General features: G+C 35.5%; 1 protein-coding gene across 2 annotated transcripts; it reads left to right on the plus strand.

Moving 5' to 3' along the window:
- Positions 1-9,702: 9,702 nt before the first annotated feature.
- LOC149555144 (vacuolar protein sorting-associated protein 32 homolog 1-like) lies at positions 9,703-44,043 on the plus strand. Of its 2 annotated transcripts, none has more exons than XM_089829159.1 (6): positions 9,703-9,896; positions 35,265-35,364; positions 36,581-36,666; positions 36,808-36,899; positions 43,285-43,396; positions 43,500-44,043. In XM_089829159.1, exons 1-6 carry the CDS (start codon positions 9,825-9,827, stop codon positions 43,749-43,751), a joined length of 714 nt encoding a protein of 237 aa, XP_089685285.1. In that variant the 5' UTR covers positions 9,703-9,824; the 3' UTR covers positions 43,752-44,043. The 2 variants fall into 2 exon arrangements, with proteins under 2 accessions (XP_089685285.1, XP_089685286.1); XM_089829160.1 differs by lacking the exon at positions 9,703-9,896 and adding an exon at positions 10,725-10,746.
- Positions 44,044-72,089: the final 28,046 nt, after the last annotated feature.

The following is a 72,089-nucleotide window of genomic DNA, read 5'->3' on the forward strand; positions in this document are numbered from 1 at the left end:
CAAAAATAAGTAATCCTAAAAAGTTTTAGAAAATATCGACATAAAACTTACATAAATTTATTTTGTTGGAATTTTATTGTGGTAATCCTTAGAGATCTTGTATTTGTCAAATCAAGTCCTGATAGTTGTGTTACATGGACCTGTACACAAAAAGAAGAAGGGGGTATATTGAATAGAGGGGTTTGCATCAATCAAACCCTTTTTTTGAATCAACCTTAAAATGAAATGAAAGAAACACTAGTGTGCTCTCATATAGTAGAGGCTAAATATGAAAAATAGAATGTATCATACATTAGCAATGAAAGTTCTTTTTAAAATTTGATCAAACACGTTGATGCAATTGCTCTGACTTAGCATATAAGCCCAAAAAGAAATCATAAAAGGCAAAACCTCATGGGATGGATTTTGTAATTTTCCATAATGCTTGATTATGAAGAAGAAAGAAGATGTGGGTATATCTCCTTTCTTGATAGAACACTCTTTTAACCAAACCCTTAAATGTGGGGAAGAAACTCGTTCCATTGAGAGGAACACCTCGAATTCCCGAGTAGAAGTATGGATCATGAATTCTTTCTCTTAATTCAATTATGAATGCTTGAAAATATTTATGTTATTTGACAATGGATACCAAAACAAAGAGAGATAGGGTGTTTTTATACCTCTTAAAACATCTTAGGGGTTAGAATTCAAGTAGGTCAACTATAAATCCAAATATCTCACTAAGCCACCAAAATATGACCTTGATACTGATTTGGGCTTTGATATTCAAGGACAAAAAATCCCATGGTATTATGTTCCCAATAACACAATGGTCTAGGAATTATATTCCACATTATTATAGCAAATAAAAGGACCACAAGATCTAGACAAATGGGGGATGTTGGACTATAGAGTACAATCTATTCTAAGATTAGGCTAGAATATGAAGGGAACAAATAGTAACATAGGGGTTGGATGCTAATATAAACTATGTGATTGATGGATAAATAAAGGAGCACATTTTGAAACAAGAACTTACCTCAAATTTGAACAAGACTGAAAAGATAAAGGATCTATATTTGAACTTAGGTATCCATTAAGTGCCATATGATGTCCTATAATGAAAGCCCACTGGTGTGGGTGCTAAACAATCATAAAGTACACATGAATTTTAGGTGCTTACAGTTGATGGCAATACACTTATCTCAAGTATAACAAATCCAAAAGTATAAAGCATAGGATTACTAAATGACATCCTCTAGACTGGGATGGTACAAGCTAAACTTTGATGGGGCTCCTATAAGGACATGGGGAAATTCAACAAGGGGATTTTTATGGACAAGTAAGGGAGAGAAAATAGCATGGAAACACTAGCAATCAATCTAAAGAAATGACCCTACTCTAGGACCTCAAAATCACCATTGGATAGGAATTAAGACCTTGCAAGTAAAACCAACTATAAAATTGTCATTGATATTATCAAATGTCATTGAGAGTCAATTGGTCCTTTGATAAGGTTATTGGTGATATTAATAAACTCTTGTTAGGCTTATATTTCTCTGTTATTACTCATGTTTGCAGAGAAGGAAACACAAGTGATTCCATGAATGCTCTGGGCATTTTGATAGAGGGTATAAGATGTTGGAGAAAATAAGAATCTCTCTTGTCCACAACTAGACTCTCCTTGTAGGGGGAGTTACCAGCTACAACCAACACTTGTGGTTACTCTTCACGGTTGGGAATGAGTCAATATACAATGCTTAATCATTACTGGGTTATGAGGGCACAAGGAGAACATGATTAAATCTCAAAGCTAATAAATTTTGAAACCTATAGAATTTTTGTTAGAATTGGGATTTTGGACCTGCAAGCCTTGATTTGGCCAAAGCACAATAATGCTTCAAAAGGATGTGCGAAAAATTGCAAGGATGATATCATAATCATCGAAGGATTATTGTCCTACTTAGAGCTAAGTCCTTCTAGAGCCTAATAGGGTATTTTTGTTCTAATTGTGCATTAGAAAAAAGAGGGATATATCCATTATACATTTTATTGTATTTTTATTATCATACACCTCGATGAACTTGATGCATAAAATTTCTATTGATCTCCTTTTTGGCATTTTGGATCTAATTCATTACATCTCTAGATATAGTTTGGGTGATTTAGAGAATGCTCAGGAAGGATGTGTGAAAAATTGCAAGGGTGGTAAGTGTTTGTGGTATAGGAATAAGTATAAATACCACATAATGAATTTAGAGAATTGTCTTATGTTACAAATTCATTATTTGAAGTGGTCATGTACCATATATGCTTCCTATACATCTTTTTAACAATTTTTGACCTCATTTTTTTTATTGTAATACCTATCATGGTACACACAAGTAGAATAAAAGGGAAAGAACCAGCATTTATCTTATTCCCCATGGCATGTATTTCATTTGAAACTGTTCTCAACATTGGTCTTGGAAGGATTACCTTGGTCCCTAATTTTTTTTGAATTTGGTCATGGGCTTGAAAGTGAAGGTGATTGTGAAATTTAACACTATTACAGTCACTAGTTATTAATCTCCTATCGTAAAAAATTATTAAACTACCGTAAATAAATTCCCAACTAATATAAAAAAATAACACAATTGCAACTTCACTAATAAAATATGCAAAGAAATTCAGAACACAAAAAACATAATATTTTCAGACAAATCGTCCTTGGAAAAACCCCCGAGGGAAAACCAGTTCTGCAGATGGAAAATATATTAACTTCAGCAAATCAAGAGATAAAAAATTCCTTGCCTCTCACTGGTAGAATTTAGACAACCTCCTAATTTCTCCTGCTGATATTCCCCACTGCTATCCCCAATGTTATCATTGTGCTCTTGCTAACACCGCAAGATTGTTTGCTAACACTGCAAATGCTTCTACAACTCTTGTTGTTCTCTGTTATGTTTTGTTCTCCAAATGCCTCCCTTGACCTCGTTTTATACTACTTAACCAAAAATTTTATAATTGCTTCTTGATAAAGACGATTCAACCAAGAAGTTCCTAGTTGCTTCTTGATTAAATCAACCTAACCAATAGGTTACTAGTGGCTTCTAGGAGTCAATTAATTAACAAATAATTATCGTAACTCTTAACAATTATTTGCCAATTAATCACATGTGCACGAATAGCTGTCCAAGCTACCTAAAACTAACACTCCCTCTTAGCAAGGAAGCTTCATGACACCCAACTTATCTCCGAAGAAGATGAAATTTGCCTTCCCCAATGCCTTTGTCATAATGTCTACTACCTATTCCTCTATAGGTATGTATTATAGTTGAATAACCCCCTATTGTACACAATCTCTAATTAAGTGATATTTGATGTCTATATGTTTAGACCTATCATGAAACACTGGATTCTCAAACAACTTGATGCAACTCTAATTGTCGCAGTGTATCACAATTGTCTCAACCTTCTAACCAAACAAGGCTACTAACAACTTCTGAAGCCATATAGCTTCACATGTCGCCATGCTAGCTGCTATGTATTCTGCTTCTGCTGAACTCAGAGCCATGAATTTCTACTTCCTGTTGAACCAAGATACAACTCTTGATCCCAACTGAAACAACACCCTGAAGTGACCCTCTTGTCCATTGTACTTCTTGCCCAATTTGCATTAGTATAACCCATCAACCTGATACTTTCACCTCAGACATATCTGATCCCATACTCAACTATACCACACAAGTAACGCAATACATGCTTGGCTATTATCCAATGCATTCTCTTTGGTTCAACCATGAACTGACTAAGAGAGTTTATTGCAAATGCTATATCTGGCCTAGTGTTGACCAAATACATAAGCAAACCAATCAACTATCTGCCTAAGGTGGGATCTACATCCTTCTCCTTAGATGTATCTACCTTCCTCCAATTCATGATCATGGGTGTAGACATGGCTTTGCAATCCTCCATCTTAAATCTGTTCAAGATTTCAATGCAATATTTCTCTTCACCAAGGAAAATCTCTCCATCTATTTGCCACACCTCCATGCCTAGGAAGTAGTGCATGAGTCCTTCCTATCAAACCCTTCTGCAAGGTCCCTCTTGCAGTCTTCTATGAGCCCTAGTGAACCTGTAAGAAACAAGTCATCCACATAAAGAACAAGAATGAGAATCTCACCACCAACCACCAAGTAGTAGAGATTAGCATCTGCTTCACTCTTCACAAAGGCCATTTCCTACAAGTATGTGTCAATGCACTCATACCATGCTTTAGGAGCCCGCTTGAATCCATACAATTCTTTCTTCAATCTACACACATGCATCTCTTTGTTGTGTGCTACAAAGCCTTCAGGTTGCTCTATGCATACCTTCTCCTTTAATTCACTGTTAAGGAATGCTGTCTTGATGTCCATTTGATGGATCAACCATCCCATCTATGGTAGAAATGAGATCACAACTCATATAGAAGTATACTTGGCCACTGGAGCAAATGTCTTCTGATAGTCAATTCCTTCCTTCTGAGAGAACCCCTTGGCCATGAATGTTGCCTTGTATTCTTGATGCTACTATTTGCACCATGCTTTATATTATAGATCCAGTGTGATCCAACTAATGCTCTGTCTGTTGGTCTAGGAACTACCTCCCACACATCATTCTACATTATTGAGTTATACTCCTCGACCATAGCATCCTGCCATACCTAATGCTCTGTAGCCTTTTGATATCTTGAAGGTTCAATATCTACCAAATGACTAACTAATACCACATAGTCATTGAGCTTGGATGGTTGTCTCCGCTATCTAGTACTCTTCTTATGAGCTCCCACAAACCCTGAGTATCCCTTTGTGCCTCTTGAACCTCACGGTTCTTGCTGCCAACTCTAGAGGATGGAATCTCAACCTTTAAGTCTTCTAGATGCATTTCCTTTTGCACCTATTGCTTCATGCTCTATGAATCTTCACCACCTAAGCCTACACTTATACTGGTAACTATACTTGTGCTTTGTTGCCCTTGACTAGGCCTTGGAGCTTCTGTTGGTTGCTCACTCTAATCATTTGTTGGAAAATCTCTAGACCTTTTAAATGCCTTGTCCTTTATGAACTTGACATCATATCTAACAAATTAATTCTTCTAGTCTTGAGGATAAAAATCCTATATGCCTTTGAGGTTTAACTGTACCCAACAAAGTACCCCCTCTCTATAGTCTGATCTAACTTGGTACATGTATCACCTGGAATATGACAATATGCCAAACTTCCAAATATTTTGAAATGGCTAACATTAGGCTTCTTACCTGTGAAAGCTTCATCTAGTGTCATCCTCCCTAACACCTTGTGTGGAAACCTGTTTTGAATGTAGACTGTTGTACTACATGCTTCTCCCCATAAGTAGCAGGGCATATCCTGGTCATGTACCATGGCTCTTGCTGCCTTCAATATAGAATGATTCTTCCTCTCAGCAACTCCATTCTGTTGTGGATTGTAAGGAACAATCCAGTCTCTTGATTCCTTCCTTGGTACATAACTCCTGGAAGTTATTTCCTTTGTACTCGCCTCCATTGTTTGACCAAAGAACCTTTATCTTCTTTCCTGTTGAGTTCTCCACTAGAGCCTTGAACTCTTGGAATCAACTGAAAACCTCATCCTTGGTCTTCAAGAAGTATATCCAGGTCTTTCTAGAGAAACCATCGATAAAAGTAACATAGTACACATATCCTCTGAGAGACTTTATCGACATTAGTTCACATACATATGAATGTACTAGATCAAGAACACCTTAAGATCTGGTGTCACTCCTTGGAAAAGATGCTTTTGCAAACTTCCCCAACATGCATCCTTTACATATGTCATCATGCTCTGTGCTCACCTCTGGAACACCTATCATCATCTCACAAAGCAATTTGAGTGCTCCATGATGAATATGGCCCATCCTCCTATGCCATAGCTCTCTAAGATCTCTAAGATTACAACTGCTCATGAGTGCCTTAGGAGTATCAAACTTTAACCTGTAAAGGTGACGACTCCTAACTCCAATAGCTATGGGTGATTTCCAATCCTTGTGCTTAATCAACAAATGTGTCAATCTAAAGAGTACATTATACCCCCATCTTGAAGAATAGATATGGAAATAAAATTCATACCTAAGCCTGGCACATGCAACACATCATGAACTGTAATTATCTTTCCATTCTCCCTTTGAAATTGAATAGTCCCTTTCCCAACTAGGTTGAGCTTGGATAAGTTTCCCTTAGAAATTTGGATATTGGTGTTCTCCTCCTTATAACTAGAGAAGTACTCTCTAACTCCTGTCATATGAAATGATGTCCCACTATCTATATACCAAATAGTCTGTGAGGTTGAGCTCACATTACAAGATATAAGTGCAAACTCATCTTCCATTCTACTGGAGAGTTCTTGTACACTTGCTGAAGCTACCACCTGCTTCTTTTCCTTCTTCCTTTCTGGACAATCACTAATATAGTAACCATACTCATGACATCGAAAGCACTTGACCTTAGAAAGGTCTTTCTTCTTCTTCTCACTTTGTGAGTTCGATCCTTTGCTAGATCCCTTCTTTGCTTTCCCTTTCCCTACTAGGGAAACGTTCTCCTATTCCACCTCACTTTTTTGACTTTTGTTGGTCCCATTGACAAGACTTGGTCTAAACTTCTCCTAAGTGAGATCAATCCATAGTTGATCCTAACTCGATAAGGTATCTCATCCACTAACAACTTGAACAAAGACACTCCACTGTTTAGAAAACTTGTTTAGGGCTATTCTCACTAGCTCATCATCGCTAGGACTATCTCCAATAACTGCTAACTCATTTTTGAAAAGTCTATGCCCAGTGAGGTAACTTGTAACATCTTCTCCCTGGTTCATCCAGGTATTCTTCAGCTTCTCTTTGAGAATCATCTTCCTATTGGTGGTAGCATTCTGGTACAGATTTAGAATGGTGTCCCACATCTTATTTTTCGTATCTAGCTTTGAGATATGTGGAACAATATGATCCTTGACATCATCAAGGATAATCATCCTCGCCTTGGCATCGTCCTTCTTATATGTTGCAAGTTGTGTTGCATTCGTTGGTACAACTACAACACTGGTAGCATAATCCTTGATACCATTCTCTTTCAACAATAAAGAAATTATGGCCTTCCAGACACCAAAATTTGAGGCACCATCCAATCTGTCCTGATCTCTCAAACTAATTGAAGCCATCTCAAGGGATTAAAACAATAAATCTGAAGCGATCACAATTTCTTTCCTAGGGAAAAACTCTTCTACTGTCAACAATGCTCTGATACCATGTGAAAATTAACACTATTGCAGTCATTGATTATTAATCTCCTATCATAAATGATTATTAAATTGTTGTAAATAAATTCCCAGCTAATATCAAAAAATAACACAACTGCAACTTCACTAATAAAATATGGAAAGAAATCCAGAACACAAAGAACACAATGTATTGGGACAAATCATCCCTGGAAAAACCTCTAAGGGAAAACTAGTTCTACAAATGGAAAATATATTAATTTCAAAAAATCAAGAGATACAAAATTCCTTGCCTCTCATTGGCAAAATTCAGACCACCTCCTAATTTCTCCTACTGATATTCCCCAGTACCATCCCCAACGCTATCACTGCGCTCCTGCTAACACAACAAGACTGTTTGCTAACACTGCAAACTCATTTTTAACACTGCAAATGCTTCTACAAATCTTGTTGTTCTTTGTTATGTGTAGTTCTCCAAATGCCTCCCTTGACCCCCTTTTATACTACTTAACCAAAAGGTTTCTAGTTGCTTCTTGATAAAGACCTCAACCAAGAAGTTTCTAGTTGCTTCCTAACCAAGAAGTTTCTAGTTGCTTCTCAATTAAAGCAACCTAACCAATAGGTTACTAGTGGCTTCTAGAAGGAGTCAATAAATTAACAAATAATTATCGTAACTCTTAACAATTATTTGCCAATTAATCACATGTGGACGAACAACTGTCCAAGCTTCCTAAAACTAACATTCTCAACATTGGTCTTGGAAGGATTACCTTGGTCCCTAATTTTTTTTTGAAGTGGCCTTGAAAGTGAAGGTGATTGTTGCGGCTTACAACATGAATAGAGAAAACACAGTATTGGAGAGTAGGATGCATATGTAGATTATGAATGATGCCAATATAGCGAGGAACAATATTATTAGCAGAGTCATCAACAATATGAGTGGATACTCTAACTGAGCGATGTCTCGTGGTCAGAAGAGATGATTCTTGGAGGAAATAACATAGGTTTGAAAGATTGGCCTATCCAAATGATGCCATCAGTAATGACACCATATGAGTGGGAGTCGATATGGTGGAAGGAAATAAGGGTAAGGTAGATGAAAACACAAATGAAGGGAATGAATAATTAAATAATGGTCAAATGAAAGTCAATGTGAATGGGGAGGAAATATCAAAGTATATTGAAAACTCTCCTAGTTATAACATCACTCACATTCTAGACAATTGAAGGAGCAGACTCGCAGGAAGAAGATGATGCTAATATTGCTTAGAGTAGCTATGTGAGTTGCATTGCTCTGTCCTCTAATTTGAAGATGCTCAAAACTAATATGGCCTAGCTAAGAAATTATGTCTCTAATTATAAGAGGATGAAGATGAGCATAACAAGATTCAACTATTGAGTATTACACAATTTTACAACATTGCCGTATCTCATGTGGTAGAAGGTTTTAGGAAATCATGTAGAGGAAACTAGTAGGAACTTTTGAAATTTTCTATTGAGGATTGGAGTACAATATCTTCTATCATGATTGTGGTGATTTGAGGCATAATGAGAAAGCTTAGCTTGTTTAGGTACCACTTTATTGTTCTTCCTTGCGACCTTTTAAAGTGACTTTTTCCTTGCAGTTAGCTATCACGACTTTTTGTTATAGTTCACCATTTGAAGTGTTATTAGTCCATAACAAAACTTTTATTTCAATCTTTGGTTGAAAGCTATTATTTTGTTTTGTTGTCTTTGTTGTTAATATGTTGACTAGCTTCTTGAGTAGGTTCGACATCCTCATATTGTAGCTTTATAAGGAAAACCCTCTTGTTTTGTTACTATTAATATAAAAAACTTGATAGAATGACACACATGTACATAAAATTTGAACTTATAAAATTTTAAAATTCAAGTGTATACTTTTCAATCTTTTTCACTTCCATTATAGGCAACCCAACTTTCATTTGATTGATTTGAAATATATTAAAACTATTCTATTTTTATAAAAATAATATTTTCTAAATACATATTTTATTTCATCTATCAAAGAGTTGAACATTATTTTACTTTTTAATAAAAATAAGTTACACTTAACATGATTTTGGTCTTCTACTAAAAATACTAATTTTTAACAAATCCATTATAAATCAAATATTGGTAAGTGCAACACTCCTACATACTAGAAATACATCTCTTATATTAAATAGTTTTAAAAACCTTATTTTAAAAAAGAAAAAACAAAACTAAACAAACTCAATCAAACTCCCTAAAATAAAAAATGATACTTAAATACTATAAAACAATATATTCAAATATTTAATTTCTCAATAACCACGTTGAAATTAATCTTCCTCACATGACAATTTTTTTTCTCTCCCATTCCAACGACTAGGTAAATAAAAAATTTAAAAAATCAAAGTAATGTGCACACAACTCACTCCTTAATCGAGGTTATCTCATTATATTCCTGGGGGGTTCCCTCCCTTTCCCATTTGAACGAAGTTTGAACCAAACGTTTATATACCTATTTTAAGCCAGAGAAGCTCTGTTTCCTTGCTCTGTATTCAACACGGATATATTTGCAGAGCAGACACCACCATGTTAAAGAGAATGTTTGGAAAGCCCAAGAAGGAAACAAATACTGTTTCCACCCTTGACAGACTCCATGAGGTACGAACTTAACAATAGTCCAAATCTCTTATTGCGTTACTTTGTTATATCGTTACAGATGACAAAATTTAATTCTATATTACCCCGAATGTGAACTGGGGCCCTGTTCTCAATTAGAAGGGTTAATTTGAAGCCAAATATGTTTTGATATCTGAATTTACTTGTACATGTGCTGTGGAAACTTTTGAGACCACACCTGAACGGTTCATGATTGAGATAATAGTCAACTTGACAATGCTTTAAGGGTATACACAATTGTGAAAAGGGATACTGGGATCTGGTTCAATTCCCATCACCTGATAAGTCCCGCATCTTAGGTGTAGCCCAAGGTTATCGGCAATGCCGATCCCTCAGACGACTTGTGTGCGGCTTCAGATGGGGAATTTCTGAACAGCTAAGCTTTTAGTTTGGGCATCCTACTAAGCGGGACAATATTTGAGCTCTGAGCCACATCAGCTCAATATAAAAATTACCAAGTTACAGAAATAAACCGAGTCACAGATCAAGTTATTAGTCTGTGTGGTGTATGACAACTTTATGTTCCTTCTCGTTCATGTATTTGTTTCATCTTAAGAATGTAAAATATCAAAATGTTCTGAAATTCCCAGATGAACGACATCCTATAGCTGAAGGGTAGAGGCACTATTGTCAAGTCGCAAAGATTTTTCTGACTTCTTTTCTGGGATTTCAACCTTGGATTTTTATCTCTGAAAGCTTGGAGATCATGACTAATGTACTTATATAGACAAATTCAAAAGCCTTCCCTTACCATCGCCAATGAGTGTTGCATTTGGTTTTACTTTCAACGTTCTAAGCATGCACATTCTGTTGGATATCATTACCAGGACAGGTATTTGCCACGTCTTCTCTAGGTATACTTTAGTCAATGATTTTATACGCACGTAAGTACACTATTGACTGTTTGGTTTGTCATGGTTACTATCGGTTGCATTTGGTAAAAGTTGCTGACGAGGGTTTTCCATCCGACACATCAATTCGGCCATCTATATGTTCATTACTTGACGTCTGTTCGGTGCACTTAGTTATTATCAAAAAATGTTGTTCATGCACATTATTATATAAATAAATACAAGCTTTATTGTCGTGTGATTTGTTACTGTTGGGTTTATTTTCTTGTTTGGAAGTTCATGTTTGTATCTCCAACTCTCATTCTTCAGAAGTATATTATTAAAACTGATGAAACATGCAGAGAAACAATATTTATTTCTTGTTTCTTTTCGATTCTGAGAGAACTCTCTTTCATCCATGTAGACTGTGTAGTTAGTCCTTATTATGATTTTCAATTCCAAGTGCAAATGGACGAATTCATGCTCTTTCTGATTCTGTCATTCGGCTAATCATTTAATTACTCCATCATAGCACTTGCACTGTCATAATTGTTCTACAGCCATTAGTTCTAAGCTACAGCGAAAGCAATAGGCAGTTTCTTCTTTTGCGAATTGAAATTTTTTTCACAACTTCTACTATAACTTGTACTCTATGGAGTAAGAGCTATCTACTTCTAATGAGCTAGCTATCTATCTATATCCCTAGCTTATTAATTACAAATGTGAAGGAAATACCTTTATATTGGTCTTCACATTACAATGTGCGTCTTATATTGAAACAACACCGAGGGCCTAGATTTTGCCAACTAAACCCTAATTAGGGTTAAAGCAAGAGATAATTTTTATTATAACTGAGTGAGTCCATATAGACCAATCAAAAGAAGGGTGTTCACTTAGTGGGAGTGGTCAGAGTTGACACATAATGAAGTAAGATTCCGACTAAGCCATTAATGCTCTATCGCCCAAAATAGCCTATGTCTGATTCCCTTTGTTAATGACTTTATTGTTCTTCATACTTGAACTTTCTAACTTTTGATCTTGGATTTTTGGAGGAACTTCAAGATGTTGCATTCTTCCCTCTTCATTTGTTCTTGAACTTTGATCTTTGAGGTCTTGAACCTTGAATGCCTTGAATTAGATTGCTTGAAACTTGAATGTTTTCAAAATTAGAAATGTAATTCTTCCCCCTTGTTCTTTCTTGATTGGGATCTTTGGGTTTTTGGAAGAAATTAAGATAGATGTAAATTCTTCTCATTTGTTCATGCTTGAGTGACTTGTAAAATTTCATATTTCTTTTTATTAAAATACCTCCTTAAGAACTTCAATGCCATGTCCCTAGTCACCTCTCTTCCATGGGTATAGTTTATATATGGAGATGGATTTCATGATACGTAACCAAATTTATCTTTTCTACTTTGACCTTGGCCTTGGATGCACTTGAAATATATTGTAGTATTCCATACTTAGCCAAATTTTAATATTTCCATGCGACTTTTACTTCAGTACAAATGACACATAGGGAGGGATTTCAACACTTAACCGATTTACCACCAATTTTTGAAATATAGACTTTGGGCGCAAACAAGGTGTAATGACAGATTTTGATTACTTAGAGGAATTTCTTAGCTTATACCAATTCATGCTCATGGGCACATTTTAACCTTTGCAATGGATTCTTGACTTTGCAACATTTTCCTTGGAAAAGTAGAATTAGTGCTCATGGGCGCATTCTTGCTATGTCAGTGGATTTTCATATTAAGACAAATTTCATTCCCTCTTGGAAGTGGTGCTCAGGGTGCACATTGAGTTGTTTGGTGGAATTTTAACTTTGGTGTTATTCCTTGCCATGGGAGAACTAGCATTGTAGGGCTTGTAGTGTACTTGATGAAGGATTTTCAAACTTTGCTAAATTCTTTGCCATACTAAATTCCATGCGCTTGGTCATTGCACTTGGAAGTGGATTTTTCATGTTGGGCACTTATCGTTGGCCATGTAGAATTTGCACTCATGGGTGCATATTAGACCTTGTAGTGGACTTTTGTCTTTTGAACTTTTTCCATGCACTCCAAGGATTTGTGCTCATGGGCACATATTAGCAGGCTTGAAGTATTTTTATGTTTTGAGGCATTTTTTCCTTGGCATGGTGAATTCAATGCTCATGGGCACATTTTAACAGTCATGAATGATTTTTTTCAGTTTTGAGGGAATTTCTTAATTCTTGAGAAATATCACTCATGGAGACTTTTTGTGTTGGGTGAAGGATTTTTCCATTACTTAGTTGTTTTTGTACTCCTTTTACTCTTTTGATCAATACTTAGCCACTTTGATGGATTTTTCGCTTTTGGATTGTCTCGATGAATTTTCCTAACTTCGTGAATTTTCATCTCCTTCCCTTTTCTAGATGTTCTTCAGGCTTAACCATTTGTTTTCATGTTTTTCGTGCCTTTTATCATTTGGATGCTTCAAGGATGTTCTCAGACATAGCCATTCTAGGATCAACTGTCTCATGTGCCCATTCTTTTGGATATAGATCTTGATACCCTTTTGTCTCTTCTTTTGTCATTGCTCCTAAGCTGTCAAAATAGACTTCCCAAAAATTTACTCACTATAAATAATAAGTTCGTTTAAAGTTTAAACACAAAATTAGGTTTATTGGAGATATATTGAAATTTAATAAAAATAAACTTACTAAAAATGGACACTGTTAAAGTTAGTAAGTTGTTCCAAACTCAAAAATTAGGCCAACTGGAGAGATAATGAAACTTATAAAATAAAAATTGCTAAAAATAGTACGCTTACCAAAATGCTCAAAATTTCAGTGGCATTCCACTTTGAAAGATTTTTCCATTTCATACTTGACCAAATTCCACCATCTCTCCATCACAAAACTTTCTTTACTGAGCCAGAGGCAGATAACACTTAATTTCAGATGTACCATAAACCACCAAAGTAGTTCAAGGGTCGGGAGATGACATTGACGACAAAAATAGTTGCTTATTTAAGTAAAGGAGGGGAATTGCATTTGCATTGGGACGATGTGTGAAAAGGTCACAACAGGTCCATTGTTCGTTGTAGATGAGACAAGTATTTTTCTTCCTTAGCTCCTTTTTAATGTCACCTTCTACGTCCTTGGAGGAGAGCTCTTTGGATGAATGCTTTCTTTGTTATCACGCTTCCTACCTTTTTCATTGTGGAAGGTATTGTATGAGAATTTGGTTTTAGGGGCAACAAGATCCACACTCCTAGGCCTATTGCAAACTCAATGGATGAAAGACTTCAACCTATCCTCTAATGGGCTCCATTAGTTCTCACTGAAAAGGACTACCAATCTTCTATTTGTACTATTAGGAGCCGTAATTGATAATCTTTGAAATTCTGAAACATAAGCATCCATAGTTTTGTGTTGCCTTAATTGTGTTAGCTCTCTAAAATGTAATTTTGGGTCCTCTTCAAATCTCTTGATGAGCTTGTTGGTGAAGTCATTGTATGCTTGTGTCCATGAGCGATCAAACCATGGTACCATCACTTATGGGTCATTTGTTCCATATGTAAAGAGGTGAATAGTTATCCACCTTTTGAAACCATGCTTGAGTTGTACATTTGGCATTACCATTGAAGGGTGGCAAGGTAACCCTGCTCAACAGCTACTAGAAGTCCCTTTGAACTTTGGACCGCTGTTCTCAACTCTTCCACCTTTTTTTTTCTTTTCATTTAGATAATCATTAAATGACAAGTGATGCTTAATCTCATCATAAAGAATTTCATACCCAGCATAAAGAATCCTCAGTGTATTAACAAAAGGAAGTGACACCTCTAAAGCAACCTGGGCCTCCTCCTCCTTGTGTGTGAAAATAAGTAGGAGAGGTCTTGGAACATATTGAACAATCTATAACAGTGCATCTCTTAGTGTTATTTTGCTGGTTACTTTGTGTTGGAAATATAAGAGGAGTAATTGAGAGGGGAGGGGTGAATCAGTTACCACTAAAACAATTCCAAATTCCTTAGATGTCAATACAAACTCTCTTATAACTCATAACTCGGTTAGAACTAAAAATCCACTATAACTTGGTTAACAAAGCAATCTTGAGTTATTCATGTGCATTAACCTTTAGTAACTTAGTTGGAGAAAGAAAAAGTAGTAAGAAAACAACATGAACACAAGAGACACCAAGAGTTAATGTGGAAACCCAATTTAGGAAAACCACTAATGCAACTAGTTACGACTTTTCACTTTTTTGAAGTGAGCCATGTTAGGAGCCAACCCTGTTAAAGGTTACAAAACACACTGTTAGGTGTGACCTTGTTAGGAGTGGCCTTGTTAGAGGTCTTAAGACACTTCAATCTAGAAATGTCACCTTGCTAGAGGATTTACAAAATGACTGTTAAGTCAACTCTATTAAGAGATTTCTTCACTGCTACAATTGTTAGAAAGTAACAATGATTGACATGTTTGATGAAGCAACTGGATTGCAGATTCAGATCACTATTCTGGCTTATCCTCTGGATGCTTCCCAATCAAAATATTCTTTGTAGCTCCTTGGATATTCTGCCCTTAATCAAATATCCTTCTTAATTCGCATCTTATCTTCTTTCCACAACTTCTCATCATCAACCCACAACTTGACCTTTCATATATATGAAATACAATGTCAAGTTGGCTTGAATATCCTTTCAAATAAACAATTAACATCCATTAAGCTGGCTTGCATAAACAAAATAACTAAAGAAAGTTATTCTGATGCAGGTTGGCTTGCACTGAAATTGAGTCACTCAGTTACCACTAAGCTTCTTTGGTGACCGACCTAGCTCAGCTTCAACTAGATCACTGAATTTGTCTTCTGCTCGGTTGATACAGGAGTCTTCTGAGCTCGATTCCAACTAGTAGTGCTCGGTTAGAGTATAACATTTGTGTAACATCAATGGCTATATACAATTGAATAATTGGTATCAACACTTTGGTCCTGAGAGACGTGTGGAATTCCTTTATTCTTCTTACCAAGCATCTAGGGCATCATATCCAACATGGTATTAAATTTCTTCTCCATTCTAATGCTCAGAGTAATTGGACTACCACTACCCCTAACCTTGTCACCCGACTCTAGGTGGGCTAAATAGATTGGTTGGACAATCTCAAGAGCTGTCATTGTCACTAAGTAGCACCATATGCAGTCTCTAATATACTGCAAAAGGATTTTGAAATGAAACTTGTGGTTTTGATATCTTTTGGTCATGGGTATAATACCTTAGTTCTCTCTCATAGATGAACCTTCTATTACAACAAAAGTGTCAAAGCACTGTATGGCAAGTGTTCCAATTGTGGTACCGTTGTATTAACACCCACTAATTTTTTTTGTTATATAGTTCATCATTGTAATGTCCCTTCTAGAACATGCGTTAGTTAAGATTTTACAAAGACAATTGCAAGAGCTATGGTTAGAATTAGAAAGTTGTCTAATCCCTTTCATTATGCTCAAATATAAATCCTGCAACCATAAACTAAGTGCGCACACACACACACAAGAATAAATTAAATTATGAGTAGCCTGTAAGTAAAAAAAATGCAGATCTATAATATACTTAAGCATATGGCAAGGAAACATTTCTGACATTTCAGTTTTCATGGGGCCATAACCATAGTGAGGGAGGAATAAGAAGATATGATGAGGTGCCCCTTTTGGCACTAGCCCTAGACCCAAGGGTGGATACTCTGGCCCCAACCTTATGGGGTTTGTGCACCCAGTGGAATCATTATACCATTCTCCTTCATCATTCTATCGTAGTCCCTTTACAATGGCTAAGGTTTTTTAACTATCATATAAAACCTACCATATGAGTTAGGAAAGATTACAATAAGGTGTCCTAACTCAACCCTAGGTCCAAGAGTGGAATCTTTTGTCCCACTGGGTCTCATTGAGGTAGTGTACCTAGTGAGGCCTCACCGTTCTCTCATATTACCCTTTCTTCCCTTCCCTTAAGGTTGTAAATTGTTAATGGATTATGTCTGTTTAATAAATACACTTTTGTATTATTCAAGTGTGGATTGCAAATAGATTCATCTAATTACTGTAGATCTGATTACACCATGTTAAAAACTCGTTCTTTCTGTATTTTATGAATACCCATATATTTTCCAAACCTTCCTATCTATCTATCTATCTATATTCCATTTGACTAGTGTGCAGGTACATATTAATTGCATTTGGTACCAGATTGCAGGAATGATTTTAGTATTGTGTTATGATTGTGTTATCCTCAGCACTGCCTTAGCCATCTGGTTGCTGATATATTTCCTTCGATAATGTTTGTGGTAGTCATCAAACCTATTTATCCTTCCCCTTGGTTGGGGAAGAGGTGCATTCCCTCCCTTGTAGGCATCTCTCTCTTAAATAGCACCCTTAAAGACACAATTTCAAATGATTTCTTAAAACTGCGACTGTCTGAACAGATCACATGCTTTTCATCAACAACAACAACAACAACAAATTAAATATCTAATCAACATCTAGTTAATAATGAATATTAATCATTCAATTTGTGTTGTTTAAAATATCAATAATCAATAAAATATATTAAATATGTAAACAATATATTACTTGGTATTACTCAATTGTTTTGGTAAATGTTAATTAATTAAATGTATTATTAGGGGGGTATGACAATCATGTAGGATTTATCATTGAAATAAGTCCCACCTTATGAAATTTTGGAACAAGCCGATTTCAACAAGAATAGACACGAACATTTAAGTTTCAAAATGTTAAATAACATTAAACACATTGTTTATGTGTAAATACCTAAGAAACATGCTTGAATGAGCATTCCATTCAGAGCCCAATGCATGGTAATTGAAATTTTTGCTGCTGTTTAAAAATCAATCAAGGATGAACTCCCACCAAAGCCAATGAGAAGGATGTGTTCTCTAACACCTTAACTCTTGGATGGAGATTTCACTGCGAGTTGGATTTCTTGGGTGGAGATTTCACGTTGAGCTTGATTATGAAGTGAAAAATTGACATTGACAAAGATTTAGAAGTGGAAATTTGATCTGATCAGGGATTTTTTAAGTGCGATTAAACTTAGATGTAGATAATCAAAGGGGTAAATTTGATCTTGATAGGAATTTTCATGAAATTTCAACTTTACCCCAATATTTTTAGAATCTTCTTTATTTTACTCTTCTTACACTTGGAGTTTTTCTTTTACTATCATCTTTCATCTTCCAAGTACTAAGTTATAGTTTTTTTAACATTACACTTTCATAAATTCCACCCCTGGCTCACATGCTTACATAGATTTTTTTCTTTTTTAATTTGATTCAATTCTGCTAAACTTGAAGAAATGAAATTCTTCTCATCCCAAGGCCGAAGACTGCGAAATCATTGCCAAACATATGAAACTAAACCTATTTAGAATACAACACTTCTTTTGACAAATCCACCAATTATTTTAGGAACAAAGTGTTGCGTCTACTTGCATCCTTCGTTGCTCAATTCTCAAACCACCCACCTAGTTGAGGGGAAATTTCTTCATTTCCTTTCCATACTTGTGTATTCTGTAATAGTCCTTTGATAGAGGGATAATGTTGTTCCCATCATTTTTTTCTAAAACACATTCTTTATTTCGTGCAAAATGCCCTTCTTAAAAAGCTTCCAAAATAGAGTACACACTATCTCCTTGACTTCATTAGAATCCACTAGGATTGCAACAAACTTGACTGTTATGTCCATATTTACACAATAGGATGCTCAACTGAAAGAAAATTCTTTCTCGAAATTCTCTACATTGCATGGATAACTAACTCATAGTTGGAAATGAGGAAACTCTTTAGCCTCTTCTCAAAAATAGCTTCCAAAAAGGACATTTGCTGCTTTCTGGAAACGAACCTGATAGATGTATCCATTCCACGCCACCTCAATGCTAGTCACAACCAAAAAAGGGAAGAAAGTTATTTTTTTGCTTGGTAAATATTGTTTTTAGATTGATTTTAAAGAAATAACATAAAGTAAGTGTATTGTTTGCTACACCATTCACCCCCGTCTATACAACATTTTGGCACCGACCCTATACCCCCTTGCAAAGCATTCATGGTGATTCACCCTTAAAAATATAGTGATTCAATTCAGCCCATATACATAAAAAAAAATGTTCCCTTTTCAGCTTCTCAAAATAACAACAGGGTGACTCAAAATGTACAAGAATCGAATACAACAAAACCTATCTGCAAAAGAATAATGAGGGCTGCCACTCAAAAATCACAGACGTCATCCTTGCTCTTTCGTTCTTCGTCCCCTACATCTCCCACTCAGTATTGTCTTGCCCTTCCTTGTCCTTGACCTCAATGGCAAGCTCCTCTATTAGTAGTTCCATTGCCTTGACCTGGTCTACATGCTCTGCCTCTACTTGCACCAACGTTCTCTACCATTTTTTTCTCCTTATTTCTTTTCATATTTGCCTCCCTAATATCGATGCCCCTTAAGTAGTTTGCGAGTTGGAATTTAAGTCCACTCTTATCAAATTCCTCTCCCAAGTTTGAACGAAGAACCAACTCATAGTCTGTTGTGTAGTCACTCAGTATTTTTCACATCATCCTCCCCCCTCCCTCCTTTCTTCTTTGTTTACTCTTGCCTTCCATAGTATGAACGGGTGAACATGTCCCAAATTGTTCAAGAAATGCACCCAATCCCTCACATCTATAATAAAACCTCGCCCTAGAAACGTATAACAAAGCTTCCAAACCGCCCTCCATTCGACCTCACACACCTTCTTGACTACTCTTTTGGTGTTCACATCATTGATGTAATGTCCCCTTTTTGAGACATTAGAAATATTGAAGTCTTATTTTATATAATGTTAAAATTGACTTTGAGACATGGATTCAAAATATTATAAGGTCAATTTAATGTTATAAAAGGACAAAAGGTCAAGGAGGAATAAGAGGAATTATCAGAGAGAAGTTGAAGAGTCACAAGTGAATAGGACGAAGGCCAGAGGGGAGTCGAAGAGTCTTAGTTTGTGTATTAAAAGGGGAAAGAGGCTCATTGCTGAGCATGCTTGATTTATTATTCTCAAATTTCAGTTCTCTTGCAAGAGTATTTGGAAAGCGTCAGCTTTTAGCTAGTATGAGGACGTAGCCCTCATGCCGACAGACAATGGACACCAACCCATTGTCCGGGGAGACATCAGTTCAGGTGTTTCATTCATGCTTACAGGTTCTTATTCTAGTATTCCAATATGACTGCTAATCTGTATTTAAGATTGGATTTGTAGTGCTGGTTATTGTATTGCTGTTGTATAATGCAATAAAGTATTTTAAAGAGTAATAAGAGTTTGTTGGTTTTATCTTATTGGTTTGTAACTCATGGGTATATGATCGACATCTTGAATGTTATTGTGAAATAACGGGTTATATTTTTGTGGAGAATCTATGGATTTTATTATAGTATTGTATTTCATTTGCCTATATCTGAGTTTGAATGTTATATTTGAGAAGAAGTTAGTCAAATATCTATTGGGGTTTTTGCTGGATTCCATTGAGCCGAAATACATCTGCAATGTTTTAGTTCCGATTATATTGTTAAAAGAGAAATTTAGTAAATATCTGGTTCGGGATATTTTAGTGGTACTAGAGCTTTGTATTCTGCAACCTGTGAGGTTTCAATTACAGAATTTGTGAGTTGGTTAAGCTTGAGCAACAGTTAAATTTGTAAGAAGCTGGATTGAGTACTTTCTAAACAATTAGTTTGGTCCTTGTTTGAGAATTTACATTTGAAAATTGTTCGTAGAACATTACAAGTGGGACAAATGCTGTGATATTAGCGTCAGAAATCCAGAATAAAATATTTGCATGTAGCTTTAGTAATACAACTATTGAGTCAAGATCATTAGCTCCACGTGATTTGGAGTGGAGGAAGCTCTGAGAGGGGATCCTTTTCCTTCGAAGTTCCTCTCAGGAATGGACTGATATATGTATAAAAACTAGTGCTCACATTGTATGTTTCAGAAACAAAATCTTAGTTGACACATCTATTTACAAGGTGTTGAAGTCCTACAGCAGACAAAAAAACTGGTGATTGAATTCTATAGATTGATGTGAGCACATACATGACATTATCAGGTAGGTTTGGAGTTTGACGGCAGGCCAAGTTAGCAGTTATTCATAGCTGCAAGGTAATTCAACAGTTAATCTCATTTGTGGTGGCATTCTTCTACGTCCAAGGCTGGAAGCTACCTGGTAGCAGATTTACAGGTGTTAGTTTTGATTTCAGTAAAGCTGGAGATGGTGGTTTAAATTTATCTACTTGCTTATTGACATTGGTTCATTGATTGACAGTGGACATTGATCATTCATTGCACGTTATATTAGAGAACTAGATCCTTTCCCTGATTTGGAGTGCTTTGAATGCATAAGGAATTTCCATCAGGAGCTCTGTTTTGGACAAACATTGGCTAATGAGTTTATCCAGTTTGTCGAACGTATATTGAGTCTTCCTCAAGAGTTACGTCTCAAGAGTATGTAGAGACTTCACAGTAAATTGCAAATAGGGAAATATTGAAGGGAGCATTTGCATTGAGGAGTAGTATATCTGCCTTGAAAGACAAGTAAAAATAACAAAACCGTGGTTGAAGTGGTGAAGATAGGAAGAGTGGTATCGATAGCATTTGAATTCGAAAAGGTATGCAATGCTTGGGAGCAATAATAATCTTCATTCGCAAATTAAGAGTAGTCTAAGTCAATACTGAGTACCGACAGACTTCATCTGTTAAGGCTCATGTTTAAACTCCATCAGTAACAGCTAAGCGTCACAGGAGTTGAATCGACACTAGTCATTTCTACTGGCGTCCGTTTCACTCCAGGATTGGATGGATAGTCGCTAAGAATAGTTTCTAAAATACCAACAACAAGACAAGTGGAAGATCTCTGTAAGCAAGTTAAAATCGACGGTAGGCATGATTCGATCTAGCAAACTATTGTCGAAATTTGAGTGTGGGTAATAAGTCCAAGATTTGCATATTGGTTGAACTGAGAATCGAGCGTTACTCTTAAACAGTGGAGTGGCTCGATATTTATAGAACATCTTAACGGAGCAAGAGTTATTCTGAACCGTTGTCTTTTGCGCGGAATGCATTTTGGCCGGGAGGGTTGTGAAGATGCATCTTTGTTGGATGACAAATGGCCTTGTCTTATACACACGTCGCTAACATCGGTCTGCTCTTGCCTGTTTAGCAAGAGAATTGGAGATAAGAATTTCAAACACCAATTACGACATGTTGGTTACTCATTGTTTTTAATGGGTCTTCTTGATATATATTATGACAGACGTGTCCTACCTGGTGGTTTGATGATTATCGGTTCATCATGATGAATCAGTCTTCGCCTTTTTATATTCATCGAATGGTATTTGGGTTTAAAATAAATTAAAATTATATCGACTATACTGATAGAAAGCGGGAAGAAATTTCCTTTGCACTAAAGGATCAAACTTATGTAACTTCTCTTCAGACAGATAAGGAAGATGTTGCAAGTCCCTTGTCATGATATCTCTCTATTCTGCAACAAAGGTTAGAGCAAAGAAAAGTAAATCTACGAGAATCTAGTGTTAATGTTGTGGATGACAAAGGTACACACACTTAACAAAGGATTTCTTTAGGGCTAGTGATGAAAGTGATCATGATGACGTTGAAGATGAGCTGAAGTATTTAACAAGAATTGGTTCCCTGAAATAAAGACAAATAAAGATGTTGCTTCTGACTCCAAAATGCCCCACAATTCCCATACACATGATGAAGTAGCAATTGGAGAGGATGAAATTGTAGAAACTCTAGAATTTTCTTCAGATGAAGATGATGGTAAAGCCTATGAAGATGATTCTACATGTGGAAGATTGAAGTACCATCTACATGAACTCTCTACTGGCCTCTTAAGTATAATACTAGTTGGAACTGTAATCCAAGAAGAATCAATATATGTATGTTCAACATTCCGACTATACTATCCCAACTATTTGTGAAAATTAATTCAAGATAGTTTGATTTGGATTTTTGCATTGATCAACATTAATAGTATACCAAGCAACAAGCAAAATTATTTCAGTCAGGTTATTACATTAGCAACCTTCACAGGTAGTGTGTATCAGATTTGGGATTTTATAGACTTTCAAGTGAGAGTTTTATCGGAAACTAGATTTAGTGAAAATGCAAAACTATGAAGCCAAACTAGAAAAGCGAGCAGTTTCCTTAAAATTGGAGAATATTTGGGAAAACAGAGGTACTTGTTATGTATGATGAGTACAAGAAACTCCCTCCGGAAATTCAAAAAGAATTAGCCTTAAGTGATTTTATGGATTTCCATCCAAAACTCCAAAATAAGACCGATTTGGCAAAAATGAATTATTTTCATTTAGTTCAGGATCTCCTTGAAAATGACTAGTGCAAAGGTTTGTATGAAGAATTTCCAGCAGGCTAAAACCATTTAATGGAGGATCTTGAAAAGGAACTATTAACTGCCTTTGATTTATAGCCTTCTCATGATCTAGTAGATGATGTTACGCAAGGTGTAAGTTTCTATGTTGGTGAATGGGAGGTTAGTGGTGATAGACAGATTGATGAGATAAGTTGCACACAAGGTAATAGCAGGTTCGGGTCCTTGTATGATGAGACCTTATATGCAAATGATAACAAAGCAACACTTGGCCTTTGCATACAAATCAAGAGAACGAGGGAAAGAATACCTATGGTTTTGAGAAAGGTGATAAACCATATATTCCCGATGTCCATGACATGGAATTGGAGGAACAAATTGAGACGACACTGCAAGAGGATGAAACGTTCCAACATGACGATAATAAAGTGCATGCATTAAAGAACCTGTTGAAGGTTAGTGAAGACATGGTGGTGGCGTCTTTGGTACGCTATGACAACACTCACAAAAAAGTTGAAGATCTCTACTGGATGGCTGAAAAGGGATTGGAAGGAGATTGGCTTGTTGCTGATTTGCAGGTGATCATAACAGCTCTTGCGACTATGAAATTAGATTATTTGTATTTTCTTTCTGAAAAGGATAACATTCTTAAGGTTGCTGAATTCATGTTGATCAGCTGGATAAAGGAAGGAATGAGATTATGAAGCTCAAAAGGGAGCTTAAGGATACTCACGAGGCATTAGATGATGCTCAATTTTCTCTTCAGCAGGTAGAAAATCAGATTAGAATCATGAATCACTCTCAGGAGCGGGAGGATAAAGAGAGGCAGGAGTTTTTCCTAAAGTTGATTGATGAACTTGATAGCATTCAACAAACATATGCTTTGGATAATTGTCCCAAGCAATCAAGTACCCAAGTTTTAGATCACTTTCAGTTTATTGATAACCTTGTGTTTGAAGTTGACGCTGATTGGATTTCTGATAATCCCCTATTTGAGGTAAAAGAGGACTCTCCTTTTGATTATGATGAAGGAGATGATTTTGATTTCAGGATATGGAATCTTGGTACAATTCCTAGCAAGGAAAATGGGTCATAGGATGGAAGTGGTGGTTTGACTACGGTTGTGGATCATAGGATCAGTCCACATTGGATTCCTGGTTTCACACCATACAGGAGTGGGTTAGATTATTTACATCAGCCTTTGGATAGTTTTTGGTGCAGTATTGAAGGGAATTATGTGTTGATCATAGGGAATGCTCTTTCAGCTTCATTCTTATTCATAGTACCTATGTACTCGGAGATTTTCCAGATTGAAAATGATAGTTTGGTATTGGTTGCGCCCAGGGTGTTACATTCGGGTTTTGAGCGGCTTGTTTATTACATCATCTACTTAGGTTGGGCTGTCTTCATCTACTAAGTTATGCATAGTTCACTGATACATTTCTATCTTATCATATCGGCTGGTTATGACAACAGGGTTTGGGATCTAGGTGTTGACCATTTGTATTTTTGGTTTGTTAAGGACCTTGTTGTGATTCTATTTAGTTTGAGGTTGGATTCAACGGTATCAGTGATGATCAGAGTTATTCAGTTTACAGGTGCAAAGTTTTTTCAGAGAGTTACATGGGATCTAGGGATCCGGTTGAGAGATAGATTGTAGAGAGACATTTGGCTTCACAGTATAGCCGGAATTGTTTTTAGTTTGGACTACAGGGCTACCTGCAGATTCGTATGGATCTTGATACTAATTGCTTGAGGACAAACAATTTTAAGGAGGGGAGATTTGTAATGTCCCCTTTTTGGGACATTAGAAATATTGAAGTCTTATGTTATATAATGTTAAAATTGACTCTGAGACATGGACTCAAAATATTAAAAGGTCAATTTAATGCTATAAAAGGACAAAAGGTCGAGGAGGAATAAGATGAATTATCAGAGAGAAGTTGAAGAGTCACAAGGGAATAGGACGAAGGCCAGAGGGGAGTTGAAGAGTCTTGGTTTGTGTATTAAAAGGGGAAAGAGGCTCATTCCTGAGCATGCTTGATGTATTATTTTCAGTTTTCAGTTCTTTTTTGCGAGAGTATTTGGAAAGCTTCAGCTTTCAGCTAGTACGAGGACGTAGCCCCTCGTGCCGACAAACAGTGGATGCCAACCCATTATCCAGGGAGACATCAGTTCAGGTGTTTCATTCATGCTTACAGGTTCTTATTCTAGTATTCCAATTTGACTGATAATCCGTATTTAAGATTGGATTCGTAGTGTTGGTTATTGTATTACTGTTGTATAATGCAATAATGTATTTTAAAGAGTTATAAGTGTTTGCTGGTTTTATCTTATTGGTTTGTAACTCATGGGTATATGCTCGACATCTTGAATGTTACTGTGAAATAACGGGTTATATTCTTGTAGAGAATCTACGGGTTTTATTATAGTAGTGTATTTCATTTGCCTATATTTGAGTTTGAATGTTATATTCGAGAAGTTAGTCAAATATCTATTGGGGTTTCTGCTGGATTCCATTGAGCTGAAATACATTTGTAATGTTTTAGTTCCGATTATATTGTTAAAAGAGAAATTTAGTAAATATCCGGTTCGGGATATTTTAGCTGACCTCTAGACCCTAGGCATAAAACATTGAGATATCTGTATTCATGCGAGATTTGTATTTTGCAGTAAGATATTCGACCACAAAGAAACCCCTTGACATGCATCCCTAGAAGGACATTTACCGCGTTAAAGCCTTGAAGCTAAGGTTTGCATCTATGATTTCTCTGTAACTTGTAGCTCAATCAGCCCAAATCGAAACATTGTGATGGAGACACAAAATATTCCTTTTGTAGTCCATTTATGGGCAAAGAGCCTCATTAATGTGTGTACTGTGCATCAAGAGCAATCTTCTTCCTTCAAGGCTTCATTAATGTCACATAAAGTTCCTTGATAAAAATTACTTCTAGTATACCTCATGACGAGACATTCCTTCCTTGACCTTGTGTAATCGCCTGTCAAGTGTCCCATTACCATAGCTCAAACATGCTCATTGAAATACTTTAAGATGTGACGTGGCTCCCTCGTACCCCCATTCTAATAAACTATGCCACCCTCATCATTGCTAACATGTATAATTAGTTAGCTAAAGTATTGCCTTCCGTATACATTTGAGAGATTTTGAAGTTGCAAATGCTCATCATTTTTTTCCTTAATCATAGTTACTTTGTTGATGTTTCAAACTCTTGATTGCTCCTTGATGGTAGCATTCACTATTATTTGTAAATCTGCCTCCAAGTGTACTTGATTCATATTAATTCATGTTGCCAAATCTACTACTAACAATACTGCCTCAGCCTCAACTTCTTTATTTGTCCCATCAACAACTTTTTAGAATTCAACTGCAAGAATGTTGCCTGATGTATCTCTTGCAACACACCCAATCCTTGAAGGTCCTGGGTTTCCTTGTGATATTTCATTAAAAATTATCTCAATCCACCCTTCTACGCTTTTCTCCCACACGACTGTCTGTTTATGATTGTAAGAAGGAACCCTTTGAGGCCTATTAATTGGCAAACAAAAATGTTTATTACTACCTAGCCCATGGAAGATATAGTGCTAGCTTCTCATTGTAATGAGTGTCTCACACTTCCAAGTCATTCCCAACAATAATTCCCAATGTACCACTTGTCCGACCTCTAAATCCAATCATAATCTTTCTCACATGGAGCAAAGTTCAAAAAACCTAGGAAATTGTGTTGGCCTTTTCTATTAACATTACATTATCACCATTTTTACCTTGGCTTTGCTAATTCTTACCTCATCCTCCATTGAAAAAGTACTTCCAACTGTAGTATCCTTCCCTTTACTCCATTGCTAGGTAAAAATTGCTGTTTGCCACCTAGGTTTGTACAACCGTTGTCCATATGGGAAGCTAAAAAATATTCCAATTTTATTTTAATATCTCTAATCGGTCTCAACCATCTATCAAGCAACCAATTTAGTGTCGTATCTTGTCAAATGGTGTTAATTGGGATTAGGAAATCGCCTTCAAGGTATACATACTGAGCTTTCAGGGAAAGTTCACATTTTAACCCCAGAAGAGCAACCTGAAGTTTTGCATATTATTAGTAGTTTCTCCCAAGAATTCAGATTTCCCATACAAAACTTTTACCTGATGATCTCTAATCACACATCCAACACTACTTGGGCTTGGATTCCCTTTTGAATCTTGATCAAAATTCATCTTTATCCATCCTTCAAGTTCTTTCCACTTCACACCTCTGAGATTCAATGGAAGATCAACATTCCCACACCCATTAACAAGTGATTGTTTAATGCTTCTTTAATTAAGAATATTATTTATTAATTTGTAGCATCAATGGCACTTATTTAATATTTCCAACTCGTCAAATGTGCTTTTCAGTTGGGGACATAACATTCTAAAATTACTTAAATCCCCCATATTACATTTTCCTAGGTGTTCAACTTGGGGACAAACTATCACTTAATAATATAAAATAGTAATGTAAATATTATTAAACATTATGTGTAGTGCAAATACTTAAATAATTTAAACCAAAATGTAGAAAGCCTTGCAAAGGCATTGAAAATTGAAAATGAACATGTTTAGACATAACTAATGTTGACGAGGGATGTCGGGGGCCAAAATTAGCACATACTATGAGTAGTAGTGTTCTCAAACAGTTGTGGAAAACAACCCAAAATACCAAAAACACTAGAAGGTGTGTTTCCACCAACTAGAACATTGGATGCAAAGAAACATTGAAACTAAGCTCCCCAAGAAAATTTGAACTCTCCTAACTCACTCAATAACCTTTAGAAAATTTTAAAAAATTGGTCAACACTTGCAAAATAATACGATGCCAAAATGGGGAGATTAGGTAGAAGTCCAACTGAAGAAACCTCACTAACCCTTCATAAAAATGCTTAAATCTTGAAGCCTTTAATTGTAGTTCTTTTAATTGCACACATCCACTTTTGGCTTGAGTTGCTCCATTACATGAATTTTGAAACCCACTAATACCACATTCCAAGCATGATGCTTGCTTAATTGCTAACCTCAAAGAATTTGAAGTTTCTAATTGTTAAAGTGAATCAATGATTTTTGTGGCTTTGAGAAATTTTATTGACCACTGACAAGGTTTTTGAAACCATTGTTGGCATAGATGTTCATGGAATTACTCTTGGCATTGACAAAGGACAACAACGATCGACAAAAGAAGAGGTTGTTCTTGATCAAGTCATGAGCCTTGGTATGGTAAACAATTAATAGGAAAATAGTTAAGGACAAAGTCGGAGTTGGTGTGGTTTTGAGAACTCTCCAAATCCCCAATGAAGTTCTTGATTCTTGGTGAATCCTCGATGAAGTGAACAAGCCATGAGTGAAGAAGGCAAATGAAAAAGGTTTCGTGTGTTCTAGGAACATTCAAAACCCTTAACAGGTTCCTAAGAGGTCATTAAGTTTTGATGTGAAGTGATAAAGAAAGAAATAGTAAATGAGCAAGGTTGTTTTCTCTCGGAGTAGCTAAAATCCTTGATTTACTTCTTGGTTAGCTTTAGATCGTCTTTTGAAGCCGGGAGCATATTATTTCATGTCAATTTTATTCCAATCAAAGGAGTATCTTCATTTTATTGCTTGGATGAGAAGATCAATTGTGAAAACCTCCAGTTTGACAGCAAAAACTAGTTGGGAAAAGCACCATTCTTAAGCAAAGCTCTCGATTCTCATTCAATTGAGCACAAAATTAGTTGTTTGTTAGCTATAAGACACACTTTTCCTCTTATTGCCATGCAATTTAAGTTTGACCTTTGAGAGTGGGTCTGCAAGCATTAATAAGGTATCTTCATTGTAATGGGTTATGATGAGGATCATCTAGTTGATACTTTGAACTCTTTTTTTTGGAAGTCATTAATGTAGCAGGTTTGTATGTAGTTGCTATATGCCTTTTCATCAATAAAGGAAGGCATGTCTTGTCTACTCAAAGTTGTATTATTATGAAATGATCAATTTTGTCTTTTGATGATATATTATCCTTGACTCTCTTGTTTTCTCACTTCTTTCATGCAATTTGAACGTGATCTGTAGGTCATAGTTTTTGTTTTCCTTTAGGGTTTTTTGTTAAAGATCAGCTGTTAGTTTTATTCTTTGTGAAAATTATCATAGACTTGAAACCTCTTCCTACGAAATAATTGTGAAAATATGTTGAAACTTGAGTTGTGCATTGTCACCTACCCCTTCTAATCATATTGTGTATGCATAAAAAAGTATCGAATTCCTTGTATCTCCTCCTTGTTCAACTTTAGATATATTACTTTCCCTTTTCCTTGCAGTAATAGAATAGGTGGTATACAAGGGGAACCAACCCTCTATTAAGATTCACTCCAACGTATACTCCGGGAACCGACCCTCTGTTGAGACTTACTCCAATGTACAGGTTACACACAACCTAGGAGTGTTTCAATCATTGTTACGTGATTCAAACTTGCCTCTGACTTGGAAAGTCAAAATTGGGCTCGGACTCAGACTCAGCGACTGGACTCGGCAAATCGAAAAACCCATGAAATTCAAATATTTTCAAGGATTTAAAGCTTTTTTCATTCATCTTTTAGTCAATTAACATCAAATACACAATAATTGATATAAATAGAAGCTACTTAGTACACATACACAATTTTGCATTGTTCACATAAGTATAAAAGCGAATTTCTGAAGGAAAAAAATTGAAAAACATAATAGAAAGTTATAAACATAATGTCAGTGCACTGTCAACTGTCTACAATATTCATGGATTATGAAATCCATGGAATCAAAAGTTTGAAACATATATCAAAATACCTACAAGAGTGTAGAAGACTAAGGCTCATAGTAGCCTATGTCCTCCTACGAGTACGCCTGAGATAAGTCATGGAAGACTCTAGAGCCATCCTCTCCCCCTGTATTTGAGGTTGAACCTTAAGGGCATCCTCATCTTCATCCTCACCCACAAAATCCTCATCATCAGACTCGAATCCGTCACTCCTAGTCTCAGGATCCTGCACTCGATTTTTCCTTGCGCTCTAGCCTCCTCGACTGCAATCACTACTTCCTCAGCCTCCCGATCCACTTGATCAACCCACTCCATGTCTTCATCATTGAAGACAGGATTGACAATCTTTGTGTTCCACTCTACATGTGGATCAACTGTCTTTAATACAATTGATGATGTATCGGTGCCTTGGATCTGTCTATGGCGAAGTTGAAGGTTGTATTGAACAAAGGTAAGATCATACAATTTTTGCATTGCCAACCTATTGTGCTTCTTTGAGTGTATATGCTCGAATAAACTCCAATTGCGTTCACATGGCTGGCTCAAGATGCGAATCACAATCTTCTGTAAATTTGGCACCTTAGTGCCAAACATATCCCACCATGCATCTGAAATAAGAAAAATTTAAATCAATTCAATGACTTTGACTTTATCAATTTAGAATGGTAATAGAATTAGAAGTTAGGATGTAGAACCATAGATTATTACCAGGCATGAGTTTTGTCTTATTTTCTTGTACAACTCTCATGCAAATAAGTCCCCTTAAGCTTTCTTAAACATCTCTATCTCATGGACTACAATTCTTCCAACTCTTGAATTAGGAGACATTCTCTCTACAACATCATAGGGGCCACTCTACACCTCATCATCAGCCTTGAAATGTGGGCTGAATTGGTATGCCAGATTAAGGAAGTAGGCAGCTACATGTATAGGCCTGTGGAGTAGATTGTGCCATCGCCTATCAATGACATCCCATATAGGCCCATACCTATCTCGATTCCCTGTGAAAAAGAGTAAATGGCCTCCTTCACCCTATCCATGCCCTCATAAATGTAGCCCATCGAGGGCTTCTCTCCATCAGCAATTTGTAGGAGAAAAACATTAGGCTCTATTAACTGAATTCATTATGAAAGTTGAAAGAGAAACAATCAGCTCTTAGTTTTTCTTTAAAAAATGAACAATAATTTATAACATAATTTCATAAACAAAAAAGTTGAAATGGGGACCAAAAGGAAAATTACCTTCACAATCTCAACAATGGGTGTCCATAAGGAAGCCTCATCAGCTGTATGAGTCTCTGCAGTGGTCTTTGCATACGAGGATGAGATCAACTAGTCACTTACAAATATGCGTCTCAAGCCTCCCTTTGAATCAAGCAAGGATTGAAACGTAAGAAAATTGGTTGCAAATCTAGTGACCCCTGGACGAGACAACTCCTTTTGATTTGTGCATTTCTTGATGAGGTTGAGGACCCATGTATGATTACATATGAACTTACATACACTCCTTCCTTGCTCTACAATTGTTTTTATCCAGGGGAGTTTACCAAGATCCTCTAACATCAGGTCAATGCAGTGAGTAACGCAAGGGGTCCAAAATAAGTGAGGGTGTCTCTCCATAAGAAGTTTACCTGCAACAACATAATTTGCCACATTATCTGTAACTATCTGCACCACATTCTCCTCACCCACGTTCTTTATCACTTCATCCATTACCTCACAAAGATATTCAACATTCTTTGTTTTTCTTGAGTCATCGATTGATTTCAAAAAAAAAAAACATGGCACTTGAGGAAAAAGAAACAAATTAGTATAACGATCAATGATCAATCATAAATTCATATTTTAAAAACTTAATCACTTAATCGAGATTCTAAATTTCTAAGTACAAGTTCTACTTCTAAATTTTTAATGTCCACAATTACTTGATGAGGAGACAAAAAAGTTGAGGAGTGTTCTACTCCTACCAGTTCAACCATCAATCATGATGGTGCAACCCTTCGTCTTCCACACCTCACGCTGCTCTTGAATTGCACCTTGTACATCAGCCACCCTTTGGGTCAAAATAGGGCCTCCTAGCTCGTCAACATTGGTGGATTTGAACTCTGGACCACAAACAGTAACAACACCTATTGCAATTTGCCAATAAGGGGACCTAGAACAAATAAAATAAAATTTAAACAAATTTGTATATTACTATTAAATTTGAAAACAAAGAAAAATAAACAAAATAAGCATATTATTGTCTCTTGAATGCAAGAGAAGTAAGACATAAAAATTAAATAAATAAGTCCCTTGCTACATTGAATGAAATGTTGTTGTAGATGAAGAAGTCTCCAACTACCAATTTTACATTTTATGCTTCTCCTTGTCCCAACCCATGCTCTCAAGCAATGGTTGTGCACCTGGAGCCGTGCGTGGAACAAAGATGGAATCAAGCATCCCATCTTTTCTTACGAATGCAAGGCCCAATGGTCACTCTCGTAGAAGCAATAGTAGTAGTAGGTGGAGTAGGAGATAATGGAAAGTGAAAACTAGAAGATCCCTCTCGAGCTAGCTGTGCCATTTCTTCTTGTTGCTTTTTTTTCAATTCCTTTTTCTCCATTTTTCCTCTAGAAGAGCTTGCATCTCTCGCATAACATCTTGGGTTACTTCGCATTTTTTAGCATCACGCCTAGGTATATGTGCTAGGTGATACTTCAATCTATTTATGCCTCTGTCGTTATATGTTACACCACAATATTAACATGTAACAACTCCTTTTTTGTGGCCCAGGATGGCATGTTTCCAACCCTTATCCCTTGCTACTGTAGTTGGGTCTACATCAGGGTTATATGTAGCCCTACTAACACTTCCAAAAGGCTCACCCTGATGCATGATGTCAATGTGGCTACTGCTGCAATATGAATATATTATAAATAGTAAAAAGTTATCATCAAATTAGATTTTTAAACTTTAGGGCCTTCTTAGTTCTTATTTATCAAGTTTGTCATCAAGATAAATTAGAATAAATCTAAATAATAGATACTAGAAGTAGAGACTAAAACAAATGTAAACAGAATGGAAAGTAAAAAAATATGAATTTAAAACAATTTACAAAACACCACAAAGAAGTGCAACTTGCTACTTCTTCAAATTTGCACAAACAATGGAAATGTAAGTAAGTTTGTACAAGCCTCCTCCAAATGCTTCCTTTAGCTCCTCTTAATGCGTAAGTGCAAGGTACAAAGTTGCACAAACCATCAACAATCGATATGGGAGAGCCAACTAGTTTGTTTATTTCTCTCTCAAAACCCCAATACTCTTTTCTCTCTATCACAAGCACTAGCAAAGGATAGAATGACCTTTTTAGGTCAAACAAATGTTCTACAAACCAAAAACAAATCCTTAAACCTTTTATTTTATTTTATTTTTGCACTTTATGTGTGCTGCCGCCTGCAAGAGTCCTGAGCTTGGGACTTGGTGAGTTAGGCAAGTCTCTGGACTCGGCGAGTCCACGTGGACTCTGTCGAGTCCGAGGCCAGAGGCAATTTGCCTCGGAAAGGTAGACTTTGGCTTGGACTCAGGGAGTCTTGCTCTGACTCACAAAGTCTTGGAAGTTGGAACTATGGTTTCAGTGGTGTTAGTTGGAAGGAGAAGTCTTGGAACTATGGTTTCAATGGTGTCGGTTGGAAGGAGAATCCGTTTTATCAATCCTCTAAATGGTGCATTCCAATGTGACAATAGTTTCAGGCAAAAGGATTATTTTGAAAGATTTTATTTGTGATAACGACTATCAAATTATTTTAGATTCTAGTGTGGAGGAGTGTTACCAAAAAGTTGTTGGACTGCTACCATGCATTAGTAAAATAAGTACCCTAGTTAATGTTGTATCATCATTAGTTGTGCCTTTTCTACTTTTGTTATTGTACAATCCTTGTCACATCTTTTTTGTTGTATAGTGTTGTGTCAAGTGGTCGTACAACTTGATATCCATCCTAGCTGCTACCATATGAATGATTTCCACTTGGTTTGATCAGTCCTACTTTGTACAACAGTATGACATCTTAAGGATGAATGTTAAGGCAAAAAAGACTAGAAGTTTTATGTCCTATTATTGTAAAAAGGAAAAAACAATAAAAAAGTTGTTTGTAAAAATATTAGCAAGTGACATTATGACCATCCTCTCACATTTAGGTCAATGCCATCACCATGATTACATTTATTTAGCAGTATATGTAAAGTGAGTTATCTTTTCTTTTTTAGGAAATAAGGTTAATATTGATTTTTAAATAATCACATTCACGAAGAATGAATAATATGATCTTGTTGAAAATCTGGCCAAGTGTTATTTCTTGTAAGATCCTTCATATCTTCATTACATTTGTAGATTTGTAGACCATATACACAAAAATTATATTCCATCCATATTGCATTTTATGATTAATTTGCAGTCATAATGAAGGATGAAGTTGGAGCTCATTTTCAAACAACTAGTGGCCTTTGTGATAGTGCTTATGATGTTCACTTAACGGATATAGACCCAATAAGGATGCTTTATGGTTTTTATGCAAATCTATGCTATTAGCTTCTTACTTGCCCTCTATTCCTTTTATGATACAATATTTAGTTTGTAACCTTTCCTAAGTAGCTCCCTGTTTTTGAATATTGGTTTCCATGTCCTTGCTATAATTTTTAATTCTATTGCCTTGGAGGATTTTATTTTAAATGCCAAAGGGTGCTTCTGGTTTATTTGAAACATCACATTTCTGGACAGCCATTTCAAGGTTTCTTTAATCATGTCTAGTAACTCTGGACATGGAATATTGCTTTATTAGGTGAAATAAATACTGTAATCTTACAACCTTTACTGCAAGGTGCTCCTACATAAACATTTCATAATTTGCATGCAGGGTTACCTTGCATTAAGTTGCACCAATAAGAACAATGAAATATGTCAATTATGAAAATGGAGGACATCGATAAGCTGGTTACTTCTTGTTTATTCTGCTAAGCCCAACTTCTAGGACTTTGTTATTATTATATCATTTTGTTTCTAGAGATATTTGGAATAAGAGGAATTACAATTTTTACTTAAGATTCTAACTGTGCTATCGTGATGTAAGTCTAAATAAGATTCTTGAACTTACAAGTTGCATGTTTTCCAGTACAAATGCCAGGAGGGATTATCTTGCATTTGTCTTTAAATCTGTATTCACATGGTTGTTTCTTTGTTAACAGTTGTTACATTGATAGTTCTGATGTTTTATATATTCCTCAAATACATTGTTTTTTATTTGACCATTCAGACCCTTGAAATGCTGGAGAAAAAAGAGAGAGTCTTGCAAAAGAAGATCTCTATGGAGGTTGAAAAAGCCAAAGAGTTTAGTCGCTCAAATAATAAAAGAGGTTTATTTTCTTTGCAAGCTTTATTCTTTTCCCTTCTCATCATTCCTCTCTCATATTACATGAAACTCATTTCAAAGAAAACGTGGGAAACATTTCTTTATCTGGCCTAAACTTAGCTAGTTAATGTTCACTTTGCTCCAGAAGTATGAACAATATTAATCTCCTGACCCATAGTATTGTTTTGACTGTGCTTTTGGGTTATTCTATTACAGATATTTTGCAACCTTCTAAATGATGGACTGCAAATCATACGAGCAGACACTGCCTAGTTATATATACTGAACTCCTTAACTCATCATGTATTTGTCATTATAAAAAATCCATGCAGCTGATTTGAGGGTATGAAGGTAGATAACATTCTTAACATGTGTATAATAATAACCACTACTTAGAAACTTTGAACCAACTGCAGAGCACTAATCTTATTTGAACTGTCTTTGTAAATTTGCCTATGGTGGGAGACAAGGTTGAAAGCTCTACGTTGGACAAGTTCTAACTGTTAACCCATAAATAAACACTCTCATAGCTGCCAGAGAACGAACTTTCATTTTCAATAGATGGAAATTCACAGTTTCCTGACTTATGGATATTTCAGCCATCACAACCTCGGAACATTGTTGATCGTCTAAAAATACATCCACTTATTTGGTTTTATCTCCTTAAACTTTAAAATAGAAGCCACAGGTTGAACATCATTTGCATGTACAATGGGATATTCGGAGTCCTATAGTACTTAGCATTCTCTTAAAATCTAGTAGCTGCAGCTTAGAAGATTTTTGCTGTCCATATAGTATATAGGAACATACATGCTTTGGAGTTTTATTAAGTGGGGTTTTACTTTTTGTAAAGTTGATTCCCTTCACGTCTAATATCAGTTTTAGTTTTTTATGGACCTAATGCTTAGAAGAGTCTGAATAGGCACTTAGAGGCCAAGTACCTTTCTTTCTGCTTGGGTAGTCTTTCAAATCACGATTAGGTTAAATAAAGTGTTATTAAGCAATTCAAAATTCTTTTTGGAATATCTTTGTGAAGTTGGGGTGCTTAGTAAAGCAATTGTCAAGATAGATGTCTCTCTTTGCATGTTGATACAGTATTTTCAGGGGCATTAAAACAATTGTTCACTTTCTATACAAATTAACTAAGTATAGTAGTTTTACTCTAATCACTTGATATAATCTTGGATGTTGAATTAAAGTTTATTAGTCTTTGTTCACAGCGGCAATACAATGTTTGAAGAGGAAGAGACTTTACGATGTTCAAATTGAGCAGCTTGGAAAATTTCAATTGAGAATTCATGATCAGGTAGGTATTCTATTTCTTTTTAAGAACTTCAATAGTTTGATTTTACAAGATTGGAAGTACTCATGGATCCATGCATCAGTACCATGGATCCATTATTCTATAGTTTGTATTGATGGATTGATTGACTTTGATTCAATTCAGATGGCCATGTTGGAAGGTGCAAAAGCTACCACAGAAACTGTTGACGCATTGAGAACTGGAGCATCAGCCATGAAAGCAATCCAGAAAGCCATGTAAGAATCTTTTGTTGTGTACTAGTCCATCTTAGATATATTTGGCATAAAATATCACATCATTTGATACTCAGCCATTTTGCAACATTTGAAAACTAGTATTTTAATCATGCATATGTTCTTAAAGAGGTGACTTGTTCTTCTCTATGGTTTATGAATACATATCTTTGGATAATATTCTATGAAAAAAATATTTGAGGAAGAATAGTCTATAAGCTCTTGCTTCTACCTACTAGTCAATCTCCGTTTTTTCCTTGCCTACAATGATTTAGTTTCTTGAACTGGATGTTTAGGCAGAATTCTAGATATGGCTACTCAAACAGATGCAACTCTGTTGGTTGAAAATTAATGCACTGTTGTATTGTAGAGCTTTGATTCCACTTGTTAATTGTGATTAGATTTATAAATGTAATCTCTGTAATATTATCTTAGGATAATATATAAAAATATAGTTAGAACCCTTCTTTGTAATAACACTTTATAAAATTTGTGCGTTCCAAAAGAGGGTTCTTACTCCCCTTAAATATATGTCACAAAGATTGCGAAGCAATGCCTACCCAAGTGACATGTCTCATCAAAGAACCCATCGGATTGAAAACTAAATTAATGTTGCTCATTAGACAAAGTAGGTAACGAATAACTATGCTCGATGACAAGGTAATATAAACATAATAAAAAATGATGCTGAAAAAATAGCTTGCCATAGTCACGTGACATGATAATGTATTTAATCCAATTCAAATAGAAATGATGATGTGGACTTCAAACCGGTCATATCAAGGGAAAGGGGCCACCATTGCATCGGGTTGAAAAGAATAAGGTAATGAGCCCGATAGTGCATGTAGTCCCGTCAACAATATAACATGCTTGGTCAAGGCAATTTTGATCGGGATAGGATAAATATAAAAACCTATGCTTAATACAAACGATAGTACTTTGTACTATCCTAACCAATGGCTAAGCGTGGTATCATTGTGGTGGGTCCAATCTTTTAATCATTCTAATTAGGATAGGTAAATAACATTTTGAGATATGTAACTTAGTTAAGCATAAGTATGATATAAATATCATATCAATTATATTGAAAAGTTATCCGATATAAGCTATAAACATTAACACTCCCTCTTAGCTAGGGAGGATAAGAAGATTCATACACAATATGAATAATATATTACCTCAGCATAATTTTGAAAAATGGATATCAACTTATTTGGTAATATGGTTTCTCGAATGTCAACTAATTTGACATTCTAGAATGACAACTCATTTGACATTCTGGATTATTGGATGTCAACTCATTTGACATTCTAGATTATTGGATGTCAATTCATTTGACATTTACTAGGTGCCTTTGATCAATGACCTCCTCAATGTTCAGTTGCAAGATATTTACTAAGTACTATGAGTAATGACCTCCTAAATGTCAACTCATTTGACAATCACCAAGTACTCTTTGTAATGGCCTCATGAACATCAATTTGCACAACATTCACCATGTACTCAAAATGTTCATAAGGTATGTGCACATGCATTCTCATAATGCTTACTATACGAACATCCACCATAATATAAAATTAAGTTATTGTAAGGTTGTCACCTTTGAATAACTTTTGTAAATACAAGTGATAATCATTTAGAAGTCATCACTTCCTCATGATGTACATAGGGCCCATATGAAATAATATTTATTAATAAGTAGTTCATTAGTACAATAAATATTTGAGACTCTTCTTAATATTTACAACATACCGAGCTTACCTCAGAAGTGATCTACTTTTATTTTGCTAGAGGCTTGGTGCAGATGATAAGGAATTCCCTCTGAATCTGGAATTACACAAAATATTGAAATATGTTGAGGTTCTTTAGAATGCAAGTTTCTCCGAATCCAAGTTTGAATTAGTGATTTCAGCAAAAGAAGCTTGATGTTTGAGTCGGTCGGGACATCTTGTTGCAGTGTGACCATATTTGTCACATATAAAACATTGTACATGAGAACGATCTTTTTGTTTCTCGAATGGTTGTTTATTATTCTTCCTCCTTTCCCTTTTTAAGTTTGTAGTGAGAGCTTGGTCTTCATTTGTGGATTCCATGTCAATTCCTCTAGTTTTTCGATTACACTCTTCTTGAATGCAATCAGCTTTTAGTCAATCGAATTTGGGGGGTTTAGGATGAGCACGTATTCCTTGTCTAAAGTTTTCCCATGAAAAAGGCAGCCCATTTAATGATACCAGAATTAACTCTTTGCTATCATAGTTGTGACCAATTGTTAATAGGTGGCATCTTAACTCTGTTATCCTCATAAAGTATGAGGTGATGGTCTCTCCTTTCTTCATCTTTATATTATTGAGTTGATTTTTTAGAGTGAGAATTCTGCTAGTGTTGTTGATCTAGAACATATCTTCTAGAGCTTTGAACATATGATACACAGAGTCTAATTTTGTGATAATAGGTAGTAGATGATCTTTTAATCCATCTACTAATAATTCCATTGCTTTGGAGTTGTCAGTTTCCCATTCATCAGTCTTCTTACTTTTAGGAGGATTTTCCACAATCGTTGTTAATTTATGTTTTCTTAGTATCATCATTATACACAATTTCCAAGCTTCAACATTTGAACCACCTTTGAGTCTATCTTCAATCCTCCTTCTGCTTATCATTTTGATAAGTAGGGTTTAAGAATGTTTGAATGCACTGAATAAATAAATATAATCCCGATCGTCTCTTAGACCGGCTCTGATACTATGTTAATTTTGATTAGATTTATAAATGTAATCTCTATAATATTATCTTAGGATAATATATAAATTTATAGTTAGAACCCTACTTTGTAATAACACTTTATAAAATTTGTGCGTTCCAAAAGAGGGTTCTTACTCCCCTTAAATATACATCACAAAGGTCGTGAACCAATGCTTATCCAAGCGGTATGTCTCATCAAAGGATCCATCGGTTTGAAATCCAAATTAATATTGCTCATTGGACAAAGCAGGTGACGGATAACTATGCCCAATGACAAGGTAATATAAACATAAAAAACAATGCTGAGAAAATAGCTTGCCGCTGTCATGCGACATGATAATGTATTTAATCTGATTGAAATAGAAATGATGACGTGGACTTCAAACTGGTCATATCAAGGGAAAGTGGCCGCCATTGCATCGGGTCTAGAACAATAAGGTGACGAGCCCAATATTGCATGTAGTCCTGTCAACAATATAACATGCCTGATCAAGGCAATTTTGGTTGGGTTGGAATAAATATAAAAACCTATGCTTAATACAAATGATAATACTTTCTACTATCCTAACTAGTGGCTAATCGTGGTGTCATAGTGGTGGGTCCGATCTTTTAATCATTCTGATTAGGATAGGTAAATAACATTTTGAGATATGTAAATTAGTTAAGTATGATATAAATATTATATCAATTATCTTGAGAATTTATTCGATATAAGCTATAAACATAAAAACCACTAGACATGCTATCCTATGCGTAACAGTTAATAAGGATATTTTTGAAGTGTTTCAAATTCAGTCCTTGCATTTCAGGTATTGCAATTTTTTAGTTGAAAATGCCCTGTTCTAATATAAATCTTGCATTCAAGGATGATCTTAAAAGATAGCTTGAATTAATAAAAGTAAAAGAGGCAGTGTAACACGGGGACTCACACACCCCTCCCAAACCTCAAACTACCTATCCTCGAGACGTCCCCGCACTAGGTACTTGAGTACTTGAGTACTTGAGTACCCCTGTCTCTGCCATTCTGCAATCATGCCGCCAACAGGATGGGTACTTGAATTTCTATTTGAATTTTAAGTTTTTGAATGTTCCTATTGGTATGTAATATGTTATTATGTTGAATGTTCAATGGTTCTAGTTCATGTTGCAATTTTTCTATGTTCAAGTATTTTAATTTGGTATGTTCTATTGAAACATCATTTCATAAATGGCATTTCAAGTTCTACAAGTATAATATACAACACCCCTCCCTTCCCTGTCTTCTCCTTGCCGCTGTCCCCTAACCGTCATCCCGTCATGCCGAAAATGAGGTCCATTTTACCCATGTCCCGGTGCCCCACTAGACACCAATACTGGTGTCACATTGAAAAGAGGTGACCATACTAACGATACAACAGTGCTGAAAGTTAATATTGAGAATATTGGCTTATTATGCTTTTAGGAAAGAATTACAGAACGTTTGGAATTTTCAATAATTCCTCTGCTGCCTTGTAAAAGGAAATACTTATCACAAAGCAGGGGGTGATAAATGGGATGAGAGCTACGTTGAAAATTTATCACTTCAACCATCTAGATACAATAATTTCTATGTGGATCATTGCACATGCTAATGGGAGATAAGTTCTTGTAAGGCACTATTCATGCAATATGGTGATAGCTTGATGGAAAAAGTGGAAACTAGCTTGTGTGATCAGAGGTTACACAATTTGCCATTAACTTCATGTCATTGCAAAGAGTTGTAGGGGAAAAACCTCCTCTTAAACAAATGTTGTAAGGACTTGGTGGTTGAAGTTTCCTTATCGTAGGAGGATGGAATGGGAAAAAGGTTGTGAGGACTGTCTTTGATCATGTATTTGCCAAGAGTACAAATGAGTCAAGGTAACTTACAAATTAATGGATTTGGACTTTTTAGTTTGATATTTCTTTGATTTTTTTCCTATTAATTTTAAATATAAAGTTTCAAATTTTTAGGTGGATTGGAATAAAATATGAATAGGTTATTCATATAAGGCCACATTGCATTATTATGGTGGAACAAGAGTAAATATGAAATCACCTGACGAGTAACTGATTGTAGATAGATCAACACTACCAACAAGTACATTCCATGTGGTACTGCTTAATAAGGATTTTTTTGAGTCAATCATACACTTTTATTGGCGTACTTTCAGAATATGATTACAAATTTTATAGTTATCTTATTTGTAGGCTTGTAGTGGGAAAGTTACGGTGCTTTTTCACCAAATCTTCAGAGGCTAGCCATCTTTTTGTATCAGCCTTGTAGCACTTTTGTGGGTGAGTGAAATGGAGTCTGTTTGAGAGCATCTATTCAAAGAATACGAAAAGATTAACCCAAGAGCACCTCAATGACCCTGTCTTTGGCAAATAGAGCTTAGAAGGCAGGGATTTCTATAATATTTGAGGGACACCAATCCATATAATATATTCATGTTGGATTGTTGAGGATGTGGATGTTGTGTTGAGTGACCGAGAACCCATTGGATTGCAGAAAGAAGCAACATAATTACTAAAATATGGTGTTCCATTCTATCTTGAGGAGTATACAGATTTACTTTCTGCGACTACTATGTGGAGGGAAAAGAAGTTGAAGATTGTTGTACAATATTGGAATTTTGAGTTTTTAAGGACTATGTAACCGTTTTGATTCCTGAAGAACTTATAGTCATAATAGACTGATGCATCCTCTAAATTCATTCTGTAGGCTTCTTTGATAATCATAATAGACCGATGCATCCTCTAAATTCATTCCTGTATGCTTCTTGTGAATTAGTTTATTTTATGTATCATATATTTATTTTATGTGTAATTTTTTGTAAGTTTTTTGCTTAACAAGAGTCTGCTGCAAGTTTTTTGGGTTGCTGTGTTGCAGCCATGTCAATTTTTTGAATTACAAAATGAAAATAAATATTTAAAATATAAACAATTTCCCCCCCTTAGTTTTCTTTGACAACTTTTTTTGTTCCCTTTATTTGCAAAAGCTGTTCTTCCTTATTCCACACATCTGTATTGTTTACAATTCTGAAGTCTTTGCTGATTTAAGTGAATTTGCACTTGTACTGGTCTAATTTGGTTGTATAATTGGCTTACATTCTATTTAGAACTGTTATAACTTTCTTTCTTGTATTATGTGAGTCTGTCTTTGTTATAGGTAACATCCATCATTACAAACCAAGATCTTCTCATAGAACACATACCGAATTCTGAATTACATCAAGATGTTATTTGAAGCATAGCCATCTTGTAGGTTTAAAGAGCATCTTCTTGTAGGTATTATAATTGGCTTTCACAGAAATTGGCTAAATAGCTTGTTTTTGGAAATCAACCACATTGTGTTTAATATGGAGCGGTTTAGATGATTGTGAACTGTGAAACTGTCATCATGGGAACATGTGAATTAAATATGAAAGATATATCACATTCATAAGATATAAATAGGTAGAGTTGTGGCAAAGAATTCTCTTCCAGGCAAGTTTATAGTGTTTTCTTTTTACATGGTTTGGAGTTTACCACAAATTATTTTCAAAACTCAAGTCATCAGCGTGATACTTATTTTCCATGAGCAGCCATTTCTTTATGACCTTTTAGTTCTTGATACATACTCTCAACCAAGGACATTGTGGTACAGGTCTATTGATGATGTAGATAAGACCATGGATGAGGTGAATGAGCAAACAGAGAACATGAAGCAGATTCAAGAAGCTTTGTCAGTTCCCAGTTCAGTTGCAGACCTGGATGATGTAATTCATTGAACTTTTCTTCATTTAGATCATTTATAGTCTTCGAACTTTCAGGGGATATTCATTTTAATTTTTAACTTATTTTTTTCCTTTATTCTCATAGGATGACTTGGAAGCTGAGTTGGAAGACTTGGATGGCACAGAGTTGGAGCAGCAACTGTTGCGACCTGCTACTACTACCACAACAATGCCAACTCCAGCTGCACCAATGCCAACTTCTGCCGCACCAATGCCAACTCCTGCTGTTCCAGCCACCAAAGAGCAAGCTTGGCGTGCACCTCAGAAGCTATCACAACAAAAAGCAGCTGCTGAAGAAGATGAACTTGCTGCATTGCAAGCAGAAATGGCACTCTAGGATGCCACTGCAAAATTTAATGGTTGTATTGTGCCTGTATTGTGATGCTTTTATGTGTAAATAATCCCTTTAAAGTGAACAAGCATGGAAATTTTAGTTGATTAGTTTGATTATAAATTCAATGTTAGAAAGGAGCTTATTTGTTGCCCTCGGAACCGTGATTGAAAAGATACAGTCATACACTTTCAAAGATTTGTTGTATAAGGAGCATTATTGCTTATAAGGGACTAGAAATGCCGCTTTTAACCCAAAAAAAGGAAACGAAATAAGAAACTTCTCTTCTGGATAGAAAGCTATAATTATTTGACACTATGATTCTCCAGTTCATAGGGTATATTTATTTTGATTCATATATTCCATGGTTACAGGCTTTAAATTTGTTGACCACCTAGATTCTATAATGATGGTTGTTTTTCAGGACTGCATTTCATAGTGAATACGGTTCTACCACTTTTATCTTACTGATTAAAATTAAACTGCCTTTGCCACTTAACTTTTTTTTTTTTTCCAATTATGCTTTTAGATATGTTATTTATGAATTTTATTAAGGTATAAAACAAAATTTGATGGATATATTCTAAAACTCTAAGGAAAACGTGGCTGTCAACATTTTACAATTAATATGTATGGTTAAAAACACAGAAAAATGCACGACTTTAAATCTTTATAACCTTGAAGACCAACATATCGGACGGATAATTGTAGGCAGGGAAGCATATATAGCTTTAAGATTTATATAAACAGAACCTTGACATAAACGTTAAAGATCTCATTCAATAAGTAATGGACAGGTCCGAGTGAAAATTATTGTATTACTTGAAAAAATTCACCATAACAATCACAGTGATTCGACAAATCTATAAATTGGAAGGTCTGCTCGAAAGCTATTTAAATCCTTAATAATATTCTATTATGTGTACGGTAACTGTAATTTGTAAAATTATTGTAAATTTGGGACCGATCGAGATTTGAAATATCAATCACTCATTACGAAGAATAGGCACATTTTGTTGAATATTTGGTATTTGACAAACTATATTAATGATAGTAAAGAGCAACGTATAGATTGTGCTGTTGATTCATTATTTGAAAAAAAAACTTAAAAGGAAGACGGCATATTCATCTAGATAAACAGAAGTTTAGGAATTTGCAAATAAAAGGGAATGAAAGAAATTTGATAAGATGCAAGAGACCGGTAAGGCCTGAAATCCTGTACTTGGTTCTAATCATCAGAAATGGCTAAATGTCCTTTAATTACTAGCATGTTTGCTACTTGTAAGTTTAAGAAAGTCTCTTGGATATCTGCAGACTACCAAAACTAACATTTAAGTTCACAACAATTTTACTGGTTACACTTTATGAAGTGGCAATCTTTGTTGATTTATCAGCACCTTCATTTTGTTGGGGTTTGTTTCTTTTAGCGTACTAGGCTGGGCAGCCTCTTCCTCCTCCATGTGCTATGTTTTTAGACATTTTAAAACCAAACATCTGACGAATTTTGAGGATCAAGTATTTCTTTGCTATAAAAAGGTGTGCAATGCATCTTTCCAATGAGTTCTTCAATTCCCAATTCTGATTTTTTGAAATGGGGCTATTCTTGTAGTCAGTACTTTGTTTATGAAATGCATGGCTTGTGACTATTCATATGAACCGTCAACCTTACATTTGTCAAACACATTAGCAGCAACGCAGCAACCAATGTTTCTACCCTCTGTTCTCCAGACTTCAACATGAGGGAGCCACCTACTCTATATGGTACTCTTTGTTCAAACCTGCCTTTGAAATCATCGGCCTCTTGTTTTTTGATCAATTTCTTCAGATTTTGGGTTGCTCCATTGATAGTCTTCAATCCTTCTAATGACAAATATTTAATACCTGCCTTATTGACCTCGTCATATCTCTCGTTTTCCTTGTCCTGATACAACAGCAATATGAGTTGATCTTTTCCTGTAGTCAATAGCGATGAGAAGACGCTAAAAATGGCCACCCATGTAATTGATTTCCTGATTTGTTTGGATTTTATATCCTTTGATGGAGCCGTATGAATTCCATCTTTGGTTGTACGATATGCCAGCTTTATCTTTGTTCCCCGTAAGATTTACATTCATTTCAGGGCAAGATTATGTACACGAGCTACTTTTCTTTTCTTTTTGTCTTATCTATTTTGGCAAGAGATGGGAGAGGAAGATATGAATCATTTTCATTTGGTATCTTGAATCACTTAAAAAGACATATTAGACTTTGTTACGGTTGATGAGACCATAATGTGGTCTATTTTGTCATTTCATTTTCAGTTTAATTTGCAAACTTTCTAAAGATTTTGATTTTGATGTTAAAAAACATGATGTTTATGATAATTTCAGAGAAATGTGTGCATAATTACTTTTCAGGATCAAAATGAATATGCTGTGTAAAGATGTCATTTAATTACAAAATAGTGAGAATGATGTTTTTTATTCCTTCGCTAGATTGGGTAGTTCTCCTGCAGCAATGTGACATAGGGTAAACTAATTTAGATAACATGTTTTGAATAAGTCTTGATGTATGTTATTGTTTTGGAGGCGCTAATATTTTGCACATATAAAAGCAAAGTCAACTCAACCAAGCGGGAGTCAAAGCAGTTGCTTGCGTTAATAGACCAACCTTGAGCGGAGGAATTTCAGGGGTCGTGAGCTCCTACATTACTATTCTATTTGGCGCTAGAATTAATGCACCCGTTGTAACAATCAACGTCGTCATTTGTTTCGGTAGTTGATGAGTCTTGAATCTAGGAATTCTGTTTTAAATATTTGGAAGTGTGTGTTCTAGAGGTGTTAGGTTTTAGTCAGTCATTTTTCAATAGAAAGAACTTACTGAGTTTTTAAGTATTGAATATGATCTTGCTGTTCATCAGTATGTACGTTTTATTGTTATGAATAAAAATATCATTTCAAGTTTTCATCTCTGAGTTATTTTACTTCACTTCTCTGTGGGGGCCCACATAGGGAGTGAACTAATTAGTTAGCATAGGATTTATATTCAGTTTGTAGAACCATAGTAGACTCTACTGTTCTTGCAGCCACTAATAACAGATTTAGTGGACTGTTCCTACAACATAGGCAGTTGAAGTAATTCTCAGTTGTATTTTCAGGCTTTATTAAAATAGTTTTGGTTCTCAGCTTTAGCATAAATTTCCTATAGTTTAAGCACTTGAATTTTTGTAGAGTAGTTCTTAAGTTGAGATAAGTTGGAAGCATATATTTTGCAAACACCATTTCAAGTTTACATCCCTGGTTGATAAATTGAGTACAAATGAGTTGGATAAGAACCACTTAAGATGTCCAATCTTGGGTTAAGCAACCCATTGCTGTAGAATTTTGATCCCTTTCTTTGGCCAAGCATTTTTGGCGCCGTTGTTGGGGATGGGGTTAATTCAAACTAGTCTTTCTAGTTGCATTTCTATTTCTTGTAGAATAGAGTTTAGTAGTAAAGAAGCATGTTATGCATAAAAAAAGAGACCACTTAGGGAGATTCCTTCCTCATGATAATCAGGAAGAACCGGTCAATGATTTTCAACCTGAACTAGATGAACCCCAAGGAGAGAATGACAGAGATGAACCTTTTGAAAATTCATTTGTTGACATTGACTTTGAATCAGAAGAATCACTCCACTTGAATGAACTTTTTGATGAGCCTGAATATCAAGATAATCCACTAGCCATTGTTATCTATCAAGCACCACCTCTTCCTCCAAGAATGGCTATGCCTACCTTTCCTTTTCCTATCCCACCTTAGCAAGGGAACTAAAATTTGAAGAACATACCTACTGATGCACTTCCAAAATTCTATGGCCTTATTACAAAAGATCCTGAAACTTTTCTCTTTGAATCTGACATTCTTTGTAGGAGCTATGACTACACAACTGATGCCCATAAGTTGAAATTGTTTCCCTCTACTCTGAAGGAGGCTGCTCTTCGATGGTTCATGGGGTTGGGTGCAAATGCTGTAACAAATTGGACTGAAATGAGTGATTTGTTTCTTCAAAAATATAAAGAATATTGTAGAGGTCAAGATATGAAGGTGGATGACATTTTAAAAATGTCATAGAAGGAGGGTGAAACCTTGGAAGACTATGTTTCCAGATTCTTGTTTAATGTGTAGCGAAATACACAACATAACCTAAATGAAGAATCTAAAAAGCATATTTTTCTAAGAGGTGTGCAAGAAGAAAGCACAGAAGCCTTGGACCTAATGGCTGGAGGAGATGTTACACAAAAAACTTGGAATGACATCAAGGAGATATGTTAGAACTATTCAAGGGCTACTGTGAAGAAAGGTAGAGGACTAAGGAGCCTACCACATAAGACCAATGGTGGGTCAGGAGTATCAAAGATGGAGTTATCTAATCTGTTGTTTGACTTCAGGCAAGATATCATTAATGATGTTGCTACTCAATTGGATACCATGCAAGCCCGAAGGAAAAATGATGAAGCTGATGCTATGCTGATTGAATTTTGCTCTTGTTGTAGAGAAAGGAAGAAGAACTGCACATGCAAGAGCATTGCAACAATGAATGCACAACCAATGGCCACTAAGTTCAAAGCATTTGATTAGGATACATGAGAAGTGATTTATATTGCTCAAAGAAAACCATGGGCTTAGAGACAAGGTATGCCTCAAGACCGTCTGAATAATTTTGGTTATAATAGTAATCAATGGCAAGGCAATATTCCCCCAAATTCTGTCCCTCAAGGACAGAATTGGAACAATAATTGGCCTAATCAATAACCTCAGTATAATCAAGCCTACCGTCAACCACCTCAATATCCCCAGCAGAATACTCAATGGCCTCAACAAAATAACCAATATCCTCAGTGGGGCCTTAATCAACAACCTTTGTATCAAGGGAATTGGCAACAACCACCTCAGTGGGGGCCTAGCCAATCACCTTAGCAGCAAGCCTTGATGCCTCCACCTTAGCAGCAATCCCTGATGCCTCCACCTCCTACAGCCAATGCTAGCCCATAGAAGTAACCACAACTTCCTGCTCAGCCAACACCAAATCCCAACAATAAGTAGTAGGCTTATTCTTTGCAGATCAATGATATTCATCTTAGGTCCGAAGCCAAGTTGCCTGCACTTAAAGGACCTATAATAACTGAGGTCGCTGATATTGAAAATGTTCCAGCAAGTCAACTAGTTGATGTTCCGATTTTCTCATCTGTATAAGCACTTACTCCTCCATTTCCACAAAAGGTTACTTCCTGTAGCTCCATCTAAACCAAATCTTGTAGCAACTGATCTCCTAAACTAACCTAAGAAACTGACTATATAGATTCCTTTATTGGATGCGCTTAAGGAGATTCCCCTTTACAATAAAAATTCAAAGGAAGCGTGTGTCAAGCAGTCTACTAGAAAGAAAAAGGATCCTCCTACTGTCCATGTGTTGGGACAACTTTCTAATTTAATGTTGAGCAAAACCCTGACGCCTAAATATTATGATCTAGGAAGTCCTGTTGTTACCAAACATATAAATGGCATCCAAATTCAGAATATTTTGATTGATTTAGGAGCATCAATTAATGTCATGACCAGAGAAGTCTTGTTAAGACTTTGCATTATTGGATTAAGGGATACTCCTACAATACTTCAGTTAGCAGACAATTTAACTATCAAACCTGATGGTATGATAGAAGATATCATTGTAACCTTGGATTCCTTAGATTTTCTTTCAAACTTTTTTGTGCTATCACCGAGAGGCACCCTTGGAGTATATCCATTAATCTTAGGAAGACCATGTTTGGCCACTATAGATGCATGCATTGCATGTTGATCAGGAAAAATGACAATATTAGATGGTACCAACACTAAAAAGGTTGATTTTGTACTCTCTTGCACAACCTCAACTAAATCTTGACCAATCTTCTTGGCCAGACCTTGGTGATGATTCTCTATAAGTTAATTTTGTTCAACAACTCATGATGCTAAAACGAAACCCATTTTTCGTATCCCAAGAAGAAGATGATATACTGGCAACAATCCTTACTAATCAATATGATTTTGAGGAGTCTATTTCTGAAAATCCTGCCGACTCCTTGCAAATTGTATTGCCTAAATGTGATGCATCTCAATCTCCTGTAGCACCTGATTACCTTCATACATTATTACCCCATGATATTAAATCTTCATCAATAGTAGAGATTTTAATGATGGACAAGGTAAAGAAAGTAGAGATTGCTATAGGAAAAGAGCTGAATATCAATAATGAACTTACTGCATCTCATATGACAAGTATCATTAAACTATTTCAAGATAGTCAACAAGCCTTTGCATGGGACTATACTAGCTTGAAGGGTTTACATCCTAGTCTTTGTACACATGGGATATTTATCAACTCAGAATGTAAGCCAGTGAGACAACCCTAGAGGAGGGTAAACCCAGTATTAAAAGATATCATCAAAGTAGAGTTACAAAAACTTCTTAATACTAGATTTATTTATCCTATTTCTAATAGCTAGTGGGTGTCACCTTTAGTTATTGTTCCAAAAAAGGGGGGAAAATGGAGAGTATGCATAGACTACAGGGAGCTTAATAAAGCCACTAAAAAGGATCACTTCCCTCTGTCATTCATTGATCAAGTACTGGATAACTTAGTGGGAAAAAGATATTTCTCATTTCTAGATGGTTTCAGTGGCTATAATCAAATCCAGATCTCTCTAGAAGATCAAGATAAGACAATGTTCACCTGTCCATGGGGAATATTTGCTTACTCTGTCTTACCATTTGGATTATGTATTGCACCTACAACTTTTGAACGAGTGGTACTTAGCATATTTTCTAACATAGCTGCCGATTGTGTTGAGATCTATATGGATGATTTCACCACTTATGGTGACACATTTGAACAAGCTCATGCCAACTTGGAGAAGGTGTTAAAAAGGTGTCAAGAATACAACCTTTCTCTTAATAGTGAGAAGTTTTATTTCATGATGGAAGGAGTTGTTCTTGGGCACTACCTTTCCTCTTTTGGAATTCAAGTGGATCCTACAAAGATTGCTGTCATTACTAATTTACCAATGCCAACCAAGAAAACAAATGTTAGAAGCTTTCTTGGATAATACTATAGGAGATTCATCAAAGATTTCAGTAAGCTTGCTACTCCTTTGTTTAACCTACTTAAGAAGCAAGCTAAATTTGAGTGGACAAAAGACTGTGAAGCAACATTCTAGCAATTGAAGAATGTTTTGACAACAACACCTATTCTTAGAGGACCTAATTGGAAGCTACCCTTCCACATTCATACTGATGCATTTGAAACTATTTTAGGGGTAGTTCTCAGACAAAAAGAAGGTATTGTTGAGCGTGCCATTTATTATATTATTAAGAATTTTTCGGGTGCTAAGATGAATTATATTGTCACTGAAAAAGAATTGTTTGTTGTTGTGTATGCACTTAATAAATTTTGACATTATATTACAAGCTATGAGGTTTTTGTCTGCACTAACCACTCTGCTATAAAATATTTGATGAATAAACTTGCTATCTCTGGTAGATTAACATGTTGGCTACTCCTCATGCAAGATTTTAATGTGAAGATAATAGATAAACCATGCCGAGTCAATGTAGTAGTAGATTTTTTGTCACAACTTCAAGTACCTGATGATCCTATAGCCATAGATGACAACTTTCCTGATGAGCATCTATTTTCAATAGAAAGTTATAACCCATGGTTTGTAGATATAGAAAATTGCCTTGTGACAGGAAGAACACCACCACACTTTTCACCCAAGCAGCACCGTCTCTTGGTGGAAAATAGTTTCAATTTCTCATGGATAGTTGGATTGATATTCTACACTGAACCAAATCAAGTAACTCGCCGGTGTGTAAGGGAAGATGAAACTTATGACATCCTATGAGCATACCATGAAGAACCATGTGGGGGGTCATTTTATAGCAAAAACAACAACCTACAAGATATTAACAACCAGATACTACTGGCCTACTCTCCACAAATATGCAACAAAGTATACAAGGTGATGTGATCAATGTCAATGCATGGGAAGGCCCACTAAAATAGGTGAAATGCCCTTGCAGCCACAGGTGGTAGTCACACCTTTTGACAAATGGGGTATCAATTTTTTCAGTCCAATAGAGCCCTCTTCTCATGACAAATCATACATCTTAGTATGTACTGATTATGTAACTAAGTGGGTTGAAGCACAAGCTATGACACATGCACAAGATCACAAAGTAGCCAATTTTCTATATGAATGCATATTCACCAAATTTGGAGTACCTAGGGAAATTGTCATGGATTAAGGAGCTCAATTCACATCAAACTTGATTGTAGAACTCATGAAGAAGTACATGATCCATCATGGTACATCTTCCCCATACTATCCTCAAGCTAATGGTCAAGTAGAAATCACGAACAAAGAGATAGAAACAATCCTCACTAAAATAGTTGCTATTCACAAATTAGACTGGATTACCAAGATTCCTGAAGCAATTTGGGCTTACAGGACTACATGGAAGAGCACCATTGGATTTACCCCATTTGAATTTTTTTATGGTAAATCTGCTTCCATGCCTATAGAACTTGAACATAAGACTCTAAAAATTGCTTTAGAGCTAGGTGTTGATCTTTCAAAGGCTCAAGAAGACAGGTTACTGCAGTTGAATGCCCTTGATGAATACCATAAATCTACCCTGCACAATACATAGATAATCCAACAGCAGCGAAAGACATGGCATGATAAGTTCATCCATGACAAGAAGTTTTCTGTTGGAGACTGGGCCCTCCTATATGATTTTTGTTATCAACAAAATCTGGAAAAATTTTAAACTCATTGGCTTGGATCGTATGAAATCATTTTTGTGTTTGAGAATGGTGCAGTGTAGCTCTCTACCATTGATCCTATTCAGTTCAAACTCCTTATTAATGGACATCGCTTAAAACTCTACCATAAGCCGTCTAGTCGTGAAGAGTCCTAACAACAATTCCAGTCATCTAGTGATCCTACGATTCCTGCAACAATTGCAGATGAGTTTCCTGCTCATTTTCTATCCTCTCCTTAAAAACATTTCACTCATCATAATAAACTACTTTCTTTGTGAAAGTATTTTCTTCGTAATAATTCTACGTCACTCCACTTTTTCTCTTTTTCCACCTCACCTCACCCTTCATCAACTTGAATGAAGATATCAAATGACAACACAACTTAACAGGTCCGTACCCATACTCAAGTTTAAATTTTTTGTTAATGTGCTGTTTTATTTTTAGTCACCTTTGTCATTAGCAATTGTAGGAGCTATTGCCTAATTTAGTTGGGGTAGGGGTATTATATTTCATCTTTTTGTTATAATTAAATGTCAACTAAATGTCTATGCTATTCTTTATGTGCCACCACATATGGTGTCTTTTCCATAAACCATGATAAGAGAATAATGTGATGTCATAGTCACCTTTATGTTGCACACTTTTCACAAGTTGGTAAGTACGAGTTCTAGCTAAGGTACTTAATGCAGAATTAAGTGATCTTAAGTGATCTTAAATGCTAAAAATGTCAATTGCTTAAAACAAGTACTATCACTTGTCTTCTCATCTGTTGCAAGTTTTTCCATTTTTGAAATTACTCTTGTAATCACTCTGGAGGAACAATGGGGGGTGGTTTGTTAAGAAGAGAACTAGCTGACCATACAACATTGTTGGGAGACCCAGTTTACCTACCTATATTTCAAGCTAGGGGGTGGATAAATTACATGTTGAAACTGTCTGCATGGAATGAGGAGCTTGCCTTAGAATTCTTGCAAATGTTGAGGGATGGGTTTTCTACAGTCATAGGAGTAAGGGTTCTGTTTTTACCTGAAATTGCAACAGATATAATGGAATTGCTGCTGGCAGGAGAGCAGTTTTCAGATGCATTAGACCCAGTTTTGGCCAGAGCCCAATTTACAGTGCATACAGACCTACAACTTCAGATAGGCTAGAAACAAGGTACAATCTGCACATCTTTACCAGAACCATTTAATGAATGTGCTACTTATATTGTGAGATATTTTACTTATGAGGGGAGACATTCATATTTGCATGCCACACATTTCAAATTTTTGAGCTGCCTAAGACATGATGACTGCCCTTTGAATGTTCCTCATTTTATGTATCATATTTTGTTAAAAAGAGCTGTTGCAGTACAAAAAGGAACCCCAAAGATGTTTCACACCACTATTTTATTAAGCTCATCATAGAAAAAGCCCTTAGGAAATAGCTTGGGATATCTTGGGATGATTTTGTTGAAAACAAAGTACAAAACCCTATTAGGAAACCTACTGAGCAAGTTGAAGAGGAAAGAGAACCTTAGGGAAATCCTATAAACCTAGCACTAGGCTCTTCCTCAACCAGACCTAGGAGGTCATAGAGAATCTCAATTTCCACTCCCGTAGCTTCTACCTCTGGGTCAGGACCAACATTTGATAAGGGTAAAAGGAAAGTTAAAATTTCCCCAAATACTAGCTCTCCTACAATTCCTAAGGTTTATAAGAAGAAAAAGGGGGAATGTACAGGAAACATCTCTAGAACCTCTTGCAGCTTCAAAGGCAATAGAAGTACCCTTTAGGCGTAGAACTCAAAGGAGCCAATCATTTGTAAAACTTGATGAGGGTGTGTCTTTTCAATCCCTTATGTCCGAAAATGTAGGTATTGAAAAAGAGCAATCCTTTTCTTTTGATAAATATAAGATCCTCATTGAAGAGGTGAAAGTGCAAAACATGTACCTGTAGCAAACATGAACATCCTCTGTCTAGCTACCCATCATTTCCATAGATTTAGACAATGATCATAGTGTATCTGTTGAAGTTTCAAATTCTCCTCCACCTCAAAAAGAAAAATTCATGAAGAAGATGTTGGAATAAATTTTGATGTAGTTAATACTGTTGCTGAACAGATTCTTTCTCAAGGACTTGATGCTTTAGCACCCGCAACCCAACAAAATGATCCTATTGATCCTTCACCTGAGACACATGTTACTTTCCATCCTGGTTCCACTATTTCATTGTTAAGCATTATTTCACAGTTATCTAACTAGTTAATTCAAGAGAGGGAAGAATGGAAAACAAAGAGAGAGAACCTAGAAAAAATATCTTCAATCAAACTCAAGATTTGACTGAGAAGGATGAGGAGATTGAGCAATTAAGTGGTAAACTTACAAAAGTCACTGTCATGATTCCTAAATTAATGTCTTGTCACTCTCCTTCTCCTATTTATGCTCTCTTTTTGAAAGAACAATTTGTCAATTACCAAACGACCTATATAATGCAGTGTAAAAGTTTAACATTGAATACTCTTCATGAATTCTTCCAAGAATTTCATGTTGCCCTTGCAGCCATCAGAAATTTTCTTTGTGAACTCTTTTTACATAATTTAGCAGTCATTGATAACAAAGATTGGACCCCTTTGCCTTATATGGATGATATTCAACTCAGGGCATTGATGTCTTGGATCCAAAATGAAATTAGCAAGGAAAACCAGGCCCATCAGTACAGGGAATTAGAGTATGAGATGCCACTTTTTCTCAGGCCTGAGGCCAAGGATGCCAAAAATTTGTACTATGAATGGTTGAAAATTGCTTACTCAAAACCCATAATTCAAATTATTCCTCCTTGAAGGGAAATATTCTATTAGGAATATAAAGCTATGGCAAAAACATATCTTCCTGCAGCAAAATAGACGAATCAATGGTGCTGGATAGGATTGAGTGAAGACCTGCAGAAGAGGGAACCTCATTCTTTGCTGAATTTTATAATCGCCACTTGGTGAGCACCCTAGTATATGAAGCTGGGGGAAGAAAGAAAAAATATTGGATTCCTTTAACTTTTTAGCCTCCACTCTTGTTGTCCCCATTGCTTGCTAATCAACAAGATTTAGAGAAATTTGATATGTTAGAAGAGCTCCGTAGATGGGAAAGGTACAAGGCGAGTAAAGGTTTTTATTCAAACATTGCTACAGGGGGTAAAGGACAAAGTGTTGCCTCATATTTCAAGATGGCTGCGAGGGTGAAAAATTTCATGTTTTCTTGAGGACAAGTCAAAATTTTAGTTGGGGGGAATGATGAGACCAGAATATGGTCTATTTTGTCATTTCATTTTTAGTTTAATTTGCAAATTTTCTAAAGATTTTGATGTTCAAGAACATGATGTTTATGATGATTTCAGACAAATGTGTGCATACTTAATTTTTAGGAACAAAATGAATATGCTGTGAAAATATATGTCATTTAATTACAAAATAGTGAGAATGATACATTTTCTTCCTTGGCTAGGTTGGGTAGTTCTCCTGCAGCAATGTGACACAAGGTAAACTAATTTAGCTAGCATGTTTTGAATAAGTCTTGATGTATGTTATTTTTTTGGAGGCGCTAATATTTTGCAGATATAAAAGTAAAGTCAACTCAACCAAGCAGGAGTCAAAGCGGTTGCTTGCGTTAATAGACTAGCCTTGAATGGAGGAAACTTAGGGGGTGTGAGCTCCTAAATTACTATTCTATTTGGTACTAGAATTAATGCACCTGTTGTAATAATCAATGCCATCATTTGTTTCGGTAGTTGATGAGTCTTGAATCTAGGAATTCTATTCCTAGTTTGTATTTTAAATAACTGGAAGTCTGTGTTCTAGAGGTGCTAGGTATTAGTCAGTCATTTTTCAATAGAAAGAAGTTGCTGAGTTTTTAAGTACTGAATATAATCTTGTTGTTCATCAGTATGTATTTTTTATTGTTATGAATAAAAAGATCATTTCAGGTTTTCATCTTTGGGTTATTTTACTTCACTTCTCTATGGGGGCCCACACAAGGAGTGAACTAATTAGTTAGCATAGGATTTATATTCAGTTTGTAGAACCAAAGTGGATTCTACTGTTCATGTAGTCACTAATAACAAAATTAGTGGACTGTTCTTGTAGCATAGGCAGTTGAAGTAACTCTCACCTATATTTTCATGTTTTATTAAAATAGATTTGGTTCTCAGCTTTAGCATAAATTTCCTGTAGTTTAAGCACTTGAATTTTCGTAGAGTAGTTCTTAAGTTGAGATAAGTTTGAAGCATATATTTTGCAAACACCATTTCAAGTTTACATCCTTGGTTGATAAATTAAATGAGTCCAAATGAGTTGGATAAGAACCACTTGAGATGTCCAATCTTGGGTTAAGCAACTCATTGTTGTAGGATTTTGATCCCTTTCTTTGGCCAAGCAACAATATTTACAACTTTTTGAGGATTGTTTCTCTCTCGAGGCGACTCTGTGTCCAACTAAACCAGGTTTGATCAACCACTATTTTGGATGTATTTTTGAAAGGGGAATCTTCAGGCTTAGACAAATCTAAACTATCTTCTTAAAATCATATTTGCATGGGTAGGAATCTTCACGAATGATGTGATCGAGAAATAAACCATCATCATATTAATAAAAAACCTCATTAAATTTATAGAGATTCTCAAATATGATTTAGAGAAATTTGCAATAATTTAAAGTTCTAAAAATTTTAAATTAGCAAATGAAAAGTACTTTTTAAGGTATGAAGATTATAGGGACCAGCTAATCTCTCACAAAAAAAATATTAAGGACAAAGCAAAGTCAAGCTTTTTTTTTTCCAGATTCATGAAAACATAGTGAAAATTTTCCAATTTTTTTTTGTAGTTTTTGACTATAAATTATGCAAATAATGAAGATCAAAGTTGATTTTTTAAAAAAAATCCATAATATTTTTGATCTTTTGAAAATTGGCAAACTATACATTTTTGTGGGAGGATAATTGCGTCCAAGATTATATTAACAGTCACACTTAATGTATAGAGATTGAGTTTGTAGATGTTTAATTAATTTGGCATCTGTTATGCTCCAAACAAAATGCATAAAAAGTAAAAAAAAAAAGAAAAATCTTCAGATGTTTGAAAACATGGTGATTTTTTTTTCAATTTTTTTGCTATTTTGATTACAGAACACATAGATCATGAAGAACAAATGTTGAAAATTTCAACAAAAATTATTGTGTTTTCAATTTTTTTAGTATTGGTCAAAGGTGCATTTTATTTTGAGGATAGTCGTGTCCTATTAATTTAGAGTGCTAGAGAAAAGACTACATTGTTGAAAGTGTCTAATACTTCGAGGTTGGTATTGCACATAGACAATCCGTTTCCTTCTCCAAAAGAGAGACATGCATTATATTGCATAAATAAATGCTATTGATAGTCAAACCTAGGGAAGATATATAGATCTATTTAATTTTGGGCTTATGAGATCTTAGTGAATGGAAGACCTTGAAAACTAATGCCTGCAAAGTTGATTGATGACTCTTTCTAAGTGTTACACTTAGATGAATCATAAAAGTACACATAATTTTGATTGATAGAAGATAGAAATTATGACTAAGCACAATGATCAATATTAACATCAAGAGTCTAATATAAGAAGTTTTTTCACATGCTTTTTATATAAATAGTTCAAATGGTTAAGGTACGTGGAAGCTCTATATAGTCAAGAAATTGTTGTCTAAGTTGCAATTTGAAGTCTATCAATGCATTCCAAAATTTCCATATTGAAGTTTTTTGTTCAAGAGAATGTTTGTGAGTGATAGGTTAGATCCTTAATGGTTGGAGGTTAACCTACAATGTGTATATTTGAAGCACAAAATGGTCTGGTTCTAAAAGGTTTTTATAACATTAGCTAATGACATCGTCTCAATAAAAGCCCAAAATAATTGCTAGCTTCTTAAAACACATTTACAATTTTTTTTCTTAGTTAAATTTGTAGTAGAGATAACTACAAAAGAGATATCAAAGATGCAAATCTTACTTTAAAAATGAACAAAATACAAAAGATCTAGAACCATTTGTAATAAATGAGGTTTGGACTATGGGCTACTAATAAAAAGTCTATTTTAAGTAATTGATATCTTGAAAATATGATCCTACACACAATTTTATCGATTGTCATATTGATAAAAAAGAGATAAACCATTTGACATAATAGAAAAGATTTGCTAGTTTGACTATTGTGTTCAAGAAATTTGAATTTCACCTTACCTATAATTATGTCTCTAGTAATAACAATTAGACCTTTTCACCTAAATGTTATTCCACTTAGAAAATATTCAAAAGTATATCTCTATTTTATTCTTCTTAGCTAAGTCAAACAAGGTTAGAGAAATTATATTATCATTCAAAATTTCTTGATTTAAGCTTTACAAAAATAAAAAAATAAAAAACAAATCTAAATTGTAACTGAAGATTGAACATGATAACACTGTTTAGAAAATAATATCTAAAGATTTTTTTTTTTTTTTTTGCCTAGTTATGAATTCAAGAGCTTGTGAATCTTTTATTTCACTATGTTTCATCATTTTCCATTGCCCTTTGAATTCAACAATTCTATGAAAGGTTTTGGATAAATTCTCCTAATATTGTTGAAACTTTTCATTTGTTTGTAAATTATGTAACACTTAGACCATTTTTTAGTCTAATAATGTTGGCAATTTGAGCCTTTCAATAAGTGTGTTTGAGATGAAAACATAATTGGAAGCAAAAGGAATAAAGCTTTGTACTTTGACTAATAATTCTATTAGTATACTATTTATCTTAATCAAAGAAAAATAGTGATAAACTTTACTTAGTTTTTACTTTTGATTTTTTGTTGTAAAATTTAAAATGATTTTTAATTATTTTTAATAATATTTATCTTAGATTATGTACTGGCTAGTTTTTTAACATTAGTATTTGGTGATTTTTTTAATGTGACCACTAATGCTAACATGACATGCCTTTCAAGTGTATATGACATATTTTTGACATGAAGCTTTGAACTAGTTGTTAAAAATAGATAATACTGAGAGGGCAGGAAATGAATCAATATTCTACAAACTTTTGCCCACAACTAGATGTTATTAATTACTTTGCAACATGCATAAGAAAGTAAACCAATAATGCTAAATAGTAAATATAATCATACACAAAGAGAACTCATAACACCATTATTTGTTAACTAGGGAAACCCTGGCCAAGGAAAAACCTCGGTGGGGATCATACCTATAAGAAGATCCACTAAACAAAAGAATTTGGTTAAGGATATTGACCCTATTAGGAGTCTATGAAGTACATATAGTGTCTCGAGTCCTTGTTAGAGGACTAGTGTAACGCCCCGCCAAGGGATCCAAAAGAATTAACCTAAAGTTTCTCTAAGTTTGCTAAACATTTTTTTTTTAAAAGTAAGAAAGTATGACATACACATCAAACACATAGTAGCGGAAGCAATAACATGTAATCATCGACAAACATACATTGCAAGTTACATTTCTTAAAGATCCCAAGACGTTGAGTCATGTTTAAATTTAATTAATTCTAAGTCTAACAAATACCACATAAATATGAAAGAATAATCAGAAGTCCCATGTCCATATTATACATTTGTTCCGAATGCCTCTCGGCAAATTAATTCGGAATGCTCAATCATCCACTGTACAAGTCACAGGGTATGAAAGGCTTAAAAGAATATACATATGTAAAGATCAAGATACAACATCCTTAAATCCATGATACAAAGTACAGTAAAAATATATGAAACTATTCACCATACATGATACATCCATACATCCATAATGATAAAACATCTATCATAAAATCTAACCATCCATCATAATAATCCAAGAACATAGTGAAGGTAAATGCCAATCACGAAATCTCCAGCCACGGTGACCACGGAACGGATCTCAATGGTAAGAGTAAAAGCACTACCACTCGACCGTGTGGAACCTAAATGGTCCACTCCCATCGCGCTGAGGAGATAGTCTCAAGTCCCAAATAGGATAACAAAACCTATAATCATAAATACTCTCTAAGTCCAGGAAATCCTATAAGTATGCTAACTCAAGGGTTCCTAAAAAGATCGACATCTAAATTCCAGAGGTACCACAAAACATGTAGGAAACCTAATATGCAAGCGGAAAGTGTCATCGCAAAAGTCACGTAGAAGTTACCCGAGCAATCCCTTAGGAATCCCGGGTCCCTACTGATCCTGCGGCCACTGGTATCCTCTCGTACTGACGAGGCATACTATGGAATGCAAGGTCGTAACCAAGCGTTCTCTCTACCCCATCCTAGTCTGTACTAGCACTCATGGCATGGGAGAGAACATACAATTATCTTGTTAGGTTCATTTTCTCTCATTTAGTGTAAATGTTTTCAGTTATTAAAAATGACTTACAATGGGTTTCTCAAGGCAGCCTCTTAGGGCTCCGACCCCCATTGCAAGCCACTTCCCGACTCTACACATAGATAACCTACCCTAGCTCATGAACTCGTAAATCAAAGAATCATAATAAAACCATCTTACTCCTATACGAGCAACTGAAAAACATCATAAAAAAGATAATCCACAAAATTACATCAGTTCTTCATGAGCAACAGATAACATCAAATAGTAATCATGTAATCACGACAGTCCTCTATCAGCAACTGAAGGCATCAATGATAAGTCACAAAATCCAATGGTTCTCTAATGAGCAACCAAAGAATAATACAAGTATAACTGATCGAGACTCAGAAATGGTTATCAAATATAACTGATCGAGACTCAAAAATGGTTAAGCTAGGTATTCTCAAATACATACACCTCAGCTTCACACAAGGAAACTGGAAAGCAATAACAAACAGTAAACACAATCATGTCATAGAGCACTTCATCACATTACCATGGTCAGGTTAAGAAAGATCGAGACCAAATCATCATGACATCACATTCACAACCCCGAGCCTCTGGTAACAACTTGAACTGGTCAACGCTAAACCAACCCCAAAACATTCAGAGTACAAAGACAACATCAAAGTCTCAGAGATTGGATCTGAAAGTATATTATTTGAGTTAAGGTAAGGTTTATGTTTTAGTTTAATGTCGAATTCAAGTAACAAAGTTTTCACAACTACCCTTTTACGAATAACCCATTTCTATAATAACTTTCATTAAATCAATATCCAACTTTATAATTTAGTCAAATAAAATTCATTATTAATTAACTTAATTAAACTAATTTTAATAAAATTAATCAATATTCATTTGATCTAATTACTTATTTTAATCTAACTAATAATTGTTAATTTATTAATTTTTAAGCAAAATTATTAATAAATTAAAATTTACAACTATATCTATGCATTTAATATTTATTTATTAAATATAAAAAAAAAATTTAATCTATTATAAAATTGAATATATTATAATTTTATTATTTAAAAATTTTAAATAAATAAAATTTGTTTTTAATAATTAAAAAAAAATTATAAAAAAATAAAAAAAATGAAAACAAAGTTTTATATTTTATTTTCTTACCACACCACGTTTATAGCCCGTCGGCTTTGGCCGCAGGCCTGCGGTCGCAGGGCCTGCGGCGGCAGGTACTCTGTACCTGCCGTCGCAGTACCTACGACGTAGGTACTGTCGGCCTCCGACAGTGGGGGGCAGGTACGGGGTGATTCCCTCCCCCCCCACTATAATATAAATATAAATATAAATATATATATTTTTATATATATATATTTTTAGTTTTATTTTATTTTATTTTAATATAAATAAAATAAATCAAGTTTTATTTTTAAAAATTAATTTTGTTTAATTTTCAATAAAACAATTTCTCCCAAAGGATAAATATATAATATATATATATATATTTATTTATTTTTATCTAAAACTTTTCAATTTCAAAAAAAATCAAAACCCCTACTAAATTAAATGTTAATTTCTAAATCGAGAAAACAAGGGTTCTAAAAATTCATCCAGTCTCCATGGATACAGAAATTATTGAAGAGCAATTAATAAAATTCACAATATTGAACAGTTAAAACTTTCATCACAGCGAATTTAGATCTACAAACCTCAGACACGAAGAAGACAGGAAGGGATAATTGCATATTTAATGGATAGTCAAAACACAAGACCCTACCTGATCCTAATGCTATTATGCAATCTCCAGGAACTGTATGCGAATTCGCTCCTCTTAATAACCTTCCCCTCGAAGACTTTCTTCGTATCAGCCTTCTGAAATTTGCTTCCAAAAATTGTCCCCCAAAAATTTCCGTCCAAATTCCTCTATCTCCAAAAAATGAACCCCCAAAGTTGTGATAAGCAATTTCTCCTCAAGTCGGGGCACTAATTGTGCGTTTACCCGAGAAGACTCTTTGCACAACTCAGTTAACTCCAAATTAACTTTTATTATCTTATCTAATTCTTTTGCATTCAACTTTCATGCACATTAAGTTGAATGATTAAATAACTTTATTTAAAATTTCACTTGACTTCTATTCTTAATTAATTTATTACTTTAAATCTTATGTGCACTTTTAAGAAATTAAAATAACATTATTAATTTTTATAATTTAATCTTTTAATTTAATTCTTATATTTAACTCATGTTTAGATCATGCGATCTAGAATTCTTAATAAATTAATATCTTTCAACTTTTTAATTTATTTTAGAACTTAATTGATAACATATTTAATTAATTTAAATAACAATAATATTTATCATTTATTTAAAAATGAACTCCAAATATATTATTATTAAATTAAATTAATATTATCCTATTTTAAATATATCTTTGAACTTTAATCTCCAACTTTAATTCTTTTATTAAATTAATTAATTAATTAAATATAAAGATATCATAATAATTCTTTATTAAATTAAATCATTAATTAATCTTTTTAATTAGACTTAATTAATAGAAAAATACACCAAGGACTCATAAAGCAATATACAAAAATCCATCATAGAAAAATACATACCAAATCAAACAAAAGGGTTATAATCACGAAATTACATCATTTGATGCATTCAGAGGGTACTTAACTCAAATACTTGTCCTAATTATCAATTAGGACAATTGGCTAAAAGGTTTAGGATTTGGACTTAAGAGTTTATCTCCCCTCTCTTACCATTGAGATAGTGCGATAGGGTACGCTCATCCTGACAATTCAGGGAAGTCGATACCCGGTACCTGCAACCTGCATAAAATCCACACATGTACAAACACAATATTCTAAGCTAAACAGACAATGGCAGGAAGTGGTGCATCGTGTAGATCTTGACTAGCAGGTGACTACGACTCCCTTCCTTAACCATATCAGAAACACCATACATAAATAAAACAGCACGCACACCATACACATACAGTATGGGGTAAGTATCCGTAAGAAGCACATGGAATATTAAGCCATCTAACTAATCATCATCGATAACTGAAACCATTAAATAATCATCATACATGCATGAAATATAGAGTACCAAGTAATCTCATCATATAATAAATTGAGTGTAAACATCATCTGATAATCTCTAAAATAATAATACTACTCATCAAACATAAATTGGCCTAAAAGAGTTTGGCAATCATATCATAAATATAGCTCGAAAATGTAAACTAGGGGCAGGCACTACATCCACCCCCCCTAGACTTAGGCTTACTCCTGGAAGCCTATAAACAAATAGGGATATAAATCCCGTAATCTAGATGCATCCTCCCATGTCGCTGAAGAGTCATCAGTAGGGTCCCATTGGACCCTTACCTGCTCTATGGTTCGACCCCTGAGGGTCAACTCCTGCTGCTCCAAAATACGTATTGGCTCCAAAGCCAGCTGCCCGTCCTCTACCTGTAATGCATTCCAATCAAGAATATGTACAAAATCAGGAATATACTGTCTAAGTACTGAAACATGGAAAACATCGTGAATGTGAGCAAGGCTGGGCGGTAAAGCAAGACGATAGGCAACTGGACCAATCCTCTCAAGAATATCGAATGGTCCCACAAAGCGAGGTGCTAGCTTCGAGCCCTTTCCATAACGGATCGGACTCTTCCGCGGATGCACTCTCAAGAAAACCTTCTCTCCCACAACAAACTGCTTATCTAACCTATGTGCATCAGCATACTTCTTCTGCCTATCCTATGCCGTTGTCAAGTGCTCTCGGATACACACCACCTATTGCTCCATGTCATGAAGCATCTCTGGGCCCAACAGGATGCGATCCTCAAGGCTATCCCAACTCAAAGGTGTATGACAAGGGCATCCATATAAGGCTTGGAAAGGTGCCATGCCAATAGAACTGTGATACCCATTGTTGTAAGCAAAATCCACTAGGTAGAGATAGTCCTCCCAATGAGTCTGCCTATCCATCACGTACATCCTCAACATATCTTCGAGAACCTGATTCACTCTCTCCGTCTGCCCATCTGTCTCTGGGTGATATGCTGAACTGAAATTCAGCTGCGCTCCAAGATCATGCTGTAGTGATGTCCAAAATGCAGAAGTGAAAACATGATCCCTATCTAAAATGATCTTTCGGGGAATACCATGTAGTCTCACAATGTCACGCATGAAGACATTAGCTACTGTAGCTGCAGTGTAGGAAGACCTGATTGGTGCAAAATGTGCCACCTTGGTCAACCAGTCAACGGTGACCATGATAGCATCATGACGACGAAGAGTCATAGGTAATCCTACTATGAAATCCATAGAGATGATGTCCCACTTCCATGAAGGAACGAGATTCGGTTGCAAAAGTCCTGTTGGATGCTGGTGTTCTGCCTTGACTCTCTGACACTCAAGACATCTAGCCACAAAATCAGCAATGTCGCGCTTCATCCTGGATCAATAGAATAAACATCGCAAATTTGCATGCATCTTCTTGACACCTGGATGTGCCGAGTAAGGTGCACGATGGGCTTCTGATAGGATCAATATGCGAAGCTCATCCAGTAGCGGCACATAGATCCTTCCTGAATGTCTCAAAAGTCCATCTGACTCTAGGACATAGCCTGAAAACTTACCCTCCAAGGGTCTCCCTAAATTGATCTCACTGCACACCTCTAGATACCATGAATCAGTGGGGAGTGCCTGAAGTATCTGACCCCTCAAATCGACACTAAGAGTCATAGATGATATCGCATGTTTTCTGCAACTCAAAGCATTAGCTACCACATTCTCCTTCCCCTGGATATACTTTACCTCAATGTCATACTCGCACAAAAACTCCATCCAACGCCTTTGCCTAGCATTCAGATTAGGCTGCGTGAATATGTACTGAAGGCTACGATGATCGCTATGTAGTTCAAATCTGTGTCCCAACAAGAAATGTCTCCATCTCACTAAGGCATGAACTACTGCTGCTAACTCAAGGTCATGTGTAGGATAATTCAACTCATGATCCTTGAGTTTGCTTGACTCATATGCAATCACTCGACCATTCTGCATTAGAACTGCTCCAATACCCTCAAGGGAAGCATCTGTACACACCATGAAATCACCTTCTGGATCAGGTACTGCTAAGATCGGTGCACTGGTCAGAAGCTCTTTGAGTTTCTGAAATGCTTCTACACATTTTTCTGTCCAAAGAAACTTCTTTCCTTTCCTCTGAAGGGAGGTAATAGGGTGTGCTATTCTAGAGAAGTTTTGAACAAATCTGCGATAATACCCAGCTAGACCCATGAAACTACGAATCTCCGACATAGTAGTGGGTGCAGGCCAATCTACTATTGCCTGGATCTTCGTAGGGTCTACAGAGATACCTTTGCCTGAAATAACGTGTCCCAAATACTGTATCTCTGATTGAAAGAAATCACACTTTGTCGCATTGGCATACAGTTGATTATCTCTCAAGCACCGCAAAACTAAACTCAAATGTTCCTCATGTTCCTTTTGGGACCTAGAATATATCAGAATATCATCAAGGAACACAAGAACAAATCTATCAAGATAGGAACAGAACACCCCATTCATTAAGCACATGAAAACTGATGGAGCGTTCGTTAGCCCAAAGGGTACCACTGTGAATTCATAATGCCCGTAGCGAGTTCGGAAGGCGGTCTTATGAATATCAACCTCCTTGATGCAAAGTTGATGGTATCCTGACTTAAGATCAATCTTAGAGAACACTGTAGCCCCCTTGATCTGATCAAATAAATCATCAATCCTTGGTAAAGGGTACCTGTTCTTTATTGTCACCTTATTCAGCTGTCTGTAATCAATGCAAAGGTGCAAAGAACCATCCTTCTTCTTCACAAAGAGCACTGGAGCTCCCCATGGTGATACACTAGGTCGAATACTACCCTTGGCCAAAAGTTCCTCTAACTACAAACGCAACTCACTTAGCTCTTGAGTGGTCATACGGTAAGGAGCTCTAGAGATAGGTTCCGCTCCTGGAGTGAGCTCAATGCTAAAATCAATGTCTCTCTTCGGAGGCATGCCTAGAATCTCACTCGAAAAGACATCAACATACTCCTGTAAAATAGGGTGATCTAGGGTCTTCCTCGTAGAGTCTTCCTCATCAAGCTCATTTACCGTAACGACAAATACCTGACATCCCTTACGAAAGCTTCGCTTTAGTTGCATAGCAGAGATCATCCGTAGGGATATAGGCCTCGGTATCCCCACAATTTCAACATCCTTCCCTTGGTCATCCTGACACATAATGGTCTTCTTTCTGCAGTCTATACTAGCCCTATGAGAGCCAAGCCAATCCATACCTAAGACCACATCGTAGGAGCCAAGAGGAATAACTCAAAAATCGACTGAAGTCTCAAACCCTCCTATGCTAAGTCCACACTTATGAACTACAGAATCTATGGAAACTTTAGCGCCTGAGGCTAGTTCCACTTGCCAACCATGATCTTGCTTAACCGACTCCAGCTTACACTTATCAACTAGAGATGGAGAAATGAAAGAATCTGTAGCACCTGAATCAAATAATATAGAGAGAGGTGTACCTCAGATAGCTCCTGTAGTCTCAACTACTATCCCCTGATGGTCTGCCTGACGGTGATCCACCGCTGCAAATACTCTATGAGAACCACCTGCATTTCTGACTGTAGGCTCAGATGCTGCTGGCCTGGGTCCTGAATACTGAGATGCTCGCTGTGGGTAGTATGCTACAATATGACCAATCTATCCACACGAATAACATCCCATGCCTCTACCAGATCCTCTCCCTATAGGTGGTGCATTCGACCGCTGGTGGCTACCCTTGCTAGCAAAAGACTGGTTGCTCTGTGCAGGTCGAGATTGCTGATTCTGTCTATTACGTTGAGCATTGAGATTGATCCTAGAGTTGGATCCACTGCCACCACTCTGTGCCTGATAGATAAAGGAGAGGAAAGGAGAAGATTAGAACTTGGGTAAAAATGGTGAACAAGGTAAAGAACAAATTCCTTCTTGCTGATTATCAAGTTAACTTGTTGAGGAAAATGCAAAATTTGAGACAAAGAGACATGACTGTGAAAGAGTGTACTGAGGAACTCTATAGATTGGACATTAGATCTAGACATGTGGATGATGATGTTGAGAAAATTACAAGATATCTAAATGGATTGAGATCTAGAATTCAAGATGAAATAAGTTTTGTGAAATTGGAAAGTGTAGAAGAAGCATGTCAATATGCCTTGAAAGATGAGAAGAACTTGACAAAGAAGCATGAACAAAGACAAAGAGGTAGAGGTGGTAAATTCTAGAGAGGCATAAGTAGATCTTATGGTGAAGGTGGTAGATCTAACAGTTTTGTGTAAGATAAAGGAAAATTTGAATGGAAGAATGATGATGACAAAGACAAGGCCGAGCGAAAAGGTGGTAGTTGATACCAAGGAGGTATTGGTTCTTACCAAGGAAGAGGTAATTCTTATTCTAGAGGTGGTTTCCATGGTAATTATTTCAAATGTGGTAAAGAAGGGTATAGATCTTTTGAATGTAGATCCTTTGAAAGTGGGAAAGGTAATAGAAATGTTGTAATTCAAGGAGACATTAGGAGTTCACCGTGTGGACCTGAGGCTGGAGACAATATGATGGTGAGAAGAATCTTATGTAATAAGGGAAGTGATGAGGAACTTGCTTTAAGAAGAAGTCTTTTCAAAACCAGATGTAAGATGGCTAGAAAATATTGCAAGGTAATCAATGACAGTAAAAGTTTTACAAATTTGTAATCAAAAGAGATGGTTACAAAGTTGCAATTGAAAGGGTTAAAGCATCCTAAACCCTATCATGTTTCATGGATCAACGATGAGCATAAGATATTGGTAAGCGAGCAATGCATTGTGAAGTTCAAGATTGGACATTACTTTGATGAAGTGCTGTGTGATATTATGCCTATGAATTGTTGTCATATTTTATTGGGTAGACCTTGAAAATATGATTGATATGCTGTACATGATGTAAGATTGAATCAATATACTCTTTGGGTGAATGGGAAGAAGCAAATATTTTTGCCTTTAATTGAAAGTCCAGATTAGGTTAAGTGTACTACTGTGAGAATTTGCATGGTTAATGGAAAGCAATTTGAAAAAGAAGTGAAGAAGAATCAAGTTTGTTTTGCTATAGTTTCTAGAGGATTGAGTGTTTTTAGTAATGACCGAACAATAAAATCTGGTGATATTGACTAAGTAATAGTAAAAATTACAAAATTATTGAACGAATATGAGGATATTATTGCAGAGGATATTCTTGATCATTTACCACCAGTAAGGAGTATAAGTCATTGTATGGATTTGATTCCTGGAGCTAATTTTTCAAACAAAGCACCATATAGATTGATACCTACAGAGAATGAAGAACTTAATAGACAAGTGCATGAATTACTGCAGAAGGGATTAATCAAAAAAAGTTTAAGTCCATGTGCTGTACTTTCCGTATTAGCACCTAAGAAGAATGGAGAATGGAGAATGTGTACTGATTCCAGAGCTATTAACAAGATCACAATGAAATATAGGTCTCCTATGCCAAGGATGGATGATATTATGGATTGTTTGAGTGGAGAAAAGTGTTTAACCAAGATTGATGTGAAGAGTGGATATGATTAGATCATAATCATTGAAGGTGATGAATGGAAGACTGCTTTCAAGTCAAAAGATGGTTTGTATGAATGGTTGGTTATGCCTTTTGGTTTGACTAATGCACCTAGTACTTTCATGAGGTTGATGAGTGAAGTTCTGAAAAGATTTTTGGGTAAGTTTGCGATTGTTTATTTGGATGATATTTTGATATTATGTAAGACTAAGGAAGAACATCTTGAGCATGTTAGATAAGTATTGTAGAGATTGAAAGAGGGGTAGTTGGTGATTAATCTAAAAAAGTGTTCTTTTATGCAATAGGAGATTGTGTATTTGGGATTTGTTATTTCAGCTAATGGTTTGAGAATGGATCTTGAGAAGGTTAAAACAATTTTGGAATGGCCTACACCTGAGAATGTGGGTGAGGTAAGATTATTTCATGGTTTGGCTAGTTTTTACAAGAAGTTTATAAATAATTTTAGTGCTGTTTGTAATGCTATGAATGAGATAATAAAAGGAGATAAAAAGGAATTCAAGTGGACACATGGAGCTTATAAGAGTTTTGAAAGATTGAAACACAAGGTTGCTGAGTTACCTGTATTGGCTTTCCCTGATTTCAATAAGGTATTTCAACTTGAGTGTGATGCAAGTGGTAGTGCAATAGGAGCTGTATTAAGTCAAGAGGGTAAACCTGTCTCTTTCTTTAGTGAGAAGTTGAATGATGCTAAAAGAAAGTATTCTGTGTATGATCAAGATTTTATGCTATTTTTCAAGCATTGAAGAAGTGGAGACATTATTTGATTCCTAAAGAGTTTGTGTTGTATATTGATCATAAAGCTTTACAGTACTTGGGAAGTCAACATAAATTTAATCAGAGACATATGAAGTGGGTTGAGTATTTATAGATTTTTACATTTGTGATCAAGCATAAGAGTGGAGTTAGTAATAGAGTTTTCGATGTATTGAGTAGAAGATATTCTTTGTTGACTAAGACGAAGGTTGAAGTTCTTGTTTTTGATGAGATGAAAGAGTTGTATGATATTGATCTTGATTTTTGTGAGGTGTGGAGAGAGTGCCAAGCAACAAATCTATCAAATCACATCACTAAGTATGATGAATATTTTATTTAAGAAGGTATGTTGTTAAGAGGTATTCAATTATGTATCCCTAAAAGTTCTATGAGGTTGAATTTGATTAAGGAAAAGCATAGTGGTGGATTGGCTGGATATTTTAGAATTGATAAGACATTGAGTTTGCTAAAGGAGAAGTATTATTGGCCACAGATGCATAAGGATGTTTAGAAGTTTGTGAAGAGTTTTGGAGTTTGTCAAGTTGCAAAAGGAGTAAGTTAGAATACTGGATTGTAGACACCTAATTTTATTCCTGAGAAACATTGGAGTGACATCCATATGGATTTTGTTCTTGGATTGCCTAAAAAAAATGGGGGTATGAATCTATATTTATTTTTGTGGATCAATTTTCTAAAATGGCTCATTTTATACCATGTAAGAAGACATCAAATGTTGAGCATGTTGCTGAATTTTTTTTTAAAGAGATTGTTAGATTGCATGGATTACCAAGAAGTATTATTTCGAATAGAGACAGTAAGTTTTTTGGTTATTTTTGGAAGACTTTGTTGGAGAAGATGGGTACTTAGTTGAAATTTAGTTCTACATTCTATCCACAAACTGATGGACAAATAGAGGTTGTGAATAGAAGCTTGGGTAATTTGCTGAGATGCTTAGTTGGAGATGAACTGAATAATTGGGAGATGGTCTTGACACAAGCTAAGTTTGCATATAATAATTCTGTGAATATAAGTACAGGGAAGACACCTTTTGAGATTGTTACTAGAATGAAGCCTAGAGGAGTATTAGATTTAAGGGATGTTTCTAGTGAAGAGAAGAGAAGTGCTGCAAGAGAAGATTTTCTGATTTTATGGAGTCTTTACATAAGGAAGTGAAGCTGAAGTTGGAAAAAAGTAATCAAAAGTACAATGAGAATGCTAATAAGTCTAGAAGATATCATGTTTTTGAATTTCGTGATGACATGATGGTTCATTTGAAGAAAGGAAGATTTCCTATTGGAACATATAGTAAGCTGAAGATGGAGAAGTTTGGACCTTGCAAGATCTTGAAAAAGTTTGACAGTGGAAATGCTTATGAAGTTGAGTCACCTGACGACACGGATATATCTTCTATATTCAATGTTATTGATTTGTATAAGTATCATGAGTCAAATGATGAAGTTGTTTTACTTAATGATAATCCTAAGAAGCAAATTGAAAAGGTTGAACAAATATTGGATCAGAGAGTTGGTAAAAGCACAAGAGGAAACGAATACTATGAATATTTGTAAAGTGGAAGAAAAGGCTAGTTGAAGATGCTACATGGATTTCTCAATTTGAATTGGATTCAACTCAAGTTGTGACATCTCAATGATTCAAGAGAATCGTTTCTTTCTACCTTGGTTGTCTGATGTAGGAGTGCAATGCCTCGCCAGGTGACCCAAAAA

The sequence above is a fragment of the Cupressus sempervirens genome, chromosome 5 (genome assembly GCF_028749045.1).
Source record: "Cupressus sempervirens isolate cs-2001-9-10 chromosome 5, ASM2874904v1, whole genome shotgun sequence".
NCBI lineage: Eukaryota > Viridiplantae > Streptophyta > Pinopsida > Cupressales > Cupressaceae > Cupressus > Cupressus sempervirens.

Coding starts and splice junctions, on each gene's coding strand:
- LOC149555144 (XM_089829159.1), top strand. CDS start 9,825: ATGTTAAAGAGAATGTTTGGAAAGCCCAAGAAGGAAACAAATACTGTT. Junction 35,365..36,580: donor TCGCTCAAATAATAAAAGAG/GTTTATTTTCTT, acceptor CTTTGTTCACAG/CGGCAATACAATGTTTGAAG. Junction 36,667..36,807: donor AATTGAGAATTCATGATCAG/GTAGGTATTCTA, acceptor GATTCAATTCAG/ATGGCCATGTTGGAAGGTGC.